At 35.6% G+C, this 72,089-nt stretch overlaps 1 non-coding gene across 1 annotated transcript; it reads left to right on the top strand.

Annotated features, from left to right (window-relative positions):
* The first annotated feature begins 47,415 nt into the window (after window positions 1-47,415).
* On the top strand, window positions 47,416-47,522 carry LOC141682208 (small nucleolar RNA R71). The gene has a single exon (XR_012559609.1). It is a non-coding gene; the product is annotated as a small nucleolar RNA R71 (small nucleolar RNA).
* The last annotated feature ends 24,567 nt before the right edge of the window (window positions 47,523-72,089 follow it).

The raw sequence follows: 72,089 nt of genomic DNA, 5'->3' as shown, positions 1-72,089 counted from the left end.
TATGAAAGTACTATCTTTATTTGAATAATCGAAAATAAGTTTGATTATTGACACCTTATTCTTTAATAAAATAAAGAATATACCTCGACAAATAATCGGAGTCATAGATCCTCAAATGAATATTCAAATAATATTCATTAAATAATATAAACTGAGTCATAAGCCTTCGAATGAATATTCAAATAATATTCAATAAATAATATAAAAGAGTCATAAGCCCTCCGATGAATATTCAAGTAATATTCAGATAAATAAACAAAAGGAGTCATACGCCTTCGAATAATATTCGAAATAATATTCAATAATAAAATAAAGTTTAAAGTTATCGAATAAACCTTATTCGATTAATAGTTTGGAAAAACTATAACCATATATATATATAAATATATATATATATATATCCATATCCATATATACCAAAAATCTACTCGGGATCCTCGACTCCCGGTTTTAGAAAATATTTTCACCTTTGGGTCCCTATACTAAGGGTATATGCAAGTTACCGCTATCCTCTAACATAGGTATTATCAACTGAACCAGCAGATATATATTTCAAGAATATGAAACAGGCATGCATATATACCATATCACATGCTACAATATATCGCAACAATTTGCTAAATAACCAATATGCATTTATCGCAAGATCATGCATATACAAATGTATACATCACAACAACAGTATAACGGATAGAATACTTGCCTGAGCGACTTGGGGGTGAGAAAGGCTCGGGACGAGTCTGGTAACCTATAAACAACAAGTAAGTTGGAATTAAACCAAAATCACTTGTAAATCTATACTTTAACTAACTTAGACTCTAACGCTTGTTTTGCGCTCACCGATTCGCTTAAGTCACTCGGGTACCCTCGGCTCCACCATTTTTAATAATTTAACCTTTACGAGTTTTAAAGCGATTCCTTCGCGAGTATCTTACCAACTGCCTAACACACTTACCATAAATGTTTCATACATTAATTAACCCTTTTTGGTCTTTAACCTATGTTTCAAAGTAAGGCGAGGGAAAAAAGTTTCGTTCGCGAAACGCCGTTACTTGAAACGGTCGTTTCTCCTAAACCGTGCATCGGAATCGAACGAACTATATATCAAAACGAAGCTCGTAACATGAGCTATCTAAACATGGCAGTGGTCATAATCTAGCAGGGGGTTCTCGGGTCCTAATGCTATGTACAAAAACAGTCCAAAGAAAATCGGACGTTACGACGGCTATGTTTACGCGATTTCCCAATTTTAAACCATACAAAACCAACCACAAACCAACCTCAAATCCAACACACAACAAACATCCATCCTTATCACATCATAACAACCCCAACCAATTCAATTTAATCATTCATACTTATGCTTAAACTTAACTTTAATCATACTTAAGTTCCTTTAAATCAAAACCACAACAATTACCATTCCATTTCACTACCATTCCAAATCCCAAACTCTAAATCATAACAACAAACTACAATATCAACCCACTAATCAAAATCATCTTATAATATATAGGAATCTAGGGTTTGGAGATGGTATACCTTCCTTGAAGTGGTGGGTGGAGCTAGGAAGCCTTAAGAAGCTTTGAGAAGTCTTAAGAATGCTTGGATCTTCAAGAAAAACAAGAAAAAGTTCAAGTTAAAAACTTGAAAACACTATTCATTGTCTTCTTCTTTGATTAAATGAAGAAGATAGAGAAAGAATTAATGGCTTAAACTCATGATATAGTCCTAACTAAGCATGAAGATGATTAGGGAATTATCTTACCAATTTAGGAAGCTTGGATCTTGGATTTTGAATTTCTCTTGCCTTTTGAATAGTGAAAAGCCGTGAGCAATGAAGAACAAAGCCTTGGTTGCTTTTGATTTTTGATGAGAATGATTTTTACTTGGCTTGGTTGACTTGTTTTGTGCTTGCTTTAGTCAATTACCTTCTTGCCCTTGGATTTGTGTGGTTACAAAGCCACCACACCTCCTTCCTTCCCATGTCATGCTTATGTCATCCTCATGATGTCATCCTCCCTTCCTTGTCCTCTTTCTATTGGTTGGATGACATCATTCCCCCTAATCCCTTTGATTAACTTCCTAATCGTTTGCCTAATGACCGCTGATCTGTTATACGGTTTGCTTAACTTTCGTTCTCGTTTATCGTTTGAAGGATCATACCCGGGATCTTATTACTTAGGTTCCCTTAACCTTTCTCAATACATTATATTCCTTTTTATGATCCTCTATTATAATCCTTTAATTTAAATCCTTTTTATCCTGTTACCTTATACTCAATTCTCTCCGTATCTTGTGGATTTCCGGGAAAAACCAAAGTGTTCGGAATTGGATTCTGACGATCTTTACATACACTTATATACTTCATAGAGTACTAATTATATCCCAGAATATCCATAACAGAACCCCTACATAGTGTGGCATGAAAAGTTTCTTCATTCAGCTAAAACACTATTCACAAGGGTTACAAAAAGTTGAAAATTTTGGGGTTATTACAGTCTCCCCTCCTTAAAAGGATTCCGTCCCGGAATCAAACAGAAAATAAATGGGGGTACTTTTCTAGCATTGTGCTCTCTAGTTCCCAAGTTGATTCTTCCACATTATGATTCTGCCATAGTACTCTGACTAGCTTGATCACTTTGTTCCGAAGCACCTGCTCCTTCTTATCCATAATCCTTACTGGCTTCTCCACGTAAGTTAGATCTGGCTGCATATCCACCTGCTCGTACTCCACTATGTGCCTTGCATCCCGATGATACCTCCTTAGCATTGACACATGGAACACATTATGAACTTGTTGCAAATTCGGGGGTAGGGCTAGCTCGTAAGCTAACTTTCCAATCCGTCTTAATATCTCAAAAGGTCCAATATATCTTGGGCTTAGTTTTCCTTTCTTTCCGAACCTCATTAATCCCTTCCAAGGGGATACTTTCAACAGTACTAAGTCCCCTACTTCATATTCCTTGTCCTTTCGGGCTAGGTCTGCATATTTCTTTTGTCTGTCTTGGGCTGCTACAAGTCGCCCTCTGATAAGATCCACTATATCTTTGGTCCTTTGGACCACTTCAGGTCCGAGCATCTTCCGCTCTCCTACTTCATCCCAGTATAAGGGAGATCGACACCTTCTTCCGTACAGAGCCTCATAAGGCGGCATTCCGATGCTAGCATGAAAGCTATTATTATAAGAAAACTCGATCAACGGCAAGTGATCATCCCAACTTCCTTTAAAGTCTATTGCACAGACTCTCAACATATCCTCTAGTGTCTGGATGGTCCTTTCACTCTGTCCATCCGTTTGGGGATGGTACGCGATACTCATATTTAACTTGGTCCCCGCACATTCCTGAAAGCTCCTCCAAAATCTGGAGTTGAACCTGGGGTCTCGGTCTGAGACAATGGACGCTGGGACTCCATGTCGCGTCACTATTTCCTTAAGGTAAATGTCCACCAGTCTATCGACTGTGTATCTCTCATTGATAGGAATGAAATGAGCTGACTTTGTCAGTCGGTCTATAATTACCCAAATGGCGTCGTGATTGGCTTTCGTCCTTGGCAAGCCTACAACAAAATCCATCGCTATCTGTTCCCATTTCCATTCGGGAATCTCTAGGGGTCGTAAAAGTCCACTGGGTCTCTGGTGCTCCGCCTTTACTCTTTGGCAAGTCAAACACTTGCTTACCCATTCTGCTACGTCCCTCTTCATGTTGGGCCACCAGTAATATTCCTTCAAATCCCTATACATCTTGGTACTTCCTGGGTGAATGGAATACCTTGAATTATGGCTTTCATCCAAAATCTCATCTTTAAGTTCTTGAACATTCGGAACCCAAATTCGGTAGGAGTACCTCATTATCCCTTTATCATCTTTCTCAGTATGGATCTCCTCTCCAGTCATTGACTCTCTGCCTTCATTCATTATTTTCTCCTGGCACAATCTGATCTTTTCCAATAACTCTGGCTGCATTGAGATCTCAAAAAGCTTTTCAGTTCCGGTTCCGGTTACCTTTACTTCTATTTCCATTTTCTCAAAATCCCTTATCAACTCTTCCGAAGTCGTTATCATTCTGAGTCTTTCCTTTCTACTAAGGGAATCAGCCACCACATTGGCTTTCCCTGGATGATAGAGAATCTCACAATCATAGTCCTTGATTAGTTCTAACCATCTCCTCTGGCGCATGTTGAGCTCTTTCTGCGTAAATATGTACTTGAGGCTCTTATGGTCTGTGAAAATCTCGCACTTCTCTCCATACAAGTAGTGCCTCCAAATTTTTAAAGCAAATACTATTGCCGCGAGCTCAAGGTCATGAGTAGGATATCTAACCTCGTATTCCTTCAGTTGTCTCGACGCATACGCAATAACTTTACCGTGCTGCATAAGCACACATCCTAATCCTTTGTGCGACGCGTCACTATATATCACAAAATCTCCTTTTCCGTCCGGCAATGCCAATACCGGAGCCGTTATCAACCTTTTCTTTAATTCCTGAAAACTGTTCTCGCATTCCTCCGTCCATTCAAACTTCTCTGTCTTACGAGTAAGTCGTGTCAAAGGGGCTGCGATCTTCGCAAAGTCCTGTACGAATCTACGATAGTAGCCGGCCAATCCTATGAAACTCCTTACCTCTGTGGGTGTGGTTGGCCTTTCCCAATTTGAGACCGCCTCTATCTTGGAGGGGTCGACCAATACTCCTTCTTTATTGATCACATGTCCTAAAAACTGTACTTCATTCCGCCAGAATTCACACTTCGAGAATTTGGCATATAACTGCTCCTCTCTGAGTATTCCTAGAGCTATCCTCAAATGCTCTGCATGTTCTGCCTCAGTTCTTGAGTAGATCAAAATATCATCGATAAAAACTATCACACACTTGTCCAAGTACTTCTTAAATACTCTATTCATTAAATCCATGAAAGCCGCTGGGGCGTTGGTTAATCCAAAGGACATTACCAAGAACTCATAATGCCCATACCTGGTACGGAACGCTGTCTTGGAAATATCTTCGGGTTTAATCTTTAGTTGGTGATATCCAGTTCTCAGGTCAATCTTGGAAAAATAAACAGCATCCTTTAGCTGGTCGAACAGATCGTCTATTCTAGGCAATGGGTACCTGTTCTTTATAGTTAGCTTGTTCAACTCTCGATAGTCTATGCACAGCCTCATGCTCCCATCTTTCTTCTTAACAAATAAAACTGGTGCTCCCCACGGAGACACACTGGGTCTTATCATACCCTTATCCAAGAGTTCCTGCAATTGGATAGCTAATTCCTTCATTTCTAACGGGGCTAACCGGTAAGGTGCTTTTGAAACTGGCGCCATCCCTGGGGCCAACTCAATAGCAAATTCAATCACTCTATCGGGTGGTAATCCCGGAAGGTCTTGTGGGAATACATCTTCAAATTCGTTGACTACTGGAATATCTTGTAAGTTGGGCACCTCCTTCTGCGTGTCCACCACATAGGCTAGGTAAGCCTCACTTCCTTTTCGTAGCATCCTTTTGGCCTGGGCCATAGTCAAAAATTTCTGCGTCTGCCTCTTTCCTCTAAATATAACTTCTTTCTTCCCTGGGACATTTAACTTAACTTTCTTCCCTTTACAGTCTATCTGAGCATCGTTGCTAGATAGCCAGTCCATTCCCAAAATCACATCAAACTCCCCTAATTTAAAAGGAATCAGATCAACACTGAAAGATTGCTCCCCTATGCCTATCTCACAGGCGGGGTGAATCTGGTTAACAGGAATAATTTCATGATTGGCTATTTCTACTTGTAAGGGTTCTATCAAGGGTTTAGCCTTAAGTCTTAACTTACGCGCAAAGTCCCTTGATATAAAAGATTTAGTTGCTCCCCAATCAAATAAAACATTTGCACTGACTGAATTTAGAGAAAGGGTACCTGCTATCACATCTGAATCTTTCATAGCATCCTGGACTGTCATGTTGAAAGTCCTCGCAGTAGGTGGCTTATTAGAAGCAGCCCTGCTTGCTCCCGAAGCTGCTGGTTTGTTCATTGGGCATTCTCTCTTCCAATGACCTGGGCGTCCGCACTGATGACAAGTGGTGGTTGGAATGACGGCAGGGGCTGACGAAGGGCATTTGTGAGAATAGTGGCCCACTTGCCCATACTTAAAGCAGGTTACTGGCTTTCCTTTACACTCCCCAGTGTGATTCCTTCCACATATGTTACAGGCTGGCAATGGGGGTCGAGACTGGTTGGAATAGGACATTCTTGACTTCTGGCCGCCCTGGCTCACACTCACACTCATTGGTCGCTTAAACCCAGTGTTCCTTCCTGGCAGGGACACTGCTCCTCGATTAAATCTAGTTGGGAAGCTCCTTCCTGCGGAACCTCCACCCATGCTCATACTTTTCCTCTTTATTCCTTTCTTCTCTCTTTCCTTCTGCATCTGTTCACTTCCGACTTCTACAATCGTTGCCTTTTGCACCAGAGTGGCATAGTCCGTAAGCTCAAGGATTGCCACCCTATTCTGAATCCATGGTTTCAGTCCCTGCTGAAACCTCCTAGCTTTCTTTTCCTCGGTGCTCACAAACTCCGGCACAAACCTTGATAACTCAGTAAATTTCGCTTCGTACTCTGCTACAGACAAGTTATTCTGCTTTAGCTCCAAGAACTTGAGCTCCATCTGGTTTTCCATAAACCTCGGGAAATACTTTCCCAGAAACAACTGACTAAATCTCTCCCAGGTTATAATAGCATCTGTCTCCATGTTTTTCTTGGCCTCCCACCAGTAGTTAGCTTCTCCTTTCAGAAGGTAGGTAGCAAATACAGTTTTCTGTGCCTCATCGATACTCAAAATCTCAAAAGATTTCTCCATCTCCTTTAACCATGCCCTTGCCTCAACTGGGTCGGCTGATCCGTGGAACTCAGGGGGCTTAAGGGACTTAAAAGCCCTGAAAGAGTTTGCCACAGCATTGTTACTTCCTTGAGGGGGTGGGTTGGGTTGACGTTCCAAATTCTGCCTTAGGAGTTGCATGAACTGGCTCATGGGATCCATGCCTGGGTTTGGTACTGGTTGCTCAACCTCGGTTTCTCCTTCTCCAGCCTCTATCTCAAATCCCTCAACATCATATGTTTCCTCTTCCTCTTCATACAGGGAGTCATCCTGTTCCACATAATCCTCATCTTCCTCTTCACTGTGTTCTTGGTTTCTATTGTCCTGATTATGGCTTCCCTGGTCCTCAGATCCAGGGTTCGCCCTAGTTCCAATCTTTCTTGGCGGCATGATTCTGATAATAATAAAAACAATCATTGGGAAAATTCAACGTTAGGTCACAATCATATACAACATTGTGCCTTGCACAGCTCTTATAATGGGGAGAACGTATATCGCAATTCTATTATTTTAAGAAAGTTCTAATACGAAGTGCAGTAATAATAATGATAAAAACAGTGATCCCGTCACTATGGAACTGAACCGAAAGGAAACAAATATATACATAATGCGAGAATACATAGTTTGATCTGGTCAAAAGTACAACAGTGCTACAGTCATCTGTCCCAAAAGTGATACACAAGAGTCTATCTGTCTAGTCAGAAAAGGGATGCTATATACAAGTCAACTATCCCGGAAAATTGGCTCTTACTAAGGCCTCGGCTAACTAGACAACTAGACTATTCCATCGTCAATCCTGAATCACACACCGGAGCGGGTCAGCTCCCAAACCCTTTCCATCGCACGACGGAAGATATAGTCGGCCTGCCGCCTGGAGATCCTACCATGCCTGCCCCCCTGGAGCGATCTGAGCCTCGCTCGGGCTGTGAGCTCTATCCCCGTAAGCTCCCTCCTCAAGGATCGGGGTATAGAAGCCCTAGTCTTATAAGCTCGGGTACGCCTACCCGCCCTCTCTGCATCCAACTCCCTCCTGGCCTCATCTAGTCGGCCCTCGGCAACAGCCACTCGGGTCCTCAATACATCCTGAACATATCCATGAGCTAACGAAGACTGCCTGTGGGCAGGGTCAAGGGGTGGTGAATCCGGAGCCGCTGAGGGTGCCTCCTCGGTCTGCCTAGGCTCGGAAGTATGGGTCTCTGAGCTGTCATCATCAGGAATCCAAGATAGTGGTGGAGGGGTAGGGGCTTTGACCACCGGAAGTGTGGGTAAAGGGATACCAGCATACACTACCATAGGTCCAACACGCTCCTCAGCTACTGGGACCTCATCCGGGTCCTCCTCATCTGGAATAGCAATAACCTCTGTCTCTGACTCCTCTGAGGGGTCCTCCTCATCTGAAACAACAATGACCTCCGTCTCAGGCTCCTCTGAGGGGTCCTCCTCATCCTCCTCCATCTCAGGCTCCTCCTGATCCTCAACATCTAGCAATGCCTTATCATGCTCACGCTCGAACATCTCAGGGTCCTCTATCTCAGGCGCCTACACATTAAACGAGCTAAGTTACTATCATGATACTTATAAGGGTTCCCGTAAGGGTTTTAACTGTCAGCACTACTTTAAGTAGCCCGACCATGAACTTGGCAAGAGTTCTTATTATCTTTGTGAGTTTATTATTATATCGTCGCATCATCTCTGAGGTTTATAACGCTTAGCTCTGATACCATTTCTGTAACACCCCCAGATCCGGGGTCGGGGATCCGGGTTGTCACGGTCTTTCTTTCCACAATATCACTTCACTTAATTAATAATAAATAACCTCATGCTGTGACCCCACACTAACACACACCACAACCCGTTATAGTCTCAGAGATGAAATTGAAATAAGTACAAGTCTTTGAATCCACAATTTAAAATTATTACAACCCAAAATGATTACTTGATAATTTACAGTTAATTGCCATTATCTGCCACAAGTTATAATTATACATAATTTGATTCTCAAAAGTAGATGGTCTGAACTACAATGGATCTACCTCTGCAGCTATAGCAGCTACAACATCATCGGGAAGACGCGGGACGCTTTCCACGCGCTTGCGCTGGGTCTGCTGGAGTCTGGCCATCTCTCCTAACTGTTGTTGTGTGATGAAGAAATAAAGCAAGAGTGAGCCTTACAGCTCGCAAGATAATATGTAGTGATAACAATAATACAAGTATCTAAATGGATACTTACTAGAATCTTTATCGTGTGTAAGATAATTACTTACTAGATATAAGTAAAAACAAGGAATGAAGTTACCAATACTTCCCCACACTTATATCATTTATAAAGCTACTTGAACTATCACCGTTCAAAGTATTATAAGATTCACGAGGTCATCCCATAGATGAGACCACAAATAAAACTTGAAAATATTTGATCTTTGAAATATTTTGAAAAGAGATGAAGTTACGAGATACTTCATTCAATGGATACACCAATAAAAATGTTTGACCCTGTCAATGCTTCGGCAACCACCCATTAGTAGCCTTTCGATCGAAATGCTACGGGTAGTGTTGCAGAATTATCCAAATGGATGATGAACTCATTACGGGAGTTTACCGCGCCAGGAAGACCACTTACGATGATCAGTCGTAGTAGTACAACCCCACCATTTTCTACATGTAGAGGAGAACCTGTCGGATTTACTTGTCAACCGAACACTGAACTCCTAAGGAATGGACCGCCTTAGCGGAACTTCCAGGCCATTTGGGCCAATATAATAAGGCTGGGCCGGCGCTACTTGACCACTTACGCCACTCCTAGTTCAGATGAAATCCATGACTCTGAAACGTAAAGCTCGTTTCCCCCTTTCCCCAAGTAGAAACTTGTTGATACGGCTCCAACAAGAAGTCGTATCTAGTTGGAAAGGAAAACTCACCGATATTTCCCAGGCGATGCCTGTTAATGGATTAACTTGTTCCAAGAATTTTACTTCCCGAATATTGGGTAAGTAATCAAAAACTCTTTTACCAAGACAGCAACCTTGTTGCGAATATAAAACACACCACCGAGCTGGATCCCCCATGTTTTGAGCGAGTATTTAAATCCCCTTTTTAAAAGGAAGATCTTAAATATAAAAATAGTTTTGGGATCCGCTCTAACTTTTGAAAATCATTTTAAAGACTCGAAAACACTTTAAAGAGTGTTTGGAGTAAAACTGATTTAATGAAGTAAATCAGTCCCCAGAATATTTAGAAAATGACTGAATGTTAATATTTAAATAATATTCCCATAAAGAATAATCTTTATAAAAATAATTGAAGTAGAAGTATTAAAACTTATACTTGAAACGAGTATTAAATAACCAAAGATATACTTATATGAAAGTACTATCTTTATTTGAATAATCGAAAATAAGTTTGATTATTGACACCTTATTCTTTAATAAAATAAAGAATATACCTCGACAAATAATCGGAGTCATAGATCCTCAAATGAATATTCAAATAATATTCATTAAATAATATAAACTGAGTCATAAGCCTTCGAATGAATATTCAAATAATATTCAATAAATAATATAAAAGAGTCATAAGCCCTCCGATGAATATTCAAGTAATATTCAGATAAATAAACAAAAGGAGTCATACGCCTTCGAATAATATTCGAAATAATATTCAATAATAAAATAAAGTTTAAAGTTATCGAATAAACCTTATTCGATTAATAGTTTGGAAAAACTATAACCATATATATATATAAATATATATATATATATCCATATCCATATATACCAAAAATCTACTCGGGATCCTCGACTCCCGGTTTTAGAAAATATTTTCACCTTTGGGTCCCTATACTAAGGGTATATGCAAGTTACCGCTATCCTCTAGCATAGGTATTATCAACTGAACCAGCAGATATATATTTCAAGAATATGAAACAGGCATGCATATATACCATATCACATGCTACAATATATCGCAACAATTTGCTAAATAACCAATATGCATTTATCGCAAGATCATGCATATACAAATGTATACATCACAACAACAGTATAACGGATAGAATACTTGCCTGAGCGACTTGGGGGTGAGAAAGGCTCGGGACGAGTCTGGTAACCTATAAACAACAAGTAAGTTGGAATTAAACCAAAATCACTTGTAAATCTATACTTTAACTAACTTAGACTCTAACGCTTGTTTTGCGCTCACCGATTCGCTTAAGTCACTCGGGTACCCTCGGCTCCACCATTTTTAATAATTTAACCTTTACGAGTTTTAAAGCGATTCCTTCGCGAGTGTCTTACCAACTGCCTAACACACTTACCATAAATGTTTCATACATTAATTAACCCTTTTTGGTCTTTAACCTATGTTTCAAAGTAAGGCGAGGGAAAAAAGTTTCGTTCGCGAAACGCCGTTACTTGAAACGGTCGTTTCTCCTAAACCGTGCATCGGAATCGAACGAACTATATATCAAAACGAAGCTCGTAACATGAGCTATCTAAACATGGCAGTGGTCATAATCTAGCAGGGGGTTCTCGGGTCCTAATGCTATGCACAAAAACAGTCCAAAGAAAATCGGACGTTACGACGGCTATGTTTACGCGATTTCCCAATTTTAAACCATACAAAACCAACCACAAACCAACCTCAAATCCAACACACAACAAACATCCATCCTTATCACATCATAACAACCCCAACCAATTCAATTTAATCATTCATACTTATGCTTAAACTTAACTTTAATCATACTTAAGTTCCTTTAAATCAAAACCACAACAATTACCATTCCATTTCACTACCATTCCAAATCCCAAACTCTAAATCATAACAACAAACTACAATATCAACCCACTAATCAAAATCATCTTATAATATATAGGAATCTAGGGTTTGGAGATGGTATACCTTCCTTGAAGTGGTGGGTGGAGCTAGGAAGCCTTAAGAAGCTTTGAGAAGTCTTAAGAATGCTTGGATCTTCAAGAAAAACAAGAAAAAGTTCAAGTTAAAAACTTGAAAACACTATTCATTGTCTTCTTCTTTGATTAAATGAAGAAGATAGAGAAAGAATTAATGGCTTAAACTCATGATATAGTCCTAACTAAGCATGAAGATGATTAGGGAATTATCTTACCAATTTAGGAAGCTTGGATCTTGGATTTTGAATTTCTCTTGCCTTTTGAATAGTGAAAAGCCGTGAGCAATGAAGAACAAAGCCTTGGTTGCTTTTGATTTTTGATGAGAATGATTTTTACTTGGCTTGGTTGACTTGTTTTGTGCTTGCTTTAGTCAATTACCTTCTTGCCCTTGGATTTGTGTGGTTACAAAGCCACCACACCTCCTTCCTTCCCATGTCATGCTTATGTCATCCTCATGATGTCATCCTCCCTTCCTTGTCCTCTTTCTATTGGTTGGATGACATCATTCCCCCTAATCCCTTTGATTAACTTCCTAATCGTTTGCCTAATGACCGCTGATCTGTTATACGGTTTGCTTAACTTTCGTTCTCGTTTATCGTTTGAAGGATCATACCCGGGATCTTATTACTTAGGTTCCCTTAACCTTTCTCAATACATTATATTCCTTTTTATGATCCTCTATTATAATCCTTTAATTTAAATCCTTTTTATCCTGTTACCTTATACTCAATTCTTTCCGTATCTTGTGGATTTCCGGGAAAAACCAAAGTGTTCGGAATTGGATTCTGACGATCTTTACATACACTTATATACTTCATAGAGTACTAATTATATCCCAGAATATCCATAACAGAACCCCTACATAGTGTGGCATGAAAAGTTTCTTCATTCAGCTAAAACACTATTCACAAGGGTTACAAAAAGTTGAAAATTTTGGGGTTATTACATTGAACTTAGTGCCATTATCACTTCTTATAATTTTAACAGAATCTTTGATCAACTTATCCAGCTGTCTGACATGATCAGTTAGAGTAGATGCAGTTTCATTCTTCTTATGCAAGAAATACATCCAAGTGTATCTTGTGAACTCATCCACTATAACCATAGCATATTTCTTCTTTGCAATGGACATGCCATTGACTGGACCAAATAGATCAACCTGCAGTAAGTGATAAGGCTCAAGAATTGAGGATTCAATTTTGCTCTTGAATGAAGATTTTCTTTGTTTTGCCTTTTGACATGAGTCACAAAGACCATCAGGAGCAAATACTGATTTTGGCAGTCCTCTCACAAGATCTTTCTTTACTAGCTCTTTTATGTTGTTGAAATTTAAATGAGAGTGTCTTTTGTGCCAATTCCAGCTTTCTTCAATTGATGCTCTGCTTAACAGACAGATTGCAGAACCATCAGAATTTGTTGAAAGTCTGGCTTCATATATGTTACCATATATGTAACCTTTCAGAACCACCTTGCCTGTAGAATTACTTACAACTTCACAGTGTTCTTCAAAGAAATCCATATGATAACCTCTGTCACAGATTTGACTCACACTTAGCACATTGTGTTTAAGTCCCGAGACAAGAGCTACTAATTCAATTATGACATTCCCAAGATTGATATTGCCATATCCTAGAGTCTTTCCCATGTTGTCATCTCCATAAGAAACTCATGTGCCAGCTTTCTCCACAAAGTCTGATAGCATGGCTTTATTTCCAGTCATATGTCCTGAACATCCACTGTCCAGAACTAGGATGTTTTTCCTGTTGCACTGCAATCACAAAGACCACTATTGATTAGTTTTAAGGACCCAGACTTGCTTGGATCCTTTGGCCTTTTTAAGTTTGTTAGCATTTGTAGTGGATTTAGTTTCAGAGTTTATACTATCATGCTTTTTATCAGACTTTATATCAGACTTTGCATCAGAATTTACACTAGAAGGAATTACACTAACTTTCTTTAAAGAAGATTTTATTTGATAATAATCATAGTACAAACTATGATATTCCTTACAAGTATAAATATAATGCCATAAACTACCACAATGAAAACAAGGATTTTGTGGTTTAAACCTAGCAGACTGACTCTAAACTCCTGATCTAGGAGTTAAAGAGTTTCTATCTTTATTTTTCCTGCAAAAAGAAGCAAGATGGTTAGAGTTTCCACAATTATAGCATTTCTTTCTAGCTTCCTTGACTTGGTTCACATTTCTAATCTCTTTCAGCTTATGCTTAAGCTGCTTCTTTGTCATTAAGCCAACATTTACCACAATTTGTTTATCCTGTTTTAATTTCTCAGAACTTGACTTTTCTTTGACTTCTGTTTTAGAATCATTCATCTATTCAGATTTTGACACATCAGTTTTTGCAACAAATTTAACATGATTTACCTTTGGCTTTTCAGCTTTCTTGGTAAACTCTTGCTTTTCCATTTTTAAGAGCAAGACTTTCATATTTCAATCTTTCATATTCTAAAGTCTGATCTCTAAAACTAATGAACATGGTTTTCAAATATAATCTTAGCTCAGAAATATCATCAGTATGAAAAGCAAGAGTTGAATGAGGTACCTTCAATTCAACAGTTCCAGAACTGCTATCAGCATTTGCCATCAAGGCATAGTTCACCTCTTCTTCAAAATATGAAGTGTCTGCCCAGTTTTTCTTCTTTATGATAAGGGCTGGCCTTTATCACTTTTTCCTTTCTTGCAGTCAGGAGAGATGTGGCCTCTTTCACCACAATTGTAGCATTTGACATTTGAGTTATCTCCTCTATCAGACTTTCCTCCTTTGCCTTCAGACTTTTTGAACCCTTTCTTTTCAGAACTTCCACCTTTCCTAGAAAAGTTCTTGCCCTTTCTGAATTTCTTGTAGGCTATCTTTGTTATACCCTTCACCATAAGAGCACACAGTTGCATCATCTCTGCATCAACATCCATTTTAAATAAATTTTCAGATTCTAAATCATCATCATCAGAATATGATGACTCTGAATCAAACTATATGATGAGAGCCTTTCCTTTGCCCCTCTTTGAGACAACCACTTTTGGAGATTCCTCCTCAGCTTTAAGAGCAACTGTCTTTGACTTTCTTCCATGCCTTTTGCTCCTTTGATCCATCTCAAGTTCATGAGTCTTGAGCATACCATAAATTTCATCAAGAGTAGTTTCAACAAGGTCATAGTTGTCTCTTATGGTAGTAGAATTCAAATCCCAATTTTCAGGAAGAGCTAAAAGGAATTTTAGATTTGAATCTTCAAGATCATATTCCTTGTCCACCAGTGACAAATCATTCAAGAGTTTGGAAAACCTGTCATATAAATCAGTTAATGATTCATCAGCTTTTGAATCAATGTGCTCATACTCTTGTGTGAGTATAATCTTCCTGTTCTTTTTGATGGCTTCAGTTCCCTGGCATCTTGTCTCCAAAGCATCTTATATTTCCTTTGTAGTCTTGCATCCAACTACCCTGTTTGACATGACATTATCAATTGCACTATGAAGCAAATGCCTTACCCTTGCATCCTTGGCAATAGATGAGATGTCTTCAGGTGTGTAATCACCTTTCTCCTTTGGTATCATCTTTGCTGGTTGATTATCAACTGCAACATAGAGCTTGGTAGGCTTATATGGTCCATTATTAATTCTATCAAGGTATTCTGGATCTGTGGCTTCCAGAAACATAGCCATCTTTACCTTCCATATAGGATACTCAAATGCTCTCAGTATGGGAACCCTAATACTCTCATATCGACTGTGGTTTTGATTGTTTTGAGTATCTTGAGTTTTGGTGGGCTTAGGTGGAGTTTGTGTTTTGTCAGACATGATTGTAAACTGGATCTCACTGTTTGTATATCAACAGAGAGGCTCTGATACCACTTGTTAGGTCACACAACACTATATAAAGGGGTTGCATATAGTGTTGATACAATCAAATCAATTTAGAACACAAGTATTTAACAGTAATCAAGTTTCTTCAATATAATAAGCTCTGTTACAAAGTAGGTTAAACTACTCTCTCAGTGATGAACAATATCACTAAGAGCTGCTAGGTTACAATGAATAATGTTCTCGTGAATGATAACACTTATAGTGTAAACCCTAAGCTGTGTTTATATAGTACACAGTTACAAGAAATCTTCTAATTGATATGAAATATAATTCTGTCTCCTAAAATATATCAATCAGATATTATCTTTTTACAAGTCTTCTAGTCTTCTAACTCTACATGCATATCTTCCTTTGTTTTTGTCCAGATCCTCTCCTGTAAATCAGCTACATTCCTTATCTGAAGTACCCGCACTTAAGTCCTGATATAAATCCTGACGGCTTTAAGTTTTGATATAAGTTCTGACTTCAGTAAGTTCTGATTTCCAGTAAGTCCTGATAAGTCCTGATATTAAGTTCTGAAACTAAACACAACAGATTAGACATGATATCACAAATATATCTAACATTATATATATATATTGGAATATGAATAGAGGATTCAACGAATTGGGAGAAATCAGAAATCAAAATGAAATATGAACAAAGGAATAATAATTGTGTATCAGTGTTTATGAACAGGAATTATCAGTGTGTAACTGTGATAAGAATCTGAAAGTAATTCACTATTTTGAATTTAGAATAGGGGAAAACTTGCCTTTCACGCGATCCACCACAAGCAATTCACTGTTCTCTAACCCTGGTTCGGTCCGCTTTGTTAGCTTCGTCTCTATCATAGAAAGACGTTTATTTAGTCAACTTGTATCTCAATCGCATCTCAAACCGACTTCACATAACCCTTATCGTCTACCCGTACGCGTATAATAGACTCGTATAACAATTAAAAACAATTAAGACTCGATTTAGCACATAATTCACATAGCACATAAGTCACATTGTCATTTTAGGTTTAAAATAATTTTTAGAATCAAAATCGACTCGCTATTCGCTTATTGAACAATATCTGGCTCGTTTCCTATTTTTCGGAATTTATTGGACTCGTCTCTATAAGTAATAGGGAAGATAAGTAAATAAATATCGAAATTTGACTCGCTTCTAAAATAAATTAGGATTTAAAACTATTTTTAATGAAAACAGATCATTTTTCTGAGTCGAAGTGCTTTCGTTTCGCCTAAATCGGATAAATGGTTCAATTATTGTTCGATAAATAAGAATTAATCAATTCATTATGAAATATAATTAATTATTAAAAATAATTGAACCTCAAATATATTTTTAAATAATTATTTAGGAAAAATCACAATTAAAAATGATTTTTCCATAATTTTTGAAATTAAAATGAATTTATTATGAATTATTAAAAATAATTTGATTAATTATCAAAATAATTAATCATTTTTTAAATAATTAATAAATAACTAATAACTAATAAATAAATAACAAATAATTAAAGAAATAATTAATTTCATATTTTAGAAAATATTTCAGAATTATTTATAATATAAATCAATTAATTAAATAATTAATTAATCAATTTATGAAATAAATAGAACTGATTTTATAATTAATAAAAATAAAAAGTAAAAATAAAAATTCAGAAATATTTGTCAGAGGTGAAACTTCTGACAAAACGAATCAAACACGGGTCAAACAGACGGGTCAAATGGGTCAAAATTCGGGTCGTGAAGAACACGCCGGATTTTACCAAGAATCCGGCCACCGGAACAAATTCCGGCCAGCCAAATTCAGGCAAAAAGCAACACCCTTTGGTGTGTTTTTCACAGGTTTTCAATCCTAAATCGCTACAATAACACAACTTCGGCGGAAATTAATCAGAATCATCCATGTATCAACTTCTTCGGTGAAATCGACTAAAATTCTGGCCTACTATCGATTTTCTTCATCTGTACATGAACCTTCGATTTTAATAGCTCAAATCAAAGCTTGTTCAACACAGAATACAAGCCCTAACATCTAAGGAACCAAATATTCATCAAAATTAAAAACGTATAAATCAAAATTGAACATAAATCCTAGAATTCGAACTATCACTTACAGTTATCATTTGTTAAATTAACTATCACAAATCGACTATAAAATATCACATAAAGTTATTCAAACCATCAATTTCAACAGATAACCCCAGAATCAAAAAGTACCAATTCAAACATGAACCGTAGAATTCGAAATTGAAAATTAACACATCAAAACTTGAAATTGATACCAGAAATCGAAAGAACATATCAAGAGGATGAATTTGGATACTCACATCACTCGATTTGATACAAAAAATCGATCGAAATCACGCCTTGATTCTTGACCCGATTCTGGAAAAACCCGACCCGAAAACAGAGAATTTTTTTATTTTTCTGATTTTTGATCATTAATTAATAATAATTAAATAAAAATTAGGCTATTTATAGTAGGTAAAATAATACTCCTAATTAAAATTAAGTCCCTAATTATACATCTATTAAAATTAATTGGCCCCTAATTTTATAATTTTGGGGTATTAATTTCTAATTTTTAAATATTTAATATATACAATATATATGCCAAAAAATCCCAAAAATTGTGAATAATTCAAAAATACAAAGAAATGGTATATTTGAAAGTCCTATAATTTTATAAAAATAAAAATATGATTTTTGTGGGGTTTTTAACACCCAATGGGGCCCGGAAAAGTCATTTTTCGCGAAACAAGAAAATTTATAAAATATTTAGATGTTCAGAATAACGCAATGGTACAAGACGTTCTAAGAAAAATAAGGCCAATTATTTTATTTGAAATATCAGCTATTAAAACATAGTTCGGGTCGTATAACTTTTGATACAAAAGCTTTTAACACAAAATAAAATATCCGATAAATACCCAAAAAATACCCTGATGATACGGAACACACGTAGCACATAGCAGATTGGGTTTTATAACTAATTACACATAATGATATAATAAAACACATAATATATATTTATTACGATGTAATACATGCGTAATTTCCCAGTCGTTACACTTATCGAGAACTAGATAGTGACTTATCGAGATGTAGAGTAAATACCCAGTTTGTCCTGATTGGACTGATTTATTCCAATTTATATTTAATAAACCAACATAAAGTTAGAATTGATTTTGTATCAAAATTATTTTACTAAAATAATTTATTAAATTAAATTATTTCAGTTCTAAGTTATCGAGAAGTTTAAAATTTATATTTGTAGAGAACTTTATGTATAAACATATGTCGAGGTCTCTACAATACTTATCGAGAAGTCATAATGAGGCTTGTCGAGAAGTCCATCGAGAAGTCATGAAAAAGACGTATCAAGAACTCTATCGAGAAGTCTCAAAATGAATTATCGAGAAGTCATATAGACTTATCAAGAATTCAGTTCTCTACATACTTTTGATCCTTTTCAGTTCTTTCTTATATTAATTTCACATATTAAAAATATGGATTAACAATTAGATAGTTCTTCTCGGAATTTAAATAATTTCAAGTAAAATTTGAATTTTGAAAAATAAATATACAGATAATCCTGAAATATTTATAGATCATATTCCAGTTAATTTTCAATTAAATCAAATTAATTTTGATTTGTCAGAAATTAATCTGCTACAACACATTAGGTTAGTTTTTGCCTTTAGGATGAAGAATTTAGCATACCAATTTCACCTACAAGTTTGGTGAAAGTTGCTTCATCCAAAGGTTTAGTAAAAATATCAGCTAATTGTTTTTCTATTGGAATAAAACTAAACTCAATGGTAACATTTATAACATGTTCTCTAATAAAATGGTACCTTACATCAATGTGCTTAGTTCTAGAATGATTAACTGGACCAACAACAATAGATATTGCACTAGTATTGTCACACATGATTAGAATGTTGTGTAACACTAGGCCATAGTCCATTAATTAATTTCTAATCCAAAGCACCGATAACAACAACTTCCAGCAGCTATGTATTCAGGCTCAGCTGTGGAAGTAGACACAGATTGTTGTTTCTTATTGTACCAAGATATAAGTCTTTGACCAAAAAATTGACATCTTCAACTTGTATTCTTCCTGTCTACCCTGCATCTAGCAAAATATGCATCTGTGTATCCAATAGCTTCAAAACCAGTTCCCTTACGATACCACAATCCCAAGTTTGGTGTCCTATTCAAATATCTGAAAATCCTCTTAACAGCCATCAAATGCGATTCTTTAGGATTTGCTTGAAATCTAGCACACAGATATGTTGCAAACATGATGTCTGGTCTACTAGCAGCTAAGTACAACAAAGACCTAATCATTCCTCTATAACCTGAAATGTCTACACTTTTTACTTTCTTTCTTCATCCAACTTAGTAGCTGTACACTTATGCGTTGATGCAGGTGAGCATTCAATCATTCCAAATTTCTTCAATAAATCTTTGACATACTTGGTTTGACTAATAAAGATTCCATCACTTCTTTGGCTAACTTGAAGACCGAGGAAGTAACTCAATTCTCCCATCATGATCATCTCATATTCACTCTGCATGAGTCTTAAAAATCTTTGACATAGATTTTCATTTGTAGAACCAAAAATGATATCATCCACATAGATTTGAACTAGGATAATATCACCACCATGTTGCTTGTAGAATAAATTCTTATCAATTGTTCCTCTAGTAAATCCATGTTTTAATAAAAATTCTAACAGTGTGTCGTACCATGCTCTAGGTGCTTGCTTCAATCCATAAAGGACATTTAACAGTTTATAACAAAGTCTAGAAATTCTGGATCTTCAAAGCCAGGTGGCTGTTGCACATAGATTTCTTCTTTCAATTCACCATTAAGGAATGCACACTTGACATCCATTTGATATTGTTAGGTCCCGAATTATCGTAGAAGGGGGGGGGGTTGAATATGATAATCACTAAATTAAATATTCTTTCGAATCTTTAGCGGATAAAATATTTAGTGCTCAGTTAGTGGTTTTGTGTTCTTGAGAGGAATAGTATTTGGAACGATAAAAACGAGGAACACAAGATATTCGGGGAAATATATATTCGTATATAAATCCTCGAGGGTGTTGCTACACTCCGTTAATAAATTAATCGGCTACAATCTAAGAACAACAAAGTTCATAGCTACTACAAAGATTTACAAATCAAATCCTATACAATAATCTAGCTTTTGTTTGTACTAGGATTTAATTACCGGGTAAAGATTATAATGCCCCTAAGAATATACAAGAGTTAAATCGGGCATTATAAAGTTACTCGGGTGAGAAGTTAAACGGATAAACAAATAGCTTGAACTTCTCTGTAAATCAATGCTGCCATTTCACTTCTCTTTTGAGAGAGAAGATGAACAGTAAATAATTCAGAATAAATGGCTGATTATCTTCTGGTGCAAAGTGTAGACTTTATACATAATAAAATTGTGTGGCTGAGAATTGAGGAGCTTCTGTGGCGACAAGGAGTACAATCTTTTCTGTGGCGACAGGAAACACAGGAGGTTAATTTTCCTTGATTTATTATGTAGCATCTCTATGGCGACAGGAGTGTACTAGTATATATAAAAAAGTAAACCAAAACTTACAACTTGTATGGCGACTAAGGGGGTGGGGGAATTTCCTGTGGCGACAACTTATTTTCCAATTACATGTATATGTACTTAATCAACACTTAACCTTATAACCTGTGTTGCGACAAATGTCACACAAGGTTACCTTTTTCTTTTATTTTTTTTTTATTTTTTTCTTTTTCTTTTTGTTTCTTTTTGTTTTGTTTTCTTTTTGTTTTTTTTTTCTATTTTCTTTTTCTTATTAAGTTTAAATTGTAATTACATTAATTTATAAAATAAACTTAACTATAACTTATATTAATAAACTAATTTAGATTTATAAAATAAACTTATTTAAAGTTTATAAGATAAATCAATTTAAGTTTATTAAACAAATTATATAAAAGTCCTTTAAATAAATTTATTTAATTTACCAATTAAACTTTGAGCTTCGCCATTCCCCTGAGCTGTTTAGCTGTATACCCCGCGCACCACTTCTCGTACTTTAACAGATAAACGTTCAATCCAAGTACGTTCCTCAGCTTAACAATTCTTTTAAAAATAATACCCAGATTCCTTTCACGAGCTGTTGACGCCTAGTGCAACTGGTCTGGTTCACACACGACTAACCCCGATTCAGGTCTTCGTATTATAGTCTTGATTACATTGTTAAGCTTGCCTCAACTTTATTGCTTCGAACACTGACTGTCAATAAACAATTGTACTTTCACTGGAATCCTTTCTGGTACTTTAGACAACATCTTCATTAACCTTTGTCTATACCCTGTCTTCAATTCTTCAGATTCCTATGCTTCGAACACTGTCTATCTTCAATCAATGCCAATACACTGAAATCTTCCGGTAGCACTTGTATACGGAATCTTCAACATTTCTGAAACCCTAAAAGTCTTTAACCTTTGTTCTTCACTGAGGCATGATTATATTAATGAACTTCTTTCAGTGACCTGTAGACAGACTTCAGGCCTTCTTCAAATCTTCTGCTTCTTTGTATTTGTCTTGTCTTCATTCTTCCTGATTTCTTGTGTTGACGTAGTATTATTAATCTGTCATGTTCTAGTGTTGTTATCGTGTTGAGTTATCACGTAACTGTTCATACAGTTACGCAATCTCACCAACAATCTCCCCCTATTTGATTGTTAAACTTAACAAACAAATTAAATAGAGAGTATAACTCAACTAACAAGTAAAAAAAGTAATGTACCAGGACTTGTAAATAATGCTACTAGTTACTAGTTTTCTGGATCAAATACCGCATTTCCAGATTTCTTGAGTAACTGAAATGAAAGATGCTTGTTCCTCTAGCACTGAACTGATCTTCAAGTAGTTTCATCTTCATTTCCTTGGTTCTTCAAATCTCTTCCTGATAATACTTCTCAGTCTTAAAGTAATCATCAACAGCTTCTTTTGTACAACCATATTTCCTGTTGAGAAGCGCATATCTCTTTTGCTTCCCCCCTATGAGAATCAACTGCGTAAAGGAGATCACCTTCGTCTACCACCTCTCCCGTACAATAGGATCCGCAGATAAGTGCTAATGGTACTCCCCTTTTGCTAAACAACTTCTCCCCTTATGAAGAATAATGATGAAACAAACCACTTCTTCTGATCACTAGGAAATCACCTTATATTTACCACCTCTCCCGTACAATAGGATCCGTAGTTACAAATAACAATGGTGTGGTGTAGTGTACATGTGCTTTACCTTTTTCCTCCTTCCTGTTATTTCTCCCCCTTAGTTGAGGAATCCTCCAAACTATTATATATGCTTTTATCTCCCCCTTAGAGAAGGAATATATGTTGTTGTCTGAAGGAGTTCTCATATGTTACTTGGTTGGAAAAGAAATAACAAGTCATAGTCTGATCAACCATGTCTCTTTAAATGCTTCAAGAATGACTTCACTGTTGATCACCATGTTCACCAATCTTCCCAACTCCTTATACATCCCAAATGTGAGATCACCAATTATTACCAATTGTTAGCTCCCAAAGGTCCCGAAGTATTCTAATCCAATTTGTAAATGTTAGGTTCCTAAGAGTTAAGTTCCAATCATAAACAGAGTCGAGACCCGAAGTATCAAGAAATATGTTTAGGGATAGGGAATGGGATATGGTGTTTATGTCTTTCTTCCTCACTGTGAGTGTGTGATTCTGTTTCGTGTACCTCACAACTGTTTCACTCTTCTCTCCACTCGTGTTTACACTCATTCTCACAAGTGTATCACTTCTCTCATAGCTCCAGAATCCAGCTGTACCTGCAAAGAAAATCACCTTAACCATCCTTAAGGAGGTCACAGGTGGTGCAATGAGAGTTCGCAAATCCCCATCCTTTTTAGATTCGGTAGATGAATCCGAGTCATAATCTACAAATTGCTAGTTTCCTTTTGAGGGTTCCATATTTGAACTCTGGGAAGGTAAACAGTGATCCAAAGAATTTAGCATAAAGATCAAAGTTCCCTTCTAATGTTTGTGAAGACATTTCCTTGTGACTCATCAGGTAATATATGAATCATTGTCAATAAGTTGCCGATCTGCACCTATATCAGATCCACTATCCGCAGATGCATCCAGGTTTATTAGTCCTAGGGAGGTAGACACTGACCACTGACATATGGCTATCGGATCGGTATTATCTCCTAACACCTGTAAAGGCAATTGGTCCATTAAAGAACCTTGAACAATCGAATCTGACCTTAAAATGGTCGAAACTCTTATTTCCATCAACTCATCCTTTGTGTGTGTAACCTATCCTTGTGCATCAAGAATTGTTTATGTTTGAGGTGGTGACACTACATCGGATACCCTGGCCGACATGCGAGTTTCAATAGACGCACCCTTTTGAGAGAATGAATCTAGTAACTGTTTTATGCCTTTTCAGCCATTACATCTTTTTGAGAAGATGTATGGGGGCTAGCAGTTGTCTTTGTTTAAATACTACTCATCTTTGTAGGAGACAGAGCTGCTGGGTTGACTTCAGAACCTTCCTTATGTGGTGCACTAGGGCACTTTCTCCCTCACGCTCATTCATACTTCATTTTAGGGGTAAGAGAGTGTTGGTTGGTTCTGCATATGTGTTTATCTTTATAGTCTGGGATATAAGTTGTGGGTTTTCAACCTTATGACTATCAAATGAAAGAATGCCATTGGAGGCTGAACCTGCATCACAGAGCATATGACAATATAGAGATAAAATGCACTTAAGATCTATAATGAATGAAAATTATGCATTTAATCTTTTGAGAGAAATGATGTACAATAGTGATTTCAAAAGATTTTAATGAAATAAGCAATCACCAATGTAGAAAGAAGTTTGATTTTTCTCCTAAAACTGTTCGAGTGCACAAGTCTGTTTTTATGCCTAAAAAGATAAATGATTTGATAAGACACATACTGATGACCTAGCAGTATTAAGAAGAGAAAGAAAGATTTTGCCTTTTATTATGAATGAGTTTTTGTAAAAGCATTGATCACTTAGGGTAAAGTCTAAGCAATTCTCATTCATAATAAAAGCTCCATAATCTATCTTTATAAGATTATAATCAACAAAATTGTTTATTGATAAATATCCTTAATAAAATTGACTATGCTGCTAATTTCAAATTGTAGTGAATCTGTCAGATATAACAACTTATATAAATTCACTAGAACTTAAAATCTCACAATTATCTGCAACAAAATATTAACAATATATCATTGACTGATACTTGTTAAGTATTTTAGATACCAATTATTATGTTGCATCCTATTTTATATATTAAAATAAGATATTAATGAATTAAATCCCAGTTATCTATCAAAAGGACATCAACATTCAATTTCATATATCATACAATTGTTAACTCCTAACAACTGTAATATCTCAAACAATATTGGTTCGATAAATAAAGCAACATTAACCAACATTGATTTGTTTGCAGTCTTAGAAAAATATTTTAAGTTCCATATACTTTAATCCATTGAGTATTGCATCTATATCAAAGTGTTTAGGAATTTGCAAGTAAGTATAAAAATTATTATAAGTGGACAAAATATGGTTACTTCTAATAAAGCAATCAAACATTTTAACCATAGTTGTACTTAAGAAAAATTTCCACATTTTCTATATTAGTATAAGTGACTGAAGATAAGCATTGATTACTTAGAGGAGTTCTAAGTAATGTCACAAATACTAATACTTCACAATTAGTTCATAGTTAAACTTTTAACTAAATATCATTAACTGATTTAAGTCAAGAATTTACACACAACTAACTACAATCATATTCTGATTTCAGTGAATTTTGAGATATAAGCATTGCTAAATTCACTAAAACCAAAATCTCATAATTAACTTGTAACACATAAGTTACAATCAATATACTAGATATCAATTGTTGACAGATTTAGTTATAATTAATCATGCTACTTATTTATTTTAGGTTAGTTAGAATTATGGAGCAAATAATATTATTGAATTGCTTCAATTTCCATAATCCAAACTACCTAAAATAAATAATAAATAAATAAATACTAAATATCTAAGAGTTAGATACTAGCACTTAAATATTTTCATAACTATCCTTGAATAATTACCAATAGGATATATGACTTATATACATGGCAATCACTCTTTGGATAATTAGTAATTTTAGAAATACTTTCTAAGCATATAAAATATTGAGAGTTTTATACACATCACTTAGAACATACTTCAACTTTCAATATCAGTTATTTTAGAAATAAGCATTGATTACTTATAACCAAAATTCTAAATAATATCACTAATACTAAAAGTATCACAATTATTCGTACAAGATACAAATAACTATGTTGCATACTATTTTAATATAATTCAAATTATGAAACTGATATGGAATGGAATTGTCTACAGTCATAATTTAAATCAATTAAAATAATATCCAAACTTACTGCTATAATACTTAACTACCACAAATGTACATGACATTATAATCATGATAATCAAGATAGTAGCACTAAGTATGAGGTACTGGATTACTGATAAATTAACAAGTCCTTTAAATATTGAAGATTTAATACTTGTGAACTTATATGAAGAATTCTTTACAGATGGAATTTCCAACTAATATGTAATGAATGATATCCCACACTTACAAACCAGTCTTGAAAAATTAACTTTATCAAGTGATTTAATAAATGTTTCTGTCAGTAATTCTTTAACTGAAAGACATGCTCTCGAAATAAATTATACCTGGTGTGAAGGTGCCTTGCCATAGAGTGTTCACAGAGTTGTTGGATTTGAGATTGTTTCTTATCATAACAAGAAATCAATCTTCTTCAATAAAGTTGACAGCTTCCTGAGATGCTTCTCCTGTCACTTAAGTTGACAGCTTCAGAGATGCTTCTCCTGTATTTCTTACAACCTGCATAATCTGTATCTATATAGCCAAACATGTTAAGCATAATATCTTTAGGGTACTTTACTCCAAGAGTTGATAGTCCCTTAAGATATCTAATAACATTGTTAATAGCTATAAGATTGGATTCTCTAGGATCTACTTAGAACCTTGCACATTGGCATCCTGAGAACATTACATGTTCTCTATTATCATTTGAATAAAAGAGTGAACTCATCATACCTCTATAGCTTGTCATTATACCTGAGTTGCACTGATCAAGCTTTAGTGGTTTCTGTTGGTAAGTACTCTTGGCATGTTCAGAATCTTCCATATTTTGCATCTTCAAAAGATCCTTAACTTACTTGTATTTCCATCATCCTTTTAGTTTACTTGTGCTCCTAAAAGAATTGTTCTTTTGGCTTGCTTGAGCTCCTAAAAGAATTATCCTAATGGCTTGCTTGAAGTAATTCCAAAAAGATTTGTAACCTTTCCAATATGCTCCTCCATACCTACTCTGCAATTACTTAGCATATAATCTTGCACAAGTTTTTGTTAGTAGACCAACATATAACATTATCATTATATCAGAGCACATATATAACATTATGTTTGTGCCTAATGATAAGAGAGTTATTAATATGACGACTCTACTAGTTCATATTAGACTGTAACTTCAGTTAGAGTGCCGTACCATGTCCTTGACGATTTCTTGAGTAGTATACCAGTTCATACCAACCTGAAGTGGGATTGTGAAGAAGAGATATACATAGTCCAATAGATCTGCAACTGCAAAGTCCATAAACTGTGGTACATTGATTTCCTCTTTTGACTCACCAACCAGGAGTGCACTTGTACACATCTACTAGAGTCCAATTCCAAGTGTAATGTTCATCAGGTGCCTGATATGTCGTAATATCCTCAAGTCTCGTCACTGGTGCTTTCTGTCAGATACTGCTTCCAGATAATAACCTGGCATCCAGTTTGGCCTTGTCCCTCGTAAAAATGCCATTGTCATCCAGTTTGACTTCTGGTTATCCTTGCCCCAATTACAATTTTGTCATTTGGCTTGGATACCAGCTTCCCTAAAATCTGCTTGCTGACTGATTGAGTTCAACTTATTTTACAATCACCCAATCAATCCGAATCTATCAGAGCTTCTGTAACTTTTTTAATTTCTTCTTCAGATAGAAAACTAGAGAAATCATCATTTATACTCAGTAGCCCTGCTAATCATTAATCCACCATCTGGATCACTTAAGAACTAGACTCTGGGAATAATATTGACATCAAACCCTTTGTCTCAGCAGATATTTTCTTTTAGTGTCCTCTTGATTTTCAATGTGGTGTTGTTTCTGACTAGTTGATCCTTCTATTGCTCCCACTAAGCTGTTGCTGTGATTTCCTGAAAATCCTTACCTTTGCTGACTGGCTTCATTGAAATAATGAGTTGTGTTGTACACTGCCATTTCACTGCTTGGATATGAATCATCAATATCATTAATTTCTCCTTTTACAGCTTGGAGCAATGAGTTATTGAACTGTGCACTTAGACTTTCAATCATCTTTAGTTGATCAACCACAAATGCCCTGTAGGTTGTAAACTCCACTGAGTAGCCATGAAGAATGTCCTTACAAGTCTTAGCTGCAAATGCCAAGATCTTCAAACAACTAAAAATATTTTATTGTTTGCTTTTGTAGAACATTCTCTCCAAACACTTTCATATTATCCAGTGTTTACTTCTGTTGGCCATTAATCATTAGTGGTCTCCATGTATACATCCTGATCAAGGCTTGATCTAACTTGTTGGAAATTGTATTGACTGTTCTAGCCCTTTTGTATTTAGGAAGTCTTGATTAGCTTGATATTTCCCTTGTAGCTTTAATCAAGTTCTAACCTTGTACCACTCCATTATGACACAGAGCTCCCAGTGCTGAATTTGTCTCAAAATGTTCTTGATATTACAGATATTAATCAGAACTGCTTCTTGAATTCAGTCCCATTATCTGACCACAAGATCATTTCTTCTATAGTTGCTTCCAGCTTGATCTTCTTTGTTGTGATCAATAACCATCTGTTAAGAGTAGTCATCCACCATTACTAAAATATATCTTTACTTTGATGTGATATTGTCTTTGACTTCTCTTTCCGACATGCCTCACATTTATCATCTTCTGAATTCCAGATGAGGCAGACCTCTCACTAATCCTTTTTCACAAAAGAGTTCCTTGTGTTGATGTTCAAGGGTGAGAGCTTCTAATGCCATAGCTAAACTTTTGTCAGATGAAGCTTTACAGTAGAAATCATTGACTTCACCTTTTCAGAGTTTCCAGTCTAGCCACGAGCATTTCCTTTCCTTACTCTAAGAGAGCAAGCTTCTCAATCTTCCTGCTTCAGATGAGACACTAATCCTTCATTGAATTGAAATTTTGTCCTTTGATGTAGAACTATCTGATAAGAGGATTTGTGCCTTGATTCTTCAGCAAGAAGTTGCTTCAACTGTTATCAGTGACTCCAATGATTAGTTATTATCAGTGATAATAATTGTTGAATCCATGATGACATCCCTTTTCTTTATAGCCTGTCCCGTAATGAAAACCTTTGTTGTCATCTCCAAAGAATACTGACGGAATAGCTTTTGTTGATCACATTTGATTGTGAGACTCTTTCTTTGATCATATGCCTTGAGTATGAATTACCAAGAATGCATATGAATCAATTGACCTGTTATGTCCTGCACTCACAAATGGATTAACAGCTCTTGGTACCCAACTTATTAGTTTGGGTCCAGATGGATTAGAGATATTATTATAAACAAAGATAACAACAGCTGCAACCTTATCATGCTAAATATTATCTTTGACTGACTATTTTCTCCATTTAAATACCCTTGACAGATTTGTCTCTAGGCTAGGGGAAAATGGTTCCAACCTTACATAAGGAGGACTAGCAGTCTTTGCCCTATTGTAATCCTAAACATGCTTCTTCTATAATTAATGCAAGTACTAAGAGATGCATTCATGGCATAAAGAATAAGCAAGCATTGTGTTGGGAATATATGGCATTCATTCAGAAACATTACTCTTAAGAATTAAGCAAGACAAGCATGATATGGAACAAACATAATTAACAATTAAATCACTAATTCTATCTAGTCCAATCCTGTTGATGTATCTCATCTAACTATCTCAATCCAAATATATTTTAACAAACAATTCAGATTAAAAGAATAAATCACATTGTAATAGGATACAGAGAGATAGGTATAAAAAAGGTCTTATATGCTGGAATAACATATATCTCACTAAAGTAATTAATCATGTTCAACAAATATTCAAACACATATTTAAGATCATCTAAAGTAACATGCACAAGTTAAACATCAATCCTAGTTACCTGAAGAATAATCTAGTAAACTAGTTCAGCATTATCTATGTGTGATGCTCTCATGCTTGTGCGAGTGTTAAACATTTAAACACTAAGATCTTATCATGCATTGAATATTGAAAACACAATATTACAGTAGTTCAAGAAATTGAAACCTGAGATATGTGAGTTGGATCATCTCCAGAGATTGCTATGAAAGCAAGATATTCATGATTCTCGTCATCTGATCCATCCCAACTCTTTCCCGTGCACTATAAGTTTTGACTGACTGCTTCCCTAAGAAAACATTCCACCTTTGTCTCAATTCTTCAATTGAATCCCCACTCATCCTTATTTGTCAAGCTTCTTGTTCTGTTGTAGCAAACCCCCTGATAGTTACTTGACACATATTGCTTGTCAAACCTGTAACTATCAAATCTTGTTTATGTCCCAACCTCAGTCTGTAACCACCTCTTGAACTGAATCTATAAGAATCTCTGCTTCAGAATAGATAGGCTTGATCCTTGGATATAGCTTATGTATTTCTTATGAATCTGATACGACCAAACTTCCCTGACATGTGAAACACTGCCCTGACGTCCAGTCCCTCAAGTACTTTTACTTGAGCTTCTTCTGATTCAGCTATCAGTAACTCTTACATTATGTCCCGAGGTTCCAACCTTAATGCATGTAACTGAGATATTTGTATGTCCCCACTATTCTTTCTAACCTCCATAATTCCTGCCTGTATGATCTCATTGATTCCCGGATAAATATAACATTGGTACAAACCACTGTGTGACTTTATAATCTGGAATCATAGAGTTGTCTTAAAATCTCCGAGAAAAATTGTACCCGTAGAAATTTCATACCTTTCCTGCGTCTGAAAACCCAGTGGTATCCTATGGAGTAAGCATTTGAGGAAGATCCACAATTTTCATCTGTAGGTCTTGAAATCAGTTTCACTGAAGTTAGAAAGCCATTTCCTATAATTTTCGTGTTCGGGAATTTTCCGTCTGAATAGCACATGGTCTTCGTATTCTTCAAGAGATTAAAATTCACTTTAAAAGCTCGGAGGAATCCTGAGTCTAACAATCCTTGAGTACCCTTAATTTAATATTTAAGAGAAATTTAAATTTCCAGTATTTTTAATTTTCTTAGAAAATAAATTAATCAAAAATAAATATTTACGTAAAATCTAATTTTCAAGAATTTCGAATTTTCTTAAAAATTAAATAAAACGTAAATTATTATCTAAGAAAAATTTAAATTAAAGAAAATTAAATTATATAGAAAAAATAAATAAATCAGAAAAAGGATTAATTAGGGGTTAAACAAAAAATATAAGTAACCCAGTTTTCTACAAAGGAGTACGCAATAAAATTTCTGTGGCGATCAATTATTACTCTGGAGCTGTCGCAATAGAGTTTTTGTGGCGATTAGTAGGCTGTGCAATTTTTCCTCCTGCGCCGTCTTTGCCTTAGAATTCTATTTGAATGGCGACTACAGTTAATTACAGGAGTAAATCGAACTCATCTGTGTAGCGACAAGCGGCTGTGGCGACAACTTCGTGTGCGGCGATTATTAACAAGTCGATACAGCTAGGAGACACCAAACGCGTGTTCGCGGCGCATTTGCGTCTGCTTTCCTAAATTTCGTCCTGCGCGTGGATGTCCAGCCGAGAAACTACTGCTGATCTATTTTCCCCGCGCGTGTGCTGCAGAATTACGCGTGCACAAGACGCTGGCTCCCATTTCTGCATGTTGCTAAGCTGTCTAACAACTCGCGTGTAATTCCAGGAGAACTAACTGTTGCTGCGCGAAGGAGCTGCGAAGCCTTTTTAATCCAAACAACATTTTACTGCAAGTTTCCTTCTATTACTTTTTATTACTCTGTTTTGACTTGCACAAACTAAATAGACCTGAAGCTGGAGAATTCAAGATATTGACAGCTAATGAATCCGAGAAAAAAATTTAAAAATAAAAATTTTTATTTACAAAAAATTATTTAATAAAATAATTTAGTTAAATTTATAATATAAATTTATTTAAATTAAGTTCATATAATAAACTTATTTAAATTAAATTTATAAAATAAATTTACTAAATCAAAATTTTGAAATAAATTATGGAAATGAAAAATTAATAAAATAAATTATTTTTTAAGGATCCTGATTTTTGTATTAATCAGTCAGCTCTGATACCAATTGTTAGGTCCTGAATTATCGTAGAAGGGGGGTTGAATACGATAATCACTAAATTAAAAATTCTTTCGAATCTTTAGCGGATAAAATATTTAGTGCTCGGTTAGTGGTTTCGTGTTCTTGAGAGGAATAGTGTTTGGAACGATAAAAACGAGGAACACAAGATATTCGGGAAAATATATATTCGTATATAAATCCTCGAGGGTGTTGCTACACTCCGGTAAATAAATTAACCGGCTACAATCTAAGAACAACAAAGTTCCTAGCAACTACAAAGATTTATTAATCAAATCTTATACAGTAATCTATCTTTTGTTTGTACTAGGATTTAATTACCGGGTAAAGATTATAATGCCCCTAAGAATATACAAGAGTTAAATCGGGCATTATAACGTTACTCCGGTGAGAAGTTAAACGGATAAACAAATAGTTTGAGCTTCTCTGTAAATCAATGCTGCCATTTTACTTCTCTTTTGGGAGAGAAGATGAACAGTAAATAATTCAGAATGAATGGCTGATTATCTTCTGCTGTAAAGTGTAGACTTTATACACAATAAAATTTTGTGGCTGAGAATTGAGGAGTTTCTGTGGCGACAAGAAGTACAATATTTTTGGTGGCGACATGAAACACAGGAGGTTGATTTTCCTTGATTTATTATGTAGCTTCTTTGTGGCGACGGGAGTGTACTAGTATATATAAAAAAGTAAACCAAAACTTACAACTTGTGTGGCGACTAAGGGGGTGGGGGAATTTCCTGTGGCGACAACTTATTTTCCAAGTACATGTATATGTACTTAATCAACACGTAACCTTATAACCTGTGTGGCGACAAATGTCACATAAGGTTACCTTTTTCTTTTATTTTCTTTTTCTTTTTGTTTCTTTTTCTTTTTGTTTTCTTTTCTTTTTCTCTCCTTTTTTTCTTTTCTATTTTTTTTTCTTTTTAAGTTTAAATTGTAATTAAATTAATTTATAAAATAAACTTAACTATAACTTATATTAATAAACTAATTTAGATTTATAAAATAAACTTATTTAATGTTTATAAGATAAATCAATTTAAGTTTATTAAACAAATTATATTAAAGTGCTTTAAATAAATTTATTTAATTTACCAATTAAATTTTGAGTTTCGCCAGTCCCCTGAGCTGTTTAGCTGTATACCCCGCGCACCACTTCTCGTACTTTAACAGATAAACGTTCAATCCAAATACATTCCTCAGCTTAACAATTCTTCTAAAAATAATACCCAGATTCCTTTCACGAGCTGTTGACGCCTAGTGCAACTGGTCTGGTTCACAGACGACTAACCCCGATTCAGGTCTTCGTATTATAGCTTTGATTACATTGTTAAGCTTGCCTCAACTTTATTGTTTCGAACACTGACTGTCAATAAACAATTGTACTTTCACTGGAATCCTTTCTGGTACTTTAGACAACGTCTTCATTAACCTCTGTCTATACCCTGTCTTCAATTCTTCAGATTCCTATGCTTTGAACACTGTCTATCTTCAGTCAAAGCCAATACACTGAAATCTTCCGGTAGCACTTGTATACTGAATCTTCAATATTTCTGAAACCCTGAAAGTCTTTAACCTTTGTTCTTCACAAATGCATGATCATATTAATGAACTTCTTTCAGTGACCTATAGATAGACTTCAGGCCTTCTTCTAATCTTCTGATTCTTTGTACTTGCCTTGTCTTCATTCTTCGTGATTTCTTGTGTAGACGTAGTATTATTAACCTTTCCTCTTCTATTGTTATTATCGTGTTGAGTTATCATGTAACTGTTCATACAGCTACGCAGTCTCACCAACAAATATTCCTTAAAATTTTAATGTGCAGCAAATGCAAGAAAAATTCTTATTGCTTCAAGTCTTACAACTGGAGAAAAAGTTTCATTATAATCAATTCCTTCTTGTGAGTAGCCTTTGGCAACCAGTCTTTCTTTGTTCCTTGTCACAATTCCATTTTCATTCATTTTGTTCCTGTACACCCACTTTGTTCCAATAATGCTTTTGTTCTTTGGTGCAAGAATCATTTCCCAAACTTTATTTCTCTCAAATTGATTTAGCTCTTCTTGCATGGTAGATTTCTAGTCAGGATTAAGTAGAGCTTCCTCAGTTTTCTCAGGCTCAATTTGTGAAAAAAGCATGCATGCAAACATTAATTTGCAGTTGCACTCCTAGTCCTCACTCCAACATTTGGATCACCAATTATTGCATCTCTTATGTGACTCCTATCCTATTTTCTAGTGTGATCATGTCGAATAGAGTAGCCTGTATTTTCTTCATTATTGGCATGACTTGCAGAACAACCATCTCTTTCTCCCCATGAGTTTGTGCCATCAAATTCAGGTGAGCTTATACTTTGAGATGAATCCTCATTTTCACAGTTCACTGGCTCATTTGTTTCTTCGTCCATTCTATTATTTGTGCCGATCTCAGCATCATTTTCAGAATCACTATCAATGTTCAGATTTTTAAATTTTAGGGCTTCAGCTTCATTTTCATCAAGGCATTCCAAGCCTGGACACTTGTCATCATCAAAGGTCACATATGTGCTTTACAAAATTTTCTTTTGCTCAAGCACACAAACTCTATAGGCAGTCCTTTCCAATGTATATCGTAGAAAAATATCATCAAATACCTTAGAGTCAAATTTTCCAACATATTCAGAGTTGTCTTTGAGCACAAAGCATTTGCTTCCAAACACATGTAGATGCTTCACATCAGGCTTTCTTTTTGACAAAATTGAATAAGGTGATTTTCCAAGGTTTTTGTTGATTATATATCTATTTTGAGTATAGCAAGCAGTATTAACAGCTTCTTCCCAAAAACTTGTTGGCAAATTGGTATCTTGTAGTATTATTCTTGCAGCTTCAACTAGAGTTCTATTTTTCCTTTCAACAACACCATTTTGTTGGGGTGTTCTTGCAGCTAAGAACTCTTGAACAATACCCTTGTCTTTGCAGAATTCACTTAAAGCTGCATTCCTGAATTCTGTGCCATTATCACTCCTCAATCTTTTAACACAATTTTGATTATCAGCATGCTTCTCAACTTTCTTTATGTGTTCAATGATGATGTGTGGAGTTTCATCCTTTAAATGCATAAATTCCACCCAATTGTATCTTGAGTAGTCATCCACCATCACCGATGCATATTTTTTCCTAGAAATAAACAAGACATTAATTGGTCCAAACAGGTCCATGTGAATAAGCTGTAATGGTGTACTTATTGAATTTACAGTCTTGCTCTTGTGATTGTACCTCTTAATTTTTTCTTTTTGGCAAGCCTCACAAACTTCATCTTGAGCAAATTCCAGATTTGACATGTCTCTCACTAATTCCTTTTTCACCAAGGTATTAATTGCTTTGTAATTCATGTGAGAGAGTTTCTTGTGCCACTGCTTGCTTTGCTCAATGGATGCCTTGGTGTAGAAGCAACATATTTCATCCGTGTTTGTTGAATTTAGGTCTGCAACAAATAGGCTTCCTTTCCTTGCTCCTTTCAGAGCAACTTCACCAGTTTCTTTGCTATTGATTCACCAGTCTTCTTTGTCAAATATTACCTTGAATCCTTTGTCTGTAAATTGGCTGACACTTAGAAGATTTACTTCAAGACCAACAACTAGTGCTACATCTTCAATGACAACATTTCCAGAAATCAACTAGCCATATCCCATTGTGAATCCTTTGTTGTTGTCTCTAAATGTCACAAATGGGCTAGCTTGAAACTATGATAGTAAGACTTCATCATCTGTCATATATATGGAATATCCACTGTCAATGATCCATATGACTTTATTATTCTTGTGCTGCACACAATGAGGATTAAGTGTGTCTAGCTACCCAAGCAGTGTTGGGTACTTTCTTCTTTTTCACAGAAGTTGCAGAAGTAGAGTTTGAGCTTTCAAAAAGAACATCTTCAATTGTTTGATTAACATTATCCTTTTTAACTGTAGATCCAAGATTTACTTCCTTGAGATCTTTTCTCAATTTATGACAGTTTTTCATAACCTTCATATTGCAAAGAATGCAATCAAACTTATAACAGAAGGAATAGGGATCTTCAGTCAATGCCTTATTGTACTTGCATGCTCCAATCTTTGGCTCACTAACAGCCTTTCTACAAAGGTGAGTTAGATGATTTGTTGAGCCACATTTTTGACATTTCTTCCTTGGAGCATCTGCAACATAGGCATGGTCGTTGCTCTTGTTTACACCTATTTTTACATTTATATTCTTTTTCTTTTTCCCAGCATTCTCAGTCTTGGCTTCCTTGGTTGATGCCTTTGCAGTTTGGTTTACCATGGACTCCTTTCATTTTCAACAGTAGGAGTGGTTTATGCATTGTTCTTCACAAGCTTTGAACATAGGTGCATTAACTTTCTTCAACATCACAGGAATATCATGGTTCACTGTTTCTTTTACTTTGTCAGTTTCACCTTTCTAGTGAGAATTCAATGCATCATAGTCCAAACCAATAGCTATGTTAGCACATGGTTTGTTTTTCTCATGATATTTTCCAACCAACTGAGATGCATTCTTGTATGATTTGAGCTTCAAATAATTCTTCTCCAAGTCTTCTCTTAACACTAGTTCAATATCACCAGCACACTTCAACTTGTTCTTGAGGTGCTCATTTTCCCGTCTAACAATCTCAAGACCAACAAGCTATAATTCTAGCTCTTGTTTTTCTATCTCAAACTTCTCATTTATTTTTGACAGCCTACTCACTTCCTCAATAGCTTCCATCATGCTTGTGTGGATATAAAACCTCTCTACATTCATTTTCGCAACAATTTTTTTATATTGGCTTGTATTTAAATCAACTGTGGTTAGAGTTGGTACCTCTGATTTGGATGCAGATGATTCTCCTTTCTCTAGAGCCATGAGAGCATAATTTCCAAATTCTTCACTATCATTCTATTCATATGTATCATCCCAACTCTTTCCTTCTGCAATATAATCCATTCCCTATTTCTTTCTCAACAGAGTTTCATACTTTGCTTCCAATTCCAAATAAACTTTGTCTTTCTTCACCTTCTTTGGCTTTCGACACTCACTAGAAAAGTGACCTAAATCATCACAAATGTAACATCTTATTTTTTATCTATCAACAGATCATGTTCTATAGCCATTTTTACCAGCTGATTTGAACTGTGTTTTTCTTTTCCAATTGCTGTTGTTGTTGGATGTTTAAACCTCTTGAAAAAATTTGGCTTCTTAACCCTTATGTTAGAGTATTTTATTTCAAGGTAAGCCATTGACTGGTCAATCTCATCCAGTTCATCAAGGGTGTAGAATTCATCTTCTTCTATTTCTAGTATGACTTGCTTCTGTGGCTCCTTATTTTTCTGCTCAACAATTTGAACAATTGGAATTTGAACTTCTAGTTCATAATTAGATGACTTACTGTCATTGATAACTAAGGCACTAGTTCCATCAACAACATGTCCTTGGCCAACTCACAATGACTTGCTTTATAATATTTCCAGCTCATAAGTCTTTAAGATCCCATACAAGATATCCAGTGTCATTCTGCTTAAGTCTCTTCCTTCTCTAATAGCAGAATTTTTTTGTTCCAAATGATCAGGAAGGGTGAGCAAGAATTTCAGGTTGACCTCTTCAGCTTCATAGTATTTTTCATGAAGCTGCAAGTCATTTATCAGCTTAGTGAACCTCTCAAAAATATCAGTTATACTTTCCTTAGATTTAGCAATAAAACCCTCATACTGTGACAGGATCCTTCTTTAGTTAGATTTAACTTCTTCTATTCCCTCACACAATATTTCAATTTTCTCCCAAAATCCGTTTAGCAGAATCCCAGTTGATAACGTTGTTATACATTACATTATCAAGAGTCTCAATTAATATGAGTTGTAAACTGCTATCCAGTGAAACCTTTTCTTTTTCAGGCTCTATGTAGGTTGCAGGATCTTTGGGAGCAAAATGTGTTGGTATGAACATGTCTTCATCTGTAGATTCAGAAACTCTTTCCATAGGGATGAAAGGTCCATTTTTGAGAATCTAAATGTACATAGGGTTGGTCATCCTTATGAACTGCATCATTTTTTTTTCATAATGTGTAGTTGATCTTGTCAAAGGCATGTATCTTAATACTACTTAAATTCTGAGCACTCATTTTTCCAAGATCTTTATCTTTCTTCTTTTAGATTTTGCTCTGATACCACTTGTTAGATATTGAATGCAAAGAAATATAACAATAAGGGGGGTGAATTTGTTTTTTTTTTATTTTACTTGGCTATTATAACTATTTGGATTATGGTTGAACAAAGAAGTTAAGAAATGTAGAGATATTATGTTTAATAGAAATCCCACAAAATATAATATATCAAAAACTCACTTAGTTGTATTAATTAAGTTTGTCTTGTAACAAATATATGTTTATGAAAATAATAACTCAGCTTCTATCTTGAGAAAATATAAGATTTTTCTAGATCTGTTTTGTTACTTCTTAACTAAGGACCCGTGCATGCTTTATAGACTAGCAATACGGGTTTACAAAACTTGCACTAAAATGTACTAAACTAATTTCTAAAGCAGCCTTGTCTATTTCATTTTCTGGCGTTAGCAAATTTATAAAAAATCTTGCAGGTCTGTGACTATCATTTGTCCAGTAAATCTTGGTCCTTGATCTTGTATTCTTCAAGCTGCTTTTGTAGTCTTTCCAATTCAGTAAATGAATTGTTTGTTGACTAATAATCTTGAATCTTGAACTTGTCTGTATTTTGAATTTGAGATAGTATGTCAAGATCTCTTTTTGTTCTGTACAGAAGTGACATATCGATAAGTATAATGACTTATCGATATCTCAAGTTCTTGATATATGTAAATGACTTATCGAGGACTCTAGTTCTCTACATGCAGAATGACATGTTGACATCTCCAGTTCTCTATTATGGCCTTTTGACATGTCGACATCTTGAGTTCTCAACATGAAGAGTTTGACTTATCGATATCTCTGAGATCTCTACATGCCGAAATGACTTTTCGATATCTCTGAGATCTCTATATACACATTTTGACTTTTCGATATCTTTGAGATCTCTACATGGAGAAATTGACATGTTAATATATCTAGTTCTCTACATCTTCATTTAACTTGTCGATATCTCTGAGATCTCTACATGCAGAAATAACTTGTCAATATCTCTTGGGACTTATCTACAAGTCATTTTGGACTTCTCGACTGACTTCTCAATATCCCTTGATCTATGACTTGTCAATATCTTGGCTTAGAACATTTTTCCTAGAACAACATTATTCAACTCCAAGCTTCTACACTTTTCTCTGAGGCATGATCAGGACTTGATCTTCTTCTAGAGTTTATTCCCTAGCTTGAAAATATTCACAGAAAAATCCCCCAGTCTAATCTACTAAATATTTTTAAAGACTCAAGGAATATAATTACATAAGAAAAAATATTTATTATCAAACAACTTAATCTTAGGGTTGTCAATATGAATTAGTCTTGTTATTATATATGTATGTCTTGCACAACATTTGTACTTACTTTTCTATATAGGCAATTGTGCAACTCTTGTATGATATGCGTGCAAAATATTTATGGATGTCTACTTTAATTATAGTTGTGAGACTAAACTAGATTACCCATCTTAGCTCATGTTCTTCGTGGTTCATCATTGGATGATCCAGCTATATGGGGGGTAACCGACCAGGTGCTTATGAGATGAGATACTTGTATGTATTATTTATTTATTTCTTGTCTAATATTTCTTGTCTATTTTTTATTTAATGTCTTTCATGTGTGCGCTTGTGTATAATTTATAACAATTTGGTTTTATGTGTTATATAGGTGTTGTTTACATTTATCATTTATCGATGCTAGTTCACGTGTATTGTCCACTCACCGGTTTTCTTTAGATGGCCTTGCACCTTTACATTTTGCATGGCAGCCCTATGCCTGTGAGATTCCTGCCGTGTTAACTTCTTTATTGTGTAGATGGTAGGGCTATTTGGTGCTATAAGGGTCCCCTTATTTTTTTCCTTCACTATTGAGCCATATGCCCATGATAGATGCATGCGTCAGTTTGGTCTTATTTAGGACATACCGCCAAATGACCCTTATTCAAAAGATCTTCATAATATTAAGCTACATTGTAAGCAAGATAGTGATTGGAGACTTATGCATCATGATCACATATTATTGTGCAAGACATGCCTGTACTCTAATAAGACTGAGTCAAATTGACAACCCTAAGATCCAGTTGTATGATAGTCTAAAATCTGTATTTTATATTGTATTACTTGGGTCTGTAAAAATGTTAAAGATCAGATTAAGTATTTTTCTGTAAACAACCTCAAGCCTAAGAATAAACTCTAGAAGAAGATCAACAAGATCATGCCTCAGAGAAAAGGTGAAGAAGCTTCGAGTTGAATAAATCTGTTTTAGGAAAAATGTTCTAAGTCAAGATATCTACAAGTCACAGATCAAGTCATATAGAGAAGTCATTTGAGAACTCCAGAATGACTTATCGAGAAGTCCAATTTGGCTTATTGAGAAGTCCCAGATATATCGACAAGTCAAAAGAGATCTCGGAGATATCTACAAGTCAAAATGTATATAAATATCTATGAGATATCATTTTGCATATAGAGAACTCAAAGATATCGATAAGTCAAAGTGAATATATGAAGATTGGAGATATCGACTAGTCAATCTCTCATTAGAGATCTCATAAATATCTATAAGTCAAAATGTATATAGAGATCTCTGAGATATCGACAAGTCATTTCTACATGCAGATTTTTGGAGACCTCGAAAAGCCAATTTCATTTATAGAGAACTCGGAGACCTCAAAAAGTCAAATACACTTATAAAGAACTAAGAGATCTCAATAAGCCATTATACTTATCGAGGTGTCAGTTCTCTATATATCAAACTAGAGATCTCAATATGAACCTCAAGTACAGAATGCATACAAGTTAAAAATTCAAGATTATCAATTGTTAGGGCGAAAACACGCGCTAAAATTACACGCAAGTATACGCGTTCACAAGTAGTATAAGATATAAATCAGATTCGTACCCACAGAGACTCTTTTAGTTAACTTAAAATTATGCACCTATACAACAATGGTATGGCTATCGCTCAATGCTAAGACAATAACAAGTTGAGATGTTTCTAACTAAGATTAAGCTAACATGCAACTAACTAAGAATAAAAGTGATTGAATTAACTAAATGAGACAAATATGGGATTCTAACTTCATTAAATACTTCATTCAAAGTCATTGTTTGTAGCCTTAGCATGCGTTGGTGATGACAACTAATCAGATAACACAAAACTAGTAAACATCAACTTTCGTTGTACAAATACTGTTAGGTAATGAATTACACACAGAGGGGGGGGGGGTGAATGTGTTTTAGTGTTTTTATGCTTTTTCTGAACTATTTTGGTTTTGAACAAAGTAAATAAAATCTTGTAATAAGATGTGTTATAACAAAAGTTAAACATGTAGCTATGAATAACACAGACCTTTCAAAACCCACTTAATTTTATATTAAAATTAAGAATGTTTTGCTACAAAATTTCTAGGCTCTTTGTTGATAAAGAGCTTAGCTTCTACTTGAGAGAAAATACAAGAATTCCTTATCTAATTGTTACTTCTAACAAAGGACCATTGTTAACTTTTTATTTTAGTTAACTGCTGGTTTACACAGTGTACAATAAGAGATGTTATTCACTTTAGTAAACTGTCACTAATCATTTCCATTTTAGGAAAAGTATATCTTCCATTTACGGCTTAACATATCTTTGCACACTGTGTTAACTTTGATCTTCCTTTGTCAGTTAATCTTCACCCTTGATCTTGCACACTCTTTAAGCTGCTTTTTGTAGACTTGTCAATCCAACTGGTTGGATTGTTTGTTGATTGTTAATCTTGGATATTGAACTGGTCTGCAAATTGTACTTTGAGATTTTACCTCGAGATCTCCAGTTAGGCATATAGAGGTGTTGACATCTCGATAAGTATATTGACTTATCGAGATCTCTAATTCTCCATAAATGATTTGACTTGTAGAGGTCTCTAAGTTCTCTATAAGAGAATGTGGCTTGTCGAGATCTCTCAGCTTCATGTCTTCACTTTGACTTGTCGATATCTCTGAGATCTCTAGTGACATTTTGACTTATCGATATCTCAGAGATCTCTAGTGATATTTGACTTGTCGATATCTCTGAAATCTCTAGTGATATTTTGACTTGTCGATATCTTAGAGATCTCTAGTGATATTTGACTTTTCGATATCTCTAGAGTTCTCTAGTGAAGAAATGACTTGTCGATATCTCCACTCTTCATATCTTCAATTGGCTTGTCGATATCTCTCTGAGTTCTCTAGTAGCTTTCCTGACTTCTCGATAAGTCATTTGGAGTTCTCGAATGACTTCTCTATAACACTAAATCTGTGACCTATAGAGATCTTGACTTAGAACATTTTTTTCCAAAATAGATTTATTCAACTCCAAGCTTCTTCATAATTCTTCTGAGGCATTATCTTCTTGATCTTCTTCCAGATAGAATTCTTAGGCTTGATACTGTTTAAAGAAAAAGACTATGGTCTGCTCCTTTGACATTTTTACAGACTTTAAATGTTACAAGTACAAAATGCAAACTAAGATTATAATACAACATACTTAGGGTTGTCAATTTGACTTAGTCTTGTTAAAGTACATGCATGTCTTGCACAACAAATACCCTACTATCAGACATCCACAAAAGAGATAAAAACTGAATATACACCAATTATGTGGAGACCCTCTATGCCTATAGAATTTGACAACATGAAGGTTTAATGAACAAGTTATCTATCGTGATTACATAGGGCAAGTAGGATGGTTAAAATTATCTACGAATCATGCATAACAATTATACATGAATCTATGCTAGCATGGCAAGTTCTAAACCTCTATATTTACTTTCGCTTCAATAGAGATTAATACGCTATCTTATACGTTAGCTACTCACATAAGATGAATAAGCACAACCAATACTAGGATATCAATCAATCACCACACACCAAGATATTGAAATAAATTAACTATAGAAATCCATAAGTAAATCCGTTAGAACCCCACGATAATGATTAGTTCATAACCGAACTCATCGTCACCATGGGTTCCAATGTAAGCATGATATAAAATAAGATAAGAGTATTAGGGTTCAAAGATAAATAAAAAACAAGCATCTGAAGAACAACTATAATTAAGAATACAAAAGTCTTCTTCTCCAGATCCGTCTTGTGCTCTTCTAGGTATTCGTATTGCTCTCCCCGGTCTCCTTGTTGTTAAAAATGTCTTTATATATATAGGCATCTGGATGACCTGGGTTTCAAATTCTTCAAATTCAAGTCAAATCAGGATTCTAGAAAAACGACCTAGCGCGGCCGCCCGGCATACCAGCGCGGCCGCCTCGAGTTTCTGAAAAATGGGTGCGGTCGCTCCCATGACTAGCGTGGTCGCCCCGACCTTCTGGAATTTCCTGATTTTTCTTGTTTCTTCTGTATCTTGAGTTTTGTCTGTCAGAATTTGGCGATCCAATAGTCCACACGAAGCTATCGAGATGCTCTTCAACATGAGAATGTCCTAGGATTTAGATTCTGACCTCCTTTAAGCATATTACCTTGAAAAGTTTATTTATTCATTCAACTAATGCTTGAAATACAAAAACACAAAAACATATCACAAATTCCAACAACTTGAGTTCAAAACACCAACTTAAGCCTGTAATGAAGCGTTCCAAGTAGATATAAAATCCACTTATCACACCCCCAAACTTGAATCGATGCTTGTCCTCAAGTATAAACAGACTCAAAACTACAAAATAAAACTAATGCATGAATGCAACTACGTGAATGCAACTAAATGATAATGCAATCGATCCCCTAAGAATAACCATAACCGACCAACAAGCGAATTCCTCTAAAAATGCAATGAATCTAAACAGAGTTCGAACAAACCCCACATAATGACAAGTTTATAAACAGAATACACGTTAAACACATAATGACTCTCAACACCTCTTTCCTACTAGAGTTATACAAGAATGCATGCTATTATTAAACACATAACATAGATGCTTATTTGACCGTGCAATGAGTGAGGTCCCACAAGACTTATGCAATAATACCCATGTAGCGAGTGTTAGGTTATCGGATCCCAGATTATAAAGCCTTAGGTCACTAGGCACAAAGTCCCCTAGAACTTAATAACTCGAGTATTATATAGCTCACTCTTGATCAATTATGCATAAACACATATTTTTTTCTTATTTTTTCCTTTTTCTTTTTCTTTTTTTTTCTTTACAACAATTTCTGAATGAGTGCATTTCGCTCCATCTCATTAAACTCTAGAATACTCATAAATTATGAGCTGGCTACTAGCCATTTGACGCCTAGCCTTATTCATAACTACTAACGAATTCCAAGTTTGTCTTCAGATTAAAATTCACTATTCTTTTGCCATTAAGAGAATACCAAAAATTCTAGATATAAACAAGTGATTAAATCTCAACAAATAAACAAATATGATCATGATCTAGCTTAAAAGCAATCCTATAAGATTTTGTGAAAATTTTTTTTGGCATGCAAATCATTTCATTAAGACTTAAACAACCCTCTATTCGACATCACTACACTCAAATCAACATCAACCAATCAATCATAAACAGCTCAATCTAAGGGATTATGGTATATGCATGCACATGCAACTATATGAACTCACATAAAAACAAACAAAAATGCAAACAAATATGATCTATATGAATAATCATGCAAAAATACGAATGAAATACAACTAAACATGCTACATGAATCTATATAAATCTATATGGACACACACAAACTAATCCTTACATTATCACCCCCAAAATTAAAATTTTCAATGTCCTCATTGAAGGTAATAATAAGGATTTCAGGCATACCTAGTTAGCAAGAGGATCACCCTCTTCGGGTGCAGGATTAGGTGGTCAATCAACCTCGACACTAGTGTCTCGAAAAATAGTACCGAGAGCGAGTGTCAAATCTTCAACAAAACTTCGGTGGATGTCATACATAGCCTCAATACACCGAATCAACCTTCTATACTGCGCATCACAAAGACCAAACGTATCAACTATCTGTGGTGCACGAGAGGGACCCTCTGTGAGCACAGAAGGAACCGGCTAGTCACCCTTTAGATTATCATAGATATAATCCAACCCCTTGTCCGGGGGTGCACCTAAGAATGCATAACTCAAGTGATCTGGCAGTGGGTTGAGCTCAAGTATGGGAGCTTCTTCAATCGACGGTTCGAGACGCTCTTGAGAAATTTTCAGCTTTGCTAACCCAAGAGAATCAAATGGCATATCCAACTTTCTCTTCGAAGAAGGTGCATTCAAAACCTATAGTTGCTCTACTCCTTCTTCATCTTCAAGAACTGATTCCCCTATTAAGACTCTCTCTAAGGTATCTTACTTTTGAAATTGCTCAAGCTCTGAATTCACGACAGAGTCGACCCACTCTACTTTAAAGCACTGCTCTTTATCTGTGGGTAACTTTATTGCCTTGAACACACTAAAAGTGACCTTCTGATCTTGAACCTTCATCGTAAGCTCTCATTTTTGCACATTAATCATAGTTTGGCCTGTAGCCAAGAATGGTCTTCCCAAGATAATGGGAATCTTCTTATCCTCCTCAAAGTCTAGAATGACAAAATCATCATGGAAGATGAGCTTATCCACCTTAACTAAGATATCCTCCACTACTCCTCCCGGATAAATGATGGAACGATCAGGCAACTGCAAGGACATGTTCATAGGTTTTGGATCAGGTAGTCCAAGTTTCTTGAAAACTGACAAGGGCATCGGATTGATGCTAGCTCCCAAGTCACACAAATACTTGTCGAATGACAGATTACCAATGGTGCAAGGTATCGTGAAGCTTCCTGGATCTTTAAGCTTATGTGTTAGTTTCTCTTGCAGCATAGCACTGCACTCTTCCGTTAGAGCAATGGTTTCCAACTCCTTAAGTTTTAGCTTCTGAGATAGAATACCCTTCATGAACTTAGCATAGCTCAGCATACATTCTGTAGCTTCAGTCAAAGGTATATTGATATACAGCTTCTTGAAAACTTCCAAAAACTTGGCAAATTGCTTGTCAAACTTATGCTTTTGAAGCCTTTTAGGATATGACAGAGGTGGGTAGACCTGTTTATCCCATGTATTAACCTCAGGAGGATTTCTTTCAACAGCTTTCTGCTTCGGTTCCACCTCGGCATCCTTCTGCACCACTTTTTCAGCTATAATCTCATTTTCTGGATTTGGCAAAGGTGCAGATGCACCTGCATTCTGGACAGAATTTCAGACTCTTCGTCTTGCTAAATTTTGGGGCTTGCGACCTTTCAGACCTCAAGGTGATGGCGTTCACCTATTCGTTAACTTTCCTCTTGCCTGGATTAGCTTCTGTATTACTAGGAAGCATTCTTGATGGTCGATTCAATAAGGCGTTAGCAATTTGCCCTATTTGGTTCTCCAGAGTCTTGATAGAACAACCTAGCTTTGGCATATAAGAGCCTGGTTTTTGCACATAAGCCACAACTCCTCCAATTCAGATTTTTCATTCGAAGATAGACCTGCACCTCCATGAGTTTTGTTGTTGAAGTTAGAGTTGTTTTCTTGATGCATATTGCGGTTGTTGAAAAATAGAAGGGTTGAATTGCTTTGCTACATACTGCTGATAAGGCTGTTATATCGCACTCTGATTTTTGCTCCAGCTGGAGTTAGGATGATTTTAGTTGTCAGGATGATAAGTGGCTGGAACTGGTTGCTGCGATCTCTGAAAGTTGCTCACAAACTGAGCTGATCCACTAAATATAGAGCATTGCTCCGTCACATACGAACCTGCACACAGCGTACAAATAAAGGTTATCTGATTAACAACATAGTTAGCCAGAGAATCGATCTTCATAGACAACGCCTTTAGCTGAGCAGTGATAGCCGTAGCTGTATCCACTTCCAGAACTCCTGCTACCTTGCCCTGTGGCAATCTCTAGGTTGGATACTGATATTCATTAACAGCCATCGGTTCAATTAAACCATAAGCTTCCTCATAGCTCTTTGCCCATAATGCTCCACCTGATGCTGCATCAATGGGTCTAGCCTGTGCTCCCCAACCATTGTAAAAATAATTGATGATCATCTAATCAGGCATGCCATGATGAGGGCACTTCCTAAGCATCTCCTTATAGCGCTCCCAAGCTTCACATATAGTTTCTCCCGATTGCTGCGCAAATTGAGTAAGAGCATTCTCGAGTGCAGCTGTCTTCGCCATTGGGAAGAATTTAGTAAGAAACTTCTGAGCAATATCCTCCCAAGTAGTAATTAAACCAGCTGGTAGAGAGTGTAACCAGCTCTTAGCCTTGTCCCTCAGAGAGAATGGAAATAGTCTCAGTTTCACAGCATCTTCAGACACATTATTGAACTTGAAGGTGTCACATATATCGATGAAATCCCTAATGTGCATATTGGGATCTTCCATTGGAGAACCCCCAAACTGGAATGAATTTTGTACCATCTGAATCGTGCTAGCCTTGATTCCAAAAGTATTATCCGTGATGGCTGGTCTGACAATGCTAGACTGAATGTCATTGATCTTTGGTTGAGAATAATCCATCAAAGCTTTCGGATTTGCTACTGGTTCTCCCATTGTAATGATAACTAGAGTACCTGAAACACACGACTAAAGTAAACCTTGTAAGTAAGAGAGTCCGAGTCAGTGAAATTTAACGACCACTGATGTCAAGCATGTAAACTAAAAATTAACACCAACTCCCCGGCAGCGGCATCAATAACTTGTTAGGGCAAAAACATGCGCTAAAATTACACGCAAGTATACGCGTTCGCAAGTAGTATAAGATATAAATCAGATTCGTACCCACAAAGACTCTTTTTAATTAAATTAAAATTATGCACCTATGCAATAATGGTATGGCTATCGCTCAATCCTAAGACAATAACAAGTTGAGATGTTTCTAACTAAGATTAAACTAACATGTAACTAACTAAGAATAAAAGTAATTGAATTAACTATATGAGACAAACATGGGATTCTAACTTCATTAAATGCTTCATTCAAAGTCATTTTTCTTAACCTTAGCATGCAACTGTGATGATAATTAATCAGATAACACAAAACTAGTAAACGCCAACTGTCGTTGTACGAATACCCTACTATCACACATCCACAAAAGAGATAGAAGCTGAATAGACACCAATTATGTTGAGACCCTATATGTCTATAGAATTTGACAATATAAAGGTTTAATGAAAAAGTTTTCTATCATGATAACATAGGAAAAGTAAGATGGTTAAAATTACCAATGAATCATGCATAATAATTATACATGAGCCTATGCTAGCATGACAAGTTCTAAACCTCTATATTCACTTTCGCTTCAATAGAGATTAACACGCTATCTTATACGTTAGCTACACACATAAGATGAATAAGCACAACCAATACTAGGATATCAATCAATCACCACACACCAAGATATTGAAACAAATTAACTATAGAAATCCATAAGTAAATCCGCTAAAATCTCACGATAACGATTAGTTCATAACCGAACTCATCGTCACCATGGGTTCCAATGAAAGCATGATATAAAACAAGATACGAGTATTAGGGTTCAAAGACAAATAAAAAACAGGCATCCGAAGTACAACTATAATGAAGAATACAAAAGTCTTCTTCTCTGTAGTCGTTTTGTGCTCTTCTAGGTCTTCGTATTGCTCTCCCGGTTTCCTTGTTGTTAAAAACGTCTTTATATACATATATAGGCTTCTCGACGACCTTGGCTTCAAATTCTTCGAATTCAAGTCAAATCAGGATTCTCGAAAAATGACCCCGCGCGGCCGCCCTGAGTTTCTGAAAAATGGGCGCGGCCACTTGTGGCGCCCTCCAAACCCGGGTCAGAAGTTTGGGGTCCACACACACACACACACATGCCTTATTTATAACCTGCTTATAACAATAATAAAGATAACAATAATATGCAGTGACCCTATTTACCAACTACCACGGATCGCAACAGGTTAAAGTATGCACACAAGCCACACTTCTACTTATATTACATACTATTCATATCCCAACTATTCCAAACTCATAACTGAGTATTAAACATTATTACAAACTTTTACAGACTTAAATTGTTCCAAAAGAAGCCTACAAGCTCAGCTCAATCAACCTGAACCCCTAGCTCTCGCGCTGGACTGGGGATCCTCAATACCAACCGGTTCCTTTTTAACTAGAAAAGAACAGAAACAATATCGCACAAATGAGCTAACTAGCTCAGCAAGTCAAATGACAAAACTGAGAATAATGATCATCAGGTGAACATGATTATGATATCAAGTGAACAACGGATTATGATTTAGAATTGGATATTATACTTTTTATTTAAAAACCAAGGTTAGGCTGCTGATCAGTCACGCACTAACCCTGAGCAAGGCACACAGCATTGCTCTAACTACTGGATCCAAGGAACACATTGGCCTAACTTGACCATTATATGGTCTGACCACGAATCTGGTCCACAATTTTATAAAAACAATCCAATTCTAACATAATAACAGAATGAACAATAATAAACAATAACCAGAATCATTAACAACAGTGAGTACTTAAAAATGAAAGGATTTCAATACTTGTATGGATCAACAAGGTAATTTCAAAGCTTGGATGCTGGGTAATAAAAGAATTGGATAACAAAGGAATCAACGTTTCAGGGTTTCAAGGATTTGGTCTTTCAAAGCATAAGATATCATGGGTTGAGTATATAAGTAATTCAGTTCAGCGTTTGGTATTTAGTTTGTATGTATTTGTGGAGTAGTATCGTAGATTTGTGGTTCGTGTTTGGGTATACAATAATCAATGGCTTAGAAAGAATATGGTTCCTGGCTCAAGAACAATAATTGGAATCAGGGTTTAGGTTTCTGTGCTTCAAAGCACTTGCAATATCACAGGATTATCAAGTACTACAATATCTCGAGAAAGTTCTATACACTTGCCTGGTACTAGCTTACTATTCTGCACTCGCTTCCAATCACAATCGTCTTACTCCTCAACTACCTGTTTCCCTTTCCCACGTCTCGCCTCTTCTGCTCACATATCATAAGCATCTATCAATCATCAACTCATAGGATTCTATTCAACACATACTTCTATCTACCCTTCGTTTTACCCAAATCCGATTAACGGATTGAAAGTTACGCAATAAATAGTAAACATCGAATATACAACCCGACAGTCAACCAACATATCACATATAACACATAATACGTCACATAATCAATGACATAACATTTATAAAGACATTTCGGGTCATAAATAGGTTTTCTAGTATTTAAAATGATTTTTAAAACATTTTTCGGAATTAAAACGGGTCGTTGGATCAATTTCGGATTAATAAACAGGGTTCGGTTGGCCAATTCTGGCTCCAAATAATTTTAGAATAATTATCGAGCCTTGGAAATAATTTAGAATAATATTTTAAAGCTCGAAACTATTTTTCGGAATTTTTAAATTATTTTTAAATAATTAAATCTAATAAAATAATTGATTAAAATCAATTAATAATTAATTAAATCAATTAATCAATTAATTTTCAAATTAATTGACCAATTAATTAATTAAAAATTAACTGAAATTAATTAACTAATTAATTTAGATTTATTTCAGAATTAAAAATAATTTTCAGAATTAAAATAATAATTTTCAGAATTTTCAGAAATTAAAAATGAATTTTTATAATAAAAATAAATAGGAAATATGATTTTTAAACATTTTATAAACAGGAATCCTATTTTTGCAAAGTCTGGAAACCTGGGGGACCAAACTTCATCATTTTCAAAAGTACAGGGACCAAACTGCAATTTTGCAGTTCTAGCCGCTAGAAAATCGGGGGTGGCCGGAGAACTCACCTCCGACATCCTCCCACCACCATCACCTCCAGAATTAAACTACAGATTACCAGGAACATATCCATGCAAATAAATCATTCTAATCATCCCTGTTCTGGCCGGAAATTGGCCAAGAACATCGCCGGTTTCCGGCGAACATCGGGTATTTTAAAATCACAACTCCCTACGATTCAAGCATCCTCTGTTAACGAGCTATATATCAATCGCTTGCAAATTTCATAAGGAACACAACCCACTATAAATCAACAGCTAATAACCCCTGAATCAAAAACCCCCAAATTTCAATTGAAAACATTCATACGGGTTATAAACCCTAATTTTAAAATTCGAAAATCAAACTCAAATTTGAACATGTTATTGAACTCCAAATCAGACGTATAATATACCAAAATCATCAGGAAAACAAGCTCTATAACATGCAATCATCAAATCATACAAACAATCATCCCAACAAAATTTCATATTTTTCATAAAAATAATTCGAAAATAAATAAATTTTTAGAAATTAACTCTTTGATTCTGCAGGTGTATGGATTACAGATTCTGATAGAGCTTCTCAAGACCTTCAAATCCAGTACTTGAGCTTTTCAAACAAAGATCAATAACACCTTCAAAAGTTGGTTTGATTCTTGGAATAGTTTATGAATATATGATTTTTCTCTGTAAAATTATATATTTATCTGTCTGCAAATGATTTTGATACGAAATAAAATACGGTAAAAGGCTATTTATAATTACGGAGAATTAGTATCCCGTTGGATCATTCCGGATATAAAACGGTACGTTTATTTGTAAAAACTGATCTAAACGGTATCGGTTTTCGGGATAATTATCCAAACCAGTACAATTTGTACTGCGGTCTTGGTCTCAGCGCCTGGTTACACGTATTGCGAAGTGATAATTGGGATAATTTAATAAAAAGCTCCCGTTTATCGAAAATACGGGTTTTATTAATTTACCGAAAGGAATATTGTATCGAAAATGTTGCTTCGGGACCCGTGCAGGACAAACCGTACGCCGGATCGAAAAAGTCGAAACATGGAATATGCTCGGAATATTACAATTAGGTTAGGAAGGAGTTCTCGGAAGAGTTTCGGGTTCCAAAAACGTAACAACGGTTGACGTCGGTTGGTTCCCGTTTTTATAAAATAGATTTTAAATACTCGGAAAAAGATTTTATAAATTTCATATGATCCTTATAAATCCATAAATCAACATAAAAATAATTAGGAAGATATGACAATTATCTATGTTTTATTTTGGACATATTAAATTAAAATACTCAATTAATATTATTTTTGAATATCCAAGTACAGATAGCACTTAAAAATTAACTCATAGAATAGATACTGAACACACATAATAAATATTTAATATCAAAAATAATTACACGATATATCCCGGATATTACATCCTTCCCCCTTAAAATGATTCTGTCCTCAGAATCTCCTAAGAAAACAAATGAGGGTACTTTTCTCTCATATCACTTTCTAACTCCCAGGTTGACTCTTCAACCTTTGGGTTTCTCCACAATACTCTTACTAACTTTACCACTTTATTTCTTAATAATTTCTCTCTCTCCTCCACAATCTCTATCAGACTCTCTACATATGACAAATCTGCCTGAAGCTCTATTGGCTCATATTCTATTACATGCCTGGAGTCTGGATTGTATTTCTTAATCATTGATACATGAAAGACATTGTGAATGTGCTCCATGTGCGGTGGTAACGCCAACTCATAAGCTACTTTGCCAACGCGCTTTAAAATCTCAAAAGGTCTGACATATCTTGGGCTTAGCTTTCCTTTCTTCCTAAACCTCGTTAGTCCTTTTCATGGTGATACTTTCAATAATACCAAGCTCCCTTCTTCAAATTCCATGTTCTTCCTTGACTGGTCTGCATACTTCCTCTGACGATCTTGTGCGGCTATTAATCTTTTCTGGATAATTTCAACAACTTCCTTTGTCTGCTGCACCAATTCAGGTCTGAGTATTTTGCGTTCTCCTACTTCGTCCCAATATACTGGAGATCTACATTTGCATCCATAAAGGGCTTCATAGGGTGGCATCCCAATGCTGGCGTGATAGCTGTTGTTAAAAGCAAACTCTACCAGGGGTAAATGATCGTCCCAACTTTCTTTGAAATCAATAGCACAAACACGTAACATGTCCTCGATTGTCTGGATCGTTCTTTCACTTTGGCCGTCCGTCTGCGGGTGATAGGCCGTACTCATATTCAATTTTGTTCCTAAACATTCTTGAAAACTCTTCCAAAATTTTGAATTAAATCTTGGATCTCGATCAGATATAATAGATACTGGAACTCCATGACGAACTACAATTTCCTTTAGGTACATATGGACTAACTTGTCGAGTGAAAATCTTTCATTTATAGGCAGAAAATGAGCTGACTTGGTAAGTCTATCCACTATAACCCAAATGGCATCATGATTAGCCCTTGTCCTTGGTAATCCAACTATGAAATCCATAGCAATATGTTCCCACTTCCACTCCGGAATCTCCAATGGCTGTAACAATCCACTTGGTCTCTGATGCTCTGCTTTAACTCTCTGACAGGTATAACATTTGCTAATCCATTCCCCAATTTCCCTCTTCATGTCTGGCCACCAATAATTCTTCTTTAAATCTCTGTACATTTTGGTACTCCCTGGATGGATGGAATATCTTGAACTATGTGCTTTTTGTAAAATTTTATTCTTTAACTCCGTCACCGGTGGAATCCAGATTCTAGATGAAAATCTCAAAATGCCTTGATTATCCTTCTGTGTGCATAATTCTTTACCTACCAAACGTTTTATATCTTGATTCATTACATCTTCCTGACATTTCTTTATTTTCTCCAACAACTCCGGCTGGAAAGTCATACTGTACACTTTTGCTTCCTCAGGTTTGCAAACTCTAATTGCCAATTCCAATTTCTGAAATTCCTTATATATATCTTCAGGTACTGATAACTCATTTAACCTTTCCTTCCGACTTAACGCATCTGCCACCACGTTCGCCTTACCGGGATGATAATTAATCAAGCAATCATAGTCTTTGATCAATTCTAACCATCTCCTTTGCCTCATATTAAGTTCCTTCTGTGTGAATATGTACTTTAGGCTTTTGTGATCCGTGAAAATCTCGCACTTTTCTCCATACAAATAATGTCTCCAAATCTTCAAAGCGAAAACTATGGCTGCTAGCTCCAAATCATGAGTAGGATACTTCTGTTCGTGTGGTTTCAATTGCCTTGACGCATACGCAATCACCTTTTCGTGCTGCATTAAAACACATCCCAGTCCTTTGTGAGAAGCATCGCTATAAATTACGAAATTCCCTTGATCGTCTGGAAGTGACAAAACAGGTGCCGTGATTAATCTCCGCTTCAACTCCTGAAAACTTTCTTCGCACTTGTCGTTCCATATAAACTTTTCATTCTTTCGTGTAAGCTTTGTCAATGGTGTTGCAATCCTTGAGAATTTCTGAACGAATCGTGGATAATATCCCGCCAATCCCAAGAAACTTCTTACCTCGGTGGGTGTTCTCGGTCTCTCCCAATTCGTAATTGCCTCGATCTTTGCCGGGTCCACTTTGATCCCTTCGTTACCGACTATGTGTCCTAAGAATTGAACTTCCTGTAGCCAAAACTCACACTTCGAGAACTTAGCATATAACTTCTTTTTCCTCAAAATCTCCAAAGCCGTTCTCACATGTTCCGCATGATCCTCTTCCGTCTTTGAATAGATTAAAATATCGTCTATAAACACAATAACAAACTTATCCAAATATTCCTTAAAAATTATGTTCATCAGGTCCATAAACGCTGCCGGGGCATTGGTCAATCCAAAAGACATCACTAAAAACTCGTAATATCCATACCTTGTTCTGAAAGCTGTCTTTGGTATATCTTCTGGCTTGATCTTCAGTTGATGATATCCCGATCTTAAATCGATCTTGGAGAAATACTTGGCTCCCTTCAATTGGTCAAACAAATCATCAATTCTAGGTAACAGATACTTATTCTTGATTGTAAGCTTGTTGAGCTCCCTATAGTCGATACATAGTCTCATGCTTCCATCTTTCTTCTTGACAAATAATACCGGTGCACCCCACGGGGACACACTGGGTCTGATTACTCCTTTCTCTAACAGCTCTTGCAATTGCTTCGCTAGCTCTTTCATCTCAACAGGCGCCATTCTGTACGGGGCCTTGGATACTGGTTCTATTCCAGGTGCTAAGTCGATCACAAATTCAATTTCTCTATCTGGAGGAAGTCCTGGTAATTCGTCGGGAAATATGTCTGGAAATTCATTTACAACTGGAATATCTTCAAGTTTTGCTGACTCCTGACTTCTGTCGATCACATATGCTACGAAATGCTCACATCCTTGTCGTAGTAACTTCTTGGCTTGAATCATCGTTAAGAACTTCTTTACTTGTTTCTGACCTTTGAACGTTACTATTCTTTCGTCTGGCATTTTCACCATTACTTTCTTATTTCGACAATCTATCTGAGCATCATGCTTAGATAACCAATCCATCCCTAATATAACATCAAATTCTCCTAATTTAAATGGTATCAAATCTACACAAAATTTACTACTAGAGATCTCAATCTCACAATTCCCACAAACTTGGTTAACAGTTACACGTTCTTGATTTGCTAATTCCACAGTCATTATTTCATTTAAACATTCAACTGGACAATTTAACTTACTAACAAAATCTTGCGAAACAAACGATCGAATTGCTCCCGAATCTATTAATACTTTGGCATATAAAGAATTCACATTAAGCGTACCTGCCACGACATCCGTATCCTGAATAGCATCCTTCACAGACATATCAAAAACTCTAGCCCTTGGAGTCTCATTCATTGTTCGGGTAGATCCCATAATCCTCAATGCATTACTGACTGAGGCTGGTGTCTTACAATCCCTGGCCATATGTCCTGGCTTCCCACATTTAAAGCATGTAAATCCAATGGCTGGAACCTTCACTGCTGGATTCCGGATAGGCTGATCCTTATTTGCTGGCTCTCTTGCTTGCTGATTTCGGCACTCCCTCGAATAGTGCCCTTTCTGGTTGCATTTAAAACATACCACATTCAACTTGTTACAAACTCCTCCATGCTTCTTTCCACATACTTGACAATCTGGAAAAGTTAGTCTCAACTGATTTGGCTGATTTGTATTAACTGGACGGTTGCTCTGGCCTCCGTCTCCTGCATTCTGTCTCCTGAAATTAAAATTTCTCCCTGGATGAAACTTACCCTTCTTAAAATTTGGAAACTTCCCTGTTTGTGACTGACCCTCACTTCCCTCAACTTTCCTCTTCTTGCTTTCCTTTTCCTTCTGGAACATCTCACTCTCTGTGTCTGCGATCATAGCCTTCTGTACTACTCCTGCATAGGTATCCAATTCAAAAATGGCTACCTTCCCTCTGATCCATGGTTTCAAACCTTGCTGAAATCTTTTAGCTTTCTTCCTGTCAGTATCCACATACGACGGTACGTACCTTGACAATTCCTCAAACTTACCCTCATAATCTGTTACCGACATGTTCCCTTGCTTTAATTCTAAAAACTTCAGCTCCATTTGATCCTGAACAAACTGAGGAAAATACTTTTCTAAAAACAATTCCTTAAACCTTTCCCAAGTAATAACATCTGTGCCTTCCAATGTCTTCACCATTTCCCACCAATAGGTGGCCTCATTCTTCAGATAGTAACTTGTAAACTCAACCTTCTGTTCTTCCTTTACTTTCACTAAGGCAAATGCCTTCTCTATTTCCTTTAACCAAACATTTGCTTCAATTGGCTCTAAGGAACCCTTGAATTCTGGTGGGTTTACTGCCTGAAAAGTTTTAAAAGTTACCTGGGGGTTGGTCTGTCTTTGTTGTTGTTGTGCCAGGTGAACTGTTTGTTGGGCCAAGATTTGAAGAATCTGGGCTATTGCTGGGTCCATGGGTCCTGGGTTCACATTTGGATTTGTATCATCTTGGTTGTTGTTGTTGTTGGTTTCTTCATTCTGGGTGTTGGTGCGGGTATTTCTTTTGGGAGGCATTTTCTGTAAAGAATCAAACAACTTATTCAGCTTTTGAATCAAATCTTTGTATAAAAGAATTTTTTTGTAAAACAGAGGTATCTCTTTTTGAAAACAGTTGTAACTAAGTAAATTGCATGCTTCTTTACAGAATATAAACAGTTATGGAAAACAGGGTACATGGTATCACAGGGTATAACTGGTGCAATAGATAAGGTAAGGTAAAACAGGTGCAATAAAATAAATGACAATAATGGAAAGGGAAAAGGTGCTGATATATATAGATCAAAAGATTTAGGTAGTACAAGCGTAAAAATGCTTCAGAAGTGAAAGCAAAAAGGGTACAACAACCTACTCACTAGTCAGCATAGCTAGTCTATAAATACAACTCAAAAGTCTACTAATACACACTACACACTACTGCACATACTATACAACCATAACAACACTGCTCAACATCTCCATCTCTGAATCTCTGGCTCATGGCAAATCTGGACCTCCTATCTCCTCAAGCTTCTCTAGAACCCACTTAGCCCACTCCACTAGGAAATCAGGGGTGATGTCCTCATGTGTAGCCTCAGCAATCCTCACATCAGCTGCTCTACGAAATGCCTGGAGCCTCTCCCTAAGTCGTCTCTCACCACTCCCCATCTCTCGGGTACGCATGATATGCAATAACTCATGGATCTGACCCTGTAGGAATCGCTGCTCCATAAGGCAAGCCTCAAACTGATGATATGGGACAGGATAGGAAGAGATTTGGAAAGGTACTCCTGTGACTGAATGACTAGTAAAGCCTGAATCAGCAGGTGGGGGTCCTCTGACAGGTGTCCTCATGCCTGGAGGTGGAATAACCTGCAGTGGTACGGGCTGCAACACAGGTGGAGTAGTATAGCCAACACTGGTGGAACAACAGGACGTGGATCCGAAGACGACACTCCAACTGAAGGCTCTGAGTGATCAGCTGATACGGGGATAAAAGAGTCGGCCATCGCTGCTATCTGAAATCATATCGCAATATAAGAATCTCGAACCATAACGCGAATTACACTAATACCTAATATACCGAAGCACTCAACCTCTCGACGTTCTATCTTTCTATTCCTTACTTCTAATCCTAACCCTCTACCCATTCTCGTCAACCTAGGCTTGTGTCAGTGACTTATAACCTGTAGCTCTGATACCAAACCTGTGGCGCCCACCAAACCCGGGTCAGAAGTTTGGGGTCCACACACACACACACATGCCTTATTTATAACCTGCTTATAACAATAATAAAGATAACAATAATATGCAGTGACCCTATTTACCAACTACCACGGATCGTAACAGGTTAAAGTATGCACACAAGCCACACTTCTACTTATATTACATACCGTTCAAATCCCAACTATTCAAAACTCATAACTGTGTATTAAACATTATTACAAACTTTTACAGACTTAAATTGTTCCAAAAGAAGCCTACAACCTCAGCTCAATCAACCTGAACCCCTAGCTCTCGCGCTGGACTGGGGATCCTCAATACCAACCGGTTCCTTTTTGTAAGTCATATGTCATAGCCTATTTGTATATTCGAGGATTCAACTCAACTCAAAAAGAATGTAATAAAGTAAATAGTGGATCTACCGTCAGAGTGATCTCGCAAAGTAACATCTGTCAGAGGATTCATAAACAAGGTTCATCTACAGACTTGAGGAGTTTATTCACTGGAAGAAGTTCAAGAAATTGATCAAGCCTCAGTGATATAAATCAAGATCGTGGATTTAATCAAGTGACAGAGATCTCGTCAGAGTATCATTAATTACAAGGATTTAGTCTGAAGAAAATCAAGAGTATCAAAGTCAAGACATGAAGAAACGTCACGGAAGTTAGTCACTCATGAACCAGACAGTACATCGAGTGTCAACATTAAAGTGGTGGAATTGATTCATAATTGACAGTGATTTTCAGAAGATTTTCAGAAGAATGGTTGCTGCTCAAGGTTAGTATTAATTCTCTATTAATTAATTAAATCATATAATTTAATTAAGAAAATAAATTATATCTGCAAAGATTAATTTATTGATTAATTGAATTAATTGATTAATTAATTCAGAATTAATATTAAGGATTTTCAGAATTTAAATTGGATTAAAATTCATTAAAATTCAGCAAGACAAATTTGATTGTACTAATATGACAATCGGTATGACAATCAATAGTCATACCGAAAGTCATGCTAGTACAAATAATAGTCTCACCGAAAGTTATACTGAGTGGAGGATTGTCTTGCTAGTTCATTCTGATTGTCTTGCTAGTTCTAACAATAGTCTTGCCGAAAGTTCTACTGGAAATGGATAGTCCTACCGAAAGTCTTGCTAGTTCAAAATGATTGTCATACCAGCTATTTTCTATTCGGTGGATTGTTTAAAAAGCAGCAGAAGCAGAACACATTCAATCATCCAACAATACAGAAACCAATCAAGAACAAAGAAGCAGCCGCCTTAGAAATATTTCATTTTCTCTGCTGCATTTCAAAGATCAAATTTCTAGCTTGTAAAGTTAAATCCAATCAACTAGAAATCTTTATCTTGTTCTTGTGTAACAATCTAGCGGATCAAAATCCCTAGAACTTAATCTCAAATCGCGTTTAGCATTTGATTCTAATTATTGCAAAAATAGAAAAAGTTCATGTCGAATTTATTCTAAATTTGTGATAATTAATTTGAGATTAATTCCTTGTAATCGATACAGTTGTTGTAACACCTTTCAAGTTTAATAATATTTTTATTTAACTTGAATTTTGTTTCACATTTTTTATTTCACATTTATTCGATTATTCGGTACTGTTTGTATTCAACCCCCCTTCTACAAACACATTGGGACCTAACAATTGGTATCAGAGCCTTCTGATTAACGAACAAATCAAGATCCTAGACTTTTATGATTTTTCAACTCCTTGAATTTTTATTCATTCAAAAATTCATAATGACTTCACAAAAAGTTGGAACCGTTAAAATTCCACAATTTGATAAAGAGAATTATATTATGTGGAAGAAGAAGATGCTCTTGTTTTTACAAGTGGCAAATCCCATATATTCAAACTTGTTAAAGAAGGGGATAAAAACTCCGATGGTTATTGAACCGGAGGTGATAGTAGATGATGTTGTGATCACCAAAGCCAAAACCTATCCAAAAGAGCCTGAAGATTTTACTCCTGCTGAAAAGAAAGAAGCCTCCTTGGATGCCAGCCTTCAATTAATATTAATTGATTCCCTTGATCCCTTGATGAACAGACATATGATGAACTGCAAAAATTCCAAACACATGTGGGAAACTATTGAGGTGATTAATGAAGGCACAGAGGAAGTTAGGGAGAACAAGTTGGAGATCCTAACCTCTGAGTATGAACATTTTAAATCAAATCCAGGAGAAGGAGTTTCTGAAGTGTTTGAGAGGTACAATGCATTGATCAATAACTTGAACATAAATGGAAAATATTATTCAATCAGGGAGGTCAACAAAAAGTTCCTTTTAACACTGCCAACTCATCTTGAACATAGAATCACTGCCATTAGAGAAGCTAGAGATCTGAGTGAGATTTCTTTGGATAAATTCTATGGTGTGTTAAAAACCTATGAGTTGGAGCAGATTCAACAGAAGGAAGTCTACGGGAAGGATAGAATGGTCAGCACATCTACTGCACTTGTAGCTGAAGGTCAACAACAACAGCAATCTCAACAATTGGAGAGAATGGTACAGTGTTCCAAGGCTGAGGAAAATATGTTAGTAGCAGAATATGATCCTCCTACTACAAATCAATCAAGTGATAATTTTTATTCCTTGGAAGAGCTGGAGCAATTGGAAGACGAGTCAATGGCCCAAATTGTCAAGAGATTCTCCCATGTCAGATTCAAGAGGAATCCCAAGCTTAAGTACAAGTCCAACTACAACAAAGTCCAGAAAGGTGGATCTTCATCCTCTAACACCAGCAGTGGTGGATACAAAACAGGGATGGTTGATCGGAGCACCATTAGATGCTATAACTGCAATGAGTTGGGACACTTTGCCACAGAATATAGGAAGCCAAAGCAAGTAAGAAAGAACTCTGAAAGGGCTTATCTGGCAAAGGGAAGAAGCTGGGATGATACTGACAGTGAAGATGAAGAAGAAGGAAATCTTGCTCTTATGGCTATTGATGGAAAAGCTTCATCGTCAAGAATAGAGGTAAAACTTTCTGATGCTGAAATGGTTTATCATCTAAGAGGTAACTTAGATTGTGCACGTCGTGATAATGAACTGTTAAGTTTACAGATCACAGACCTTGAGAAAGAGGTCAATGAATTAAGACTTGTGCACATTAATCAAGACAAATTAAAAGAACAAGTATCTTTTCTAGAGAATAGAGTTGACTGTTATAGAAAACTCGAAACTATTCTCAAAGACAAGATCACCGGTCTTGAGACTAAGGTTAGAGCCTACTTTAATTCTTGTTCGAAGGCTAAAGAGTTCTACAGTAAGCAAGCTGTTAATCAAACATCTGGAATAGGTTATGATTACAATGCTGCTATTGGAGAATTAGGCATAAACTCCCCTCCTCATGTATGTGCTAAAGGTAGGGAAGTACCACATGTGCTTAAGGGTGTTGATGAACCCCTCTATAAAGCATCAATTGCTGAACCATTTGATGCGACCTCTTCTGTTATTCAAGAAGAAATACGTGCTGAAGATCATGCTAATGAGAAGGTTGTTTCCAAGTCAAGTGTTTCAAAAGTTCCAGTCAAAGTTGTGAAAGCAACTGAGACTAACTCAGACACACATGAGTTGGATAACAAAAATGCCATGTCTACCATGCATAAATTGCCTGCTGTTAATCACTCTCATAAAACATGCGGTGTTTCTAATTATATGTCTTGTGCTTTTAATATGATGTATACTTATTTTAATGGTAAGCATGTTTCTAATGATAAGACTACTCCTCGTCAGCATGTGAATAATAAGAAGCATGATAGGTCTAAGACTGCTAGTCCTTCTAAGGCTAGAAAGGAGACATTTGTGCCTAAGCCTAAACATAAATTTGTTAAGGCTGTTTACAAGGTCAAATGTTCAGTCATTGAGGATGTTGAGACCATTAAAATTAAAAATGTTGTTTTGCCTGAAAAAGGACAATTCTACAAGTATGCCGGGCCCAACCAAGTTTGGGTTCCGAAGAAGGTCTAATCCATTTGTAGTGCAGGGCATTAAACAGGTGTAACCGGTAGTGTGGATTCTTGACAGTGGATCATCAAGACATATGACCGGAGATAGAGCCCTGCTATCAAATGTGGATTGAGAAAGCTGGCCCCCTGATTACCTTTGGAGATAACAACAAAGGTTTATCTGAGGGATATGGCTGTTTGCAAGCTGGTAATGTTATCTTGAACTTGTAAATAGTTTCTATATTTTTGCTATATTTATATAAGTTTTTATTTGTATTTTCTGTAATTGTAAATATTGTATGATATATGAAATTGAATGCTGATATCTTGTTGATAGATATTTAGTATTTAATTCATTGATATTTGTTATTATTATTATTATTTGTATTGTATTATTTTATTTTTATTTTATTTTATTTTAAATTTTATGCAACATAACAATTAGTATCTAAAGTACTTGACAAGTATCGGTCAATGATATGTTGTTAACATTATGTTGCAGATATTTGTAAGCTTCTGACATGAATGAGAATTACTTAGACTTTACCCTAAGTGATCAATGTTTAATCAAAAACTCATTTATATTAAAAAAAACAAAATCAAACTTCTTTCTACATTAGTGATTTCTTATTTCATGTAAAATCCTTTGAAATCACTATTGTACATCATTACTCTCAAAAGATTAAATGTATAATTTTCATTCATTATAAATCTTAAATACATTTTATCTCTATAGTGCCATATATTCTGTGTTACAGGTTCAGTCTCCAATGACTTTCTTTCATTGACAGTCATGAGGTTGAAAACCCACAACGTCTATCCCAGACTGTAAAGACAAACACAAAAACAGAACCAACCAACACTCTCTTACCACTAAATGTAGTATGAATAAGCGTGAGGGAGATAGTGCCTTAGTGCACCACATAAGGAAGGTTATGTAGTCAACCCAGTAGCTCTGTCTCCTACAAAGATGAGTAGTATTTAAACCGAGACAACTGCTAACCCCCATACATCTTCTCAAAAAGATGTAATGGTTGAAAAGGCACAAAAACAGTTACTAGATTCATTCTCCCAACAGAGTGCGTCTATTGAAATTTGCCTGTCGGCCAAGGTATCTTATGTAGTGTCACCACCTCAAATATAAACAATTCTTAATGCACAAGGAAAGGTTACACACACAAAGGATGAGTTGACGGAAACAAGAGTCTCGACCATTTTAAGGTCAGATTCGATTGTTCAAGGTTCGTTAATGGACCAATTGCCTTTACAGGTGTTAGGAGAGGATACTGATCCAAAAGCCATATGTCAGTGGTCAGTGTCTACCTCCTCAGGCTTAAATCCCCTGGATGCATCTGCGGATAGTGGATCTGACATAGGTGCAGATCGGCAACTTGTTGATAATGATTCAGATATTACCTGATGAGTCACAAGGAAATGTCTTCACAGACATTAGAAGGGAACTTTGATCTTTATTGTAAATTCGTTGGATCATTATTTACCTTCCCAGAATTCAAATCTGGAACCCTAAAAGGGAAACTAGCAACTTGTAGATTATGACTCAGATTCATCTGACGAGTTTAACAAGGATGGGGATTTGCGAACTCCCATTGCACCACCTGTGACCTCCTTAAGGATGGCTAAGGTGATTTTCCTTGCAGGTACAGCTGGATTATGGAGCTATGAGAGAAGAGTGATACACTTGTGAGAATGAGTGTAAACACGAGTGGAGAGAAGAGTGAAACGCATGTGAGGTACACTAAACAGAATCACACACTCACAGTGAGGAAGAAAGAGAAACTTCTTGTTATTTCTTTTCCAACCAAGTGAAATATGAGAACTCCTTCAGATGACGGCATACATTCCTTCTTTAAGGGGGAGATAAAAGCTTAAGTAATAGTTTGGAGGATTCCTCAACTAAGGGGGAGAAATAGCAGGGAGGAAGAAAAAGATCATATGTACACTACACCACACCATTGTTGTTTGTAACTACGGATCCTATTGTACGGGAGAGGTGGTAAACACAAGGTGATTTTCTAGTAAGGGAAGAAGCTGTTTTCAAAAGGGGAGTACCATTGGTTTTTATCTGCGGATCCTATTGTACGGGAGAGGTGGTAAACGAAGGTGATCTTCTTTAATCAATTGATTCTCATAGGGGGAGAAGCAAGAGAGATATGGGCTTCTCAACAGGAAATGTGGTTGTAAAATGAAGATGGAACTACTTGAAGATATGTTCAGTCTAGAGGAACATCTACTTGGAATCTGGAAAATGTTAAATCTAGTCCAGAACTTTTCTACTATTTACTTTGCATTTCTTTTTATATCTTTTTCTTATTTGTTAGTTGAGTTATCCTCTAGGTATTTGTGTGTTATTGTCTAACAAACAAATAGGGGGAGATCGTAAGTCATATGTCATAGCCTATTTGTATATTCGAGGATTCAACTCAACTCAAAAAGAATGTAATAAAGTAAATAGTGGATCTACCGTCAGAGAGATCTCGCAAAGTAACATCTGTCAGAGGATTCAGAAACAAGGTTCATCTACAGACTTCAGGAGTTAATTTACTGGAAGAAGTTCAAGAAATTGATTAAGCCTCAGTGATATAAATCAAGATCGTGGATTTAATCAAGTGACAGAGATCTCGTCAGAGTATCATTAATTACAAGGATTTAGTCTGAAGAAAATCAAGAGTATCAAAGTCAAGACATGAAGAAATGTCACGGAAGTTTGTCACTCATGAACCAGAAAGTACATTGAGTGTCAACATTGAAGTGGTGGAATTTATTCATAATTGACAGTGATTTTCAGAAGATTTTCAGAAGAATGGTTGCTGCTCAAGGTTAGTATTAATTCTCTATTAATTAATTAAGTCATATAATTTAATTAAGAAAATAAATTATATCTGCAAAGATTAATTTATTGATTAATTGAATTAATTGATTAATTAATTCAGAATTAATATTAAGGATTTTCAGAATTTAAATTGGATTAAAATTCATTAAAATTCAGCAAAACAAATCTGATTGTACTAATATGACAATCGGTATGACAATCAATAGTCATACCGAAAGTCATGCTAGTACAAATAATAGTCTCACCGAAAGTTACACTGAGTGGAGGATTGTCTTGCTAGTTCATTCTGATTGTCTTGCTAGTTCTAACAATAGTCTTGCCGAAAGTTCTACTGGAAATGGATAGTCCTACCGAAAGTCTTGCTAGTTCAAAATGATTGTCATACCAGCTATTTTCTATTCGGTGGATTGTTTAAAAAGCAGCAGAAGCAGAACACATTCAATCATCCAACAATACAGAAACCAATCAAGAACAAAGAAGCAGCCGCCTTAGAAATATTTCATTTTCTCTGCTGCATTTCAAAGATCAAATTTCTAGCTTGTAAAGTTAAATCCAATCAACTAGAAATCTTTATCTTGTTCTTGTGTAACAATCTAGCGGATCAAAATCCCTAGAACTTAATCTCAAATCGCGTTTAGCATTTGATTCTAATTATTGCAAAAATAGAAAAAGTTCATGTCGAATTTATTCTAAATTTGTGATAATTAATTTGAGATTAATTCCTTGTAATCGATACAGTTGTTGTAACACCTTTCAAGTTTAATAATATTTTTATTTAACTTGAATTTTGTTTCACATTTTTTATTCCGCATTTATTCGATTATTCAGTACTGTTTGTATTCAACCCCCCTTCTACAAACACATTGGGACCTAACACTTTTTAACTGGAAAAGAACAGAAATAATATCGCACAAAAGAGGTAACTAGCTCAGCAAGTCAAATGACAAAACTGAGAATAATGATCATCAGGTGAACATGATTATGATATCAAGTGAACAATGGATTATGATTTAGAATTGGATATTATACTTTTAATTTAAAAACCAAGGTTAGGCTGCTGATCAGTCACACACTAACCTCGAGCAAGGCACACAACATTGCTCTAACTACTGGATCCAAGGCACACATTGGCCTAACTTGACCATTATATGGTCTGACCACGAATCTGGTCCATAATTTTATAAAAACAATCCAATTCTAACATAATAACAGAATGAACAATAATAAACAATAACCAGAATCATTAACAACAGTGAGTACTTAACAATGAAAGGATTTCAATACTTGTATGGATCAACAAGGTAATTTCAAAGCTTGGATGCTGGGTAATAAAAGAATTGGATAACAAAGGAATTAATGTTTCAGGGTTTCAAGGATTTGGACTTTCAAAGCATAAGATATCATGGGTTGAGTATATAATTAATTCAGTTCAGCATTTGGTATTTAGTTTGTATGTATTTGTGGAGTAGTATCGTAGATTTGTGGTTCGTGTTTGGGTATACAATAATCAATGGCTTAGAAAGAATATGGTTCCTGGCTCAAGAACAATAATTGGAATCAGGGTTTAGGTTTCTGTGCTTCAAAGCACTTGCAATATCACAGGATTATCAAGTACTATAATACCTCGAGAAAGTTCAGAACACTTGCCTGGTACTAGCTTACTATTCTGCACTCGCTTCCAATCACAATCGTCTTACTCCTCAACTACCTGTTTCCCTTTCCCACGTCTGGCCTCTTCTGCTCACATATCATAAGCATCTATCAATCATCAACTCATAGGATTCTATTCAACACATACTTCTATCTACCCTTCGTTTTACCCAAATCCGATTAACGGATTGAAAGTTACGCAATAAATAGTAAACATTGAATATACAACCCGACAGTCAACCAACATATTACATATAACACATAATACGTCACATAATCAATGACATAACATTTATAAAGACATTTCGGGTCATAAATAGGCTTTCTGGTATTTAAAATGATTTTTAAAACATTTTTCAGAATTAAAACGGGTCTTTGGATCAATTTCGGATTAATAAACAGGGTTCAGTTGGCCAATTCTTGCTCCGAAATAATTTTAGAATAATTATCGAGCCTTGGAAATAATTTCAGAATTTTTAAATCATTTTTAAATAATTAAATCTAATTAAATAATTGATTAAAATCAATTAATAATTAATTAAATCAATTAATCAATTAATTTTTGAATTAATTGACCAATTAATTAATTAAAAATTAACTGAAATTAATTAACTAATTAATTTAGATTTATTTTGGAATTAAAAATAATTTTCAGAATTAAAATAATAATTTTCAGAATTTTCAGAAATTAAAAATGAATTTTTATAATAAAAATAAATAGGAAATATGATTTTTAAACATTTTATAAACAAGAATCCTATTTTTGCAAAGTCTGGAAACCTGGGAGACCAAACTTCATCGTTTTCAAAAGTACAGGGACCAAACTGCAATTTTGCAGTTCTAGTCGCCGAACATCGGGAATTTTAAAATCACAACTCCCTACGATTCAAGCATCCTCTGTTAACGAGCTATATATCAATCGATTGCAAATTTCATAAGGAACACAACCCACTATAAATCAACAGCTAATAACCCCTGAATCAAAAACCCCCAAATTTCAATTGAAAACATTCATACGGGTTATAAACCCTAATTTTAAAATTCGAAAATCAAACTCAAATTTGAACATGTTATTGAACTCCAAATCAGACGTATAATATACCAAAATCATCAGGAACACAAGCTCTATAACATGGAATCATCAAATCATACAAACAATCATCCGAACAAAATTTCATATTTTTCATAAAAATAATTCGAAAATAAATAAATTTTTAGAAATTAACCCTTTGATTCTGCAGGTGTATGGATTACAGATTCTGATAGAGCTTCTCAAGACCTTCAAATCCAGTACTCGAGCTTTTCAAACAAAGATCAATAACACCTTCAAAAGTTGGTTTGATTTTTGGAATAGTTTATGAATATATGATTTTTCTCTGTAAAATTATATATTTATCTGTCTGCAAATGATTTTGATACGAAATAAAATACGGTAAAAGGCTATTTATAATTACGGAGAATTAGTATCCCGTTGGATCATTCCGGATATAAAACTATACATTTATTTGTAAAAACTGATCCAAACGGTATCGGTTTTCGGGATAATTATCCAAACCAGTACAATTTGTACTGCGGTCTTGGTCTCAGCGCCTGGTTACACGTATTACGAAGTGCTAATTGGGATAGTTTAATAAAAAGCTCCCGTTTATCGAAAATACGGGTTTTATTGATTTACCGAAAGGAATATTGTATCAAAAATGTTGCGTCGGGACCCGTGCAGGACAAACCGTACGCCGGATCGAAAAAGTCGAAACATGGAATATGCTCGGAATATTACAATTAGTTTAGGAAGGAGTTCTCGGAAGAGTTTCGGGTTCCAAAAACGTAACAACGGTTGACGTCGGTTGGTTCCCGTTTTTATAAAATAGATTTTAAATACTCGGAAAAAGATTTTATAAATTTCATATGATCCTTATAAATCCATAAATCAACATAAAAATAATTAGGAAGATATGACAATTATCTATGTTTTATTTTGGACATATAAAATTAAAATACTCAATTAATATTATTTTTGAATATCCAAGTACAGATAACACTTAAAAATTAACTCACAAAATAGATACTGAACACACATAATAATTATTTAATATCAAAAATAATTACACGATATATCCCGGATATTACACCACTCCCATGACTAGCGCGGCCGCCCTGACCTTCTGGAATTTCCTGATTTTTTTTGTTTCTTCTGTATCTTGAGTTTCGTATGTCAGAATTTGGCGATCCAATAGTCCACGCGAAGCTATAGAGATTATCTTCAACATGAGAATGGCCTAGGATTCAGATTTTGATCTCCTTTTAGCATATTACCTTGAAAAGCTCATTTATTCATCCAACTAATGCTTGAAATACAAAAACACAAAAACATATAAAAAATACCAACAACTTGAGTCAAAAACACCAACTTAAGCCTGTAATGAAGCGTTCCAAGTAGATATAAAATCCACTTATCATCAATCAACAAATGATCTAATCACTTACATTGAAAAGTCTAGTAAAGTAGCTTGAATAGTGCAAGATCAAGGGTTAAACTGAAAAAGGAAGGTCACAGACATACAAGATTTGCAAGGATTCACTAGGCTAGAAAAGAAAAGTTTTAGAGATAACTTAAAGTAGGGTTTAATACATCTTATTGCATATTATGTGAACCCGTGTTTACTAATATATGAAGTAAATATTGGTCCTTTGTTTTTAAAAATAGCAAACATATCTAGATTTTCTTGTACTCTCTCAAGATAAAAGCTGAGTTCTTTACTTACAAAGAACCCATAAATTTGTAGCAAGACATACTTAATATTAATACAAAGTTAAGTGAGTTTTAAAAATACTATGTTTGTTGTGCATGCTTTATTAATTCTGTTAAACATAATATCTCTACAAATTAGATTGATTTGTTCACCATATCCAAATAAGTTTAAAAAGCCTAAAAATCAAGAAAACACATTCACCCCCCCTCCGTGTTACACTCAACATCTAACAAGTGGTATCAGAGCAAAATCTGAAAATAAACATATAAAGATCTTGGAAGTATGAGTGCACAGATGATAAGCAGTATTAAGATACCAGCCTTTGACATAATCAATTATACACTCTGGAAAAAGAAAATGATGCTATTTATAAGGATGGCCAATCCATTATATATCCAGATTCTCAAGATTGGCACTTTAACCCCATGGAAAGGGTAGATGAATCTACAGATGGAGACATGGTCATCCCAGCTCATTACACACCTAAGGACCCTTCAAAATACTCTGAATTTGAGAAGGAGGAAGTCTCTCTATATAGTGGCCTACAAATAATTCTGATACAGTCACTTGACAATGTCATGTACAACAACATTATCGCCTGAGACAAAACTAAACAGATCTGGGAGAAGATAGAGATTTTGTGTGAAGGTACAGAGGAAGTTAGATCTAACCAAAGGAGAATACTGGTATCTCAGTATGAGGGATTCATGGCAAAGCCCAAAGAAGGAATTACTGAAGTTTTTGAGAGGTTTTATTAAATTAATAAATGACTTGTAGCTACATGATAAATATTATAAAGCTGAGGAGGTTAACCTAAAGTTCCTGCTAGCTCTTCTTGACCATCTCGAATAGAAGATATCAGCCATTAGAGAAGGAAGATATCTAAGCAGAATGACACTGGAAGTTCTGTGTGGAATCTTGAAAACTTACGCACTTGAGGTGCTACAAAGAAAGTCATTAAAGGTAAACCATGGATATGTGGTTGATGGTTCCAGTGCCTTGGTTGTACATGACAGTGAAGAAAGTGAAGATGGGCAAGATGATCAAGTTCCAGTTATTCAAGATGTAGAACGAAAAAATAAAGGACCTCAGAAGTAAGTTATTTTGGAACTGGAAGAACATGAATACTACACCTTGGATGAGTTAGATGAAATGGACCAATCCATGGCTAACTTGGCTTGAAATTTTTTAAACATAAGAGTCAAGAAGCCAAGGTTTTTCAAGAACAATGGACAGTCCTTCAACAACAACAATTGGAAACCAAAAGCTCAGTATAACTCAGCTAGCAAAGGTGGCTACAAAACTGGATCTATGAACATATCAAAGATAAGGTGTTTCAACTGTGATGAGTTGGGTCACTTTGCTACTGAATGCAGGAATCCCAAGAAGGTGAAAAGGGACAAGGAATATTTGGAGTAGGAAGCAAAGTATGAAGATCTCTTGAAGAAATAGTCTGGAAAAGCTTATATTACAGAAGGCAAAAGTTGGGATGATACTGATATTGATGATGAGGATGAAGAATTTGGGAACTATGCACTAATGGCTCTTGAGCATGGAGAATCATCTACTTCAAAATCAGAGGTACCAACTCTAGCCACTATTGATTTAAATGTTAGTCAATATAAGAAGACTGTTGAAAATATGAGTGTAGAGATATTTCATATACACACAAGCATGGTTGAAGCTATTGAGGAAGTGAGTAGACTGTAAAAAAAATGAGGAACTTGAGATTGAGAAACAAAATTTAGAACTGCAGCTCGTTGAGCTTGAAACTTTCAACCAGGATAATGAATATCTAAAGAACAAGCTGAAGTATGCTAGTGAAATAAAGGTTGTGTTGAGGGAAAAGATAAAGAAGAATGAAGTGAAGTTGAAATCTTTCAGGAATGCTTCTCAGCAAGCTGGTCAGTACCATGAGAAGAACAAGCCATATGCTAATATAGCTATTGGCCTTGATTATGATGCCTTGAACAACGACAAGAAAAATGAAGGTGACAAGGGCAAAGCAACTGTAAATAAAAATGTCCCAGCTATGCTGAGAAAGGTTGATTCACCATTATTCAAGACATGTGAAGTAAATTTCAGTGAAGAGGAGTTGGTCATCAAGAAAGAACTTCCAGATGAAGATAAAGAAATGAAAAATAAAGAAAATACTCCTGCTACTGAAAGAAAGAAGAAGCCCATAGTTAACTAAGTTCTTAAGACACCTGTCAAGGAAGTCAAGACTGAGAATACAGAAAGGAAGAATAAGAACATGAATGGAAAGATAGGAGTAGACAAGAGTAACAACTTTGCATTTGTTGCAGATGCCCCCAAAAAACAATGTCAGAAATTTGGCTCAACAAATCATCTAACTCACATTTGCAAAAAGGATGTTAGCAAGCCAAAAGTGGGTGCATGCAAGTACAGTGAAGCAAA

This window comes from Apium graveolens, chromosome 8 (assembly GCF_009905375.1).
Source record: "Apium graveolens cultivar Ventura chromosome 8, ASM990537v1, whole genome shotgun sequence".
Taxonomy (NCBI): domain Eukaryota; kingdom Viridiplantae; phylum Streptophyta; class Magnoliopsida; order Apiales; family Apiaceae; genus Apium; species Apium graveolens.
Note: the sequence above shows the minus strand (reverse complement) of the source record. Positions and strands in the feature narration are given on the sequence as shown.